This window comes from Parasteatoda tepidariorum, chromosome 4 (assembly GCF_982258835.1).
Source record: "Parasteatoda tepidariorum strain Cologne lab strain chromosome 4, Ptep-v5.0, whole genome shotgun sequence".
Taxonomy (NCBI): Eukaryota; Metazoa; Arthropoda; class Arachnida; order Araneae; family Theridiidae; genus Parasteatoda; species Parasteatoda tepidariorum.
In genome coordinates, this window is record NC_141758.1 from 26347829 (window position 1) to 26408776 (window position 60948).

Consider the following 60948-nt stretch of genomic DNA (forward strand, 5'->3'; position numbering starts at 1 on the left):
AAGTTTTCATCATATGAGGAATTGAAGACAACTCTAGACAACTATTGTCAGATTAATAAGGTTCATTACTGGATACGTAATGGAGTAAAACTTGAAAAAAGTAAAAGAAACAATTGCATCGCCAATGAAAAACTAGTCTATTACTCATTGAAAAGTATACCTGTGTTCATGGTGGCAAAAAGTTTGTCAAAAAAGAAACTGCAAATCTAATCGACAAAAACCGTAAGTAATATATATATATATATATATATATATATATATATATATATATATATATATATATATATATATATATATATATATATATATATATATATATATATATATATATATATATATATATATATATATATATATATATATATATATATATATATATATATATATATATATATATATATATATATATATATATATATATATATATATATATATATATATATATATATATATATATATATATATATATATATATATATTATATATATATATATATATATATATATATATAATTTCATGATTTTATTTGAACATTTTCTTTTTTTAATTCTTTGATTATGTCTCGAGAGTAATTTCTCTAGATGTTCATACAAATTATTGCCATCCTATAAATGTCCAAAATTAAGTAATTTTTTTTCATCTATGTATTTCTTTAAAAAATTAACGTTGTTGATCATAAATCTCGACGAAGAGCTAAGAATTATTACACTTAGTGGTTACAATTTTGGAAATTTTGTTAAAAATGTCTGGATCTGTATCAGTTATACTGTATACTACTAAATAAGGTATCATAAAATCCTTATTGATATTTTATAACCTAATTAAATTACTTTGTTTCTTCATCACCTCATTTAGAAAATTTTTTTAGGACTCAGAAGATCGGTTGCCTGTCACACATTTATCTTTTGTTAACAAAAGATGGAGAATATTTAGAGGTGAAAAAAGCAAATTTTGACCATAATCACATAATAAGTGAAAAAATATTCAAAATGCATCCCTCCGAAAGACGCTTACCTGAACACATCCAAAGCTACGCTGCACAAATGCTGAAAATGCAGGTAAATAAGAAGCATCTACAGGCAGATTTCATAAGTAAAACTGATAAGATAGTTCTGTTGAAAGACTTATCCAATATGGCTGCGAAGTATAAAACACCAGAGAAGAAACTATTTGAAATTGTCAACATTTTAGAGACAACTTACAAATGTTCAGTGAATATTCTGGAAAAGAATCGCTTTCTGGAAGGACTTTTTTTCCAGGACAAGGAAATGAAAACGATCTACGATATATACCCTGAAGTCTTATTTTTTGATGGGACTTACAAGCTGGTAGACCTGAGATTAACTTGCTACATATTTTTGGTAGAAGATGGCAATGGTATGTTGAAAATGTTATTCTGAATGGTATGTTGAAATGTTTATTATTGTTGAAAATGTTATTATATATATATATATATATATATATATATATATATATATATATATATATATTTGATTTTTTGTAAATACAACTAATGTTCGGCAATAATTTTTTAGACTGAAGCAGTTATATATCTACACAATGCACGTACATCTCTATACACATCACATTTTCAAAATTATTAAACAATAAAAGGATTTTAATTTTTATAAAGAGATTGATAGATTATATATTGTCTATATAATCTTTTCTGCATTGATCTTATCTTCTTAAAAAAAAAAATTATTTTTAAAATTCAGTAAATTTTTTGTAGGAAAAAAACGAGGTAGTTATTCTTTAGAGAATATAACCTATAATAGTTAAATTTATTCCCGTTTTGTGCTTTGCTCAAATGATTGTTCCAATCGTATACAGTTTATTAACTTTACTTAATTAAAATAACAATAGTTATTACTTAGTTAGATTAATAGTTATCTATATAACAAATTTATAACGAAATCGCGTAAATATTAAAGGAGTTATCAAATACCAGAGTTTTCAAAGTACTTAAAAAAAATTAATTAAACATTTCTAAAATCTTGCTTTATACATCTCAGAATGAATGCAAAGAATTCTTTTATCTCTAAATAGTTTCAACTTGTACAAAAAATTTCTCAAAATTTCATGAAATTGACTTACATAAAGAATAGAAGAAATTGAATGAATTTGCAATCCATAGTAGTAAACTTGACATTTAGTGATAATCGATATACGTATATTCATTTCATTTACAGATCATTTGAATATAATATTAGTTAATGAACTCACTGTTAAGTGTCATAGTACTGAGATAAAGTTGCGGAAACATACATTATAGTTTTGAAACAAATATTTATCACTCTGACACAAACCACCAGAAAGACTGCATGAAATATTAGATTTTAAAATTATTATATTCATTTCATTTACAGAACATTTGAATATAATGTTAGTTAATGAACTCACTGCTAAGGGTCATAGTACTGAGATAGAGTTGCGGAAACATACATTATAGTTTTGAAACAAATATTTATCACTCTAACACAAACCACCAGAAAGACTGCATGAAATATTAGATTTTCACATGCTTATGTAAAAACTGAGATATGTTTTTATCTTGAAATTATATGTAATTAAATTAAATAAGTGGCAATGAATGATTTAAAAAAAGAAAACGTAACACATTATTAAAAAAAGAAGGAAAAAAACCAAAGCATTTACGCATGATATTGATTACTTTTTTTTTCAAACCTCTTCTTAACGTACTTTATGAATATTCAACTAATCATCTAAATAATAATTTTCTAAGAAAAATTACGATCGCAACAGAATTACATAATTGGGTATAAAATATTATACAGCTAAATTTCCGAAAGCAAATATAGAAGGAAAAAAAAATCTATGCACAGAAATCAATACTATATGTACCTTTGTACTATGTTAGCACTTTGTTGTAAAATACCTTGATAAGTATGAATACTCTTTAATTCGTTAGAATCCGGAAGAAAGAAAAAGAGAGTACATATAGTATATTTATTTGATTTGAATTAACTCGCATGAGTCTGAAAAAAAAAATACCCTTGCAAACCTTTCTTGCAACGATTTTTAAAAATAATTATTAGACGATTTCATCACTAATTTAAAAAACATATCATCAAAGAAAGCTCTTATTTTATTAAGCATTCAATTAATCCCTTCACCTCAGTTAATAAGTTCATTGACAGTTAGATTTTTATTGGATGTCATTGATACGTGACACCGATATGGTTGACACTGAGATATGATCACACACAAAAGTATCAAATTTAAATTAAATAACTGCCATTTTTGAAGAAGATAATTCAGTTGTTCTCTAATCCGGGCCGTTAATATATATTTTACGAATCCTTATAAGTAATGGAATAAAAAACGTGTGTAGGGATCAAATTAATATTTAGGAGAGAAAGAACGCACACGCTGCTGAACTTTGATCAAAAGCATGATATAACGAGGTTAATAAGAGATGAAGGATTAAAATCATCTGAAATTATTTTTATCGAGAACAAAGTTTTAAGGCGTTTGTGATAGAAAGTATATTTCAAAAAAATCAACGGGTATTTTTTGTCTCTTCCTGACTCAAAGAACATTTGGTTAGAAATTTTTTTTTCTCCAGATATATCAGATATTTCAATATACATATATCAGATATTTCAATATACATATATCAGATATTTCAATATAACATATATCAGATATTTCAGTATAACATACTAGAATAAGTTATTAGTAAAATAATAAAATCATAGGAACCCGAGTACTTAAGTTTTTTTAATTTTAACACTGTAAAAAAAGTTCATGTTTATTTTATCATTTGGATATTTTCGCCATTACAAATACAATACTATTTGCTCGAATTTTATTTAGATGACAACCTGATGAACCGTCAAATTTTCTAACAGTAATGTAGAAGAGTCATTTTTCACTTAAAAAAAAAATAATGGTAAGAAGGGAAGCAGAAAATAAATCAGTCTATTGAATCAAAATATACAGACAAGTTCATCATAATTCCAAATTCTTGGCGTATCAGCTTTATAATAAAGCATTTACTCTGGTTTTTGGAGTGGTTAATAATGGCATAAATATTTTTCTTCCTTGCTTGAATAAAAATTTGAGAAAACAATCATATTTTGCATTATACGTGAAGGGAAACCACGAAAATATCTTTCAGATGGCTTGATTCCATTTAAAAGTTCAGCAATCGCAATGAATTTTTTTTTATAATGAATCATTTTTCAGCATCTTTGAGAGACTTCTTTGTGACTATAACGAGATGTTCTTCAAATTTTTGTAGTTTTTAACCGAAAATCAAAGTAACTCGCTATTTTAGTACCGGAATAAAACCATATTTACGAAAGTTATAAAAATAATTAATTATAATCAAGATTAAATTGAAATTAAAATTATCAAATTTCGCGTTACACGCTATGAAAAACAGACAAAAATGTTTTTCAGATTGCTGTTATTGGTATATAAAATAAAATAATTTGCAATTTAAGTATCGGAGTAAAATTATAAATAGACATTTTTTCATTATTATTATCCTTAATAGATAGGGTACCATCTTTCTGAACAGAACGAAAAGCTCTTCTTATTAACTCAACCCAGAAATCAAAGTGTGAGCTTTTTTATTTTGTGAATGTAATGAAACACCCTTATTATGCTTAATTCAATTCAGAGATCAAAGTAATTAACAATTTAAGTATCAGAATACAATCATATTCATGAAAGTTACAAGAATAATTTATTTTAATGAAGATTAAATTAAAGTAATCAAATTTGTGTTACATGCGAAGGAAAACCACGAAAAAGTCTTTTAAATTGCTTAATAGTAATAGGTTTCCAGCTTAATGTTGATTATCGCAATAAAATTATTTTTTAATAATCAATAATTTTTTTTTGTACTTTTTTGAATTTTTGTAGGCAACCCAGATATCAAAGTTACTTGTAATTTAAATACAGGAATGAAATTATATTTTGAAAGACTTTATGAATGAAAATAATTAGAATTTACATTACGCACAAATGAAAACCATGAAAAAGTTTTAATAACTAACTAATTGAACGGTAGCAGACAATTATGAGACTCTATCTCAGCAATTATTAACATTTTCCAATTTATTGTTCTTCATGAAATTAAATGCTTTGGGCAGCTTAGATTGCTTATAAAACTGTTCTTTATTTTATTTTAATTATTTTATTTATTTTTTAGTTATTTTTATATTTTTTAAATATTTTTAATAAGCACTTAAATTGTTTTTTTTTAATATTTATTTCAAGTATTTGAATTTCAGAACAATATAAAAATCAATTTTTTAAAATACATTAATTTTTTCATTTAAAATTTACAAATTATAAATCTTTAAAAAAAATGTGTTCAGATTTTTCTGGTACAGAGACAGAATGTTATTATTTATCATAACAATTTATGAAAATCAAATAAAAAAAATAGAGACCGGTGATGTGTCCAGTGTCAAAGTTCACCCTGACATCTGTTTGGTACCGTGATTGATCTTTCCATCTTTATGTCTTTGTTTGAGTATACACAAGCAAAGGAGGGGATACAAGCTTCTATATTCATTGTCTACGAAGTACTTCGATTGGTTTGAATAAATTATCAAACTGAGCATGCGCGTTATTAAGATTGCGCCAAACAAAAATGCTAAAAACGCCATTCTAGTAAACCTGACAGAACGATTAAGCGATAACGATGAAAACGATGATGTAAACGACGAATCAAATGCCTCTATTCATTAAAAAGGCGGTCAGCCAAGCAACAGCCAAAATTTAAAAAGGGTGGTGTGATATAACTTACTACAACTTTTACTGTCAATTGATTATAAGTAACACATAAAATGACTACAACTTCAACTACACTTGATGGTTGAACGTGCCTCATGTTCTATTTTTTTAAATAATAATCATAACTAATGTCGACTCTTTTTATTACTGAACTGAAATATTATTAAAAATAGCTACAAAGACGCAACAATAAGCATTTGAAAGATATTTATATTGCGTATGAAACAGCAAAAATATTTTTTATTTTGAATATAACTTTTAATATTTAACTGTTCACTGTTTGTGAGAAGGGAGATGGTGATGTCATTTTCGACCAATAGCATGATCTGGCGCATTTTGAGAAGGCATGCAGAACTGTCAGACTTGTTTGGGCATGCTGGACTGTCACACTCTAAACTATGTGAGTTTTTATCAATTTCTTTTAATATTAATCTTATTTCATAAGTAATTTAGATTCAATTTCAAACTGTCTGAGGTTTCATTTTATAATTTATTTCAAATGTGAATGTGTCGAAAGATTTTCCACAAAGTCACGAATCATTGTTAGTATTGAAGTTATATTCAAAATAAAAAATATTTTTATTGTAAAAGTTGTTTCATACGCAATATAAATATCTTTCAAATTTCTAATGTGAATGTGGTAAAAAGTCAGGGCTGGTTTTTGCCATGCCTGTGGCAGAAACTGGTTATAACCGGCAAAAACTGGCCGAAAATAAAGAAACGTCTATATTAGTTCTAGTAATTGCATAATGACATTTTGTTTAAGTAAACTGAAAAATGTAACTGTAACAAACTTTTTAATTCATTGTTTGTAAATATCTATTATTTTGTTTATACTAAATATAAAGAGTGCCGTATATCAAATATTTATATAGAATAAAGTAATGTAATAATACATATAAATACTAGATTTTAGTTTATTATATTAAACTCTGAAATTCAGTAATTATTATCATTTAACTCTTAACATAACTGAATAGAGCTATTTTCTGCTGGACTTGAGAGAATCTTCTCAAATTTTTTGTTCCTGCTTAGCAAATTGAGAAATTGTTTAGGTTTAGAAACTGCTTAAAAACTTGTCTTCTTTTATAGATTACTGCAGAGTGCAAGCAATGTAACATTTGATTTTGAATGATGATAATTTTGTAATTAAATTGTACTTTGTTTAACATTTAATTGTTTTTTTTCGATGAATTATCCATTGTATGTCAAATCTCAGTACTTTTATGTCAATTTCTGAATTTCTGCCACAAATTTGTGTGGCAGAAAAGGGTTTCTACCCATGGTCTTAACCACCTCCATAGAAACTTGCCAACCTTGTAAAACAAATTTCCACACCTAATTCGCCAACCGTTGTTAGTAAACAAGTCCGGTACTCATTCTTTTCGCCAGCACAAGTATATTCGAAAATTTTACTTTTACTATGTTTTTAATATATTTTTAAGTTCTATTTGTTTTAATATTGTTTCTTTTAAAAAATTTTTTACTGGTTATATGTAAGTACTTACGATAGCGATTAATTTGTCAATGTCATCTGTATATATTAACTATCACAAACATAATATGATTTTTTTTTAGTGTAATTTAAGTCTTAACTATTTTTTCACCAAATCGAGTTTAGTTTGCCAATTTTTGTTTACGAATTATTTGGCTGCTAATTATTAAGAATGCAGTTTTTTTCAATTACTTTGCTCTTTTTATAGTTCCGATAAGATTATAGCAGCAAGTATTTTTTACAATAGAGTTTTTACTGAATTCAGTGATTTAGAATAAATTTTTTTTACAAAGGAAAAAAATGTATTATTATAAGTAAACTTTTCTGAAAACTTACTTATACCTTAACAATATGCTGACAGAATTAGTTGCTTGGCATTATAGTAGACTCTCGATTATCGGAGTTAATGTGGAGCACGACTAACTCGAATAATCGAAAAACGTAGTTAAAGCCAGTAATATATTCACCAAAAACAATATTTATACTAGTTCACCATACACAATTCATATTATAATTTAAAAGCTTACTTAAAAACATTTAACGAGCGTACTTTACAAGAAATTGTTTTAAGTAGTTGGAGCTTCAAAAATATTCTCATAATATAGCTCTAATATTAATTTAATTCTGATTAACCATTTATGAAGTTTTTTTTAGTCATAAATCAAAGTTCTTACCGTGTATGTGAATAAAAAAAAATCAGATTATTATTTTTTTTTAAAATCATTAACCCTGCTTTAATTAAGTGCTTTTCTGCATCAATGCTTCTCCATTCTTTTAAGGGATAACAGAGAGACTGGTGTCTCCTCTTCTTTTTGTTCTATGAATTTTCAATAGCATTTTTGATAGCTTTTAGTCCATCTGTATGAAATACTTTTCTTTGTTGATTTTCACCGTCACTGTCTTAATCATCTTCACTAGATTCATTTTCATTGTTGATGATGTTAACGATCATTTCATGGGTGCGAATTGTAGGACTTCGTTTTTCTGAGTGTTTGAAGATAAAATTCAGAATTTTTTGCAGCGGTAGTTTTAAAAGTAAACTACAACAAAAAAATCCTCAAAATATTTGATAGCTCGGATAATCAGGACTCCACTGTATTTTATTTTTAATGAGTCTGTTCTTTATTGTCTCTTACTTTAAATACATTTTCTTCACCTTTCTTAATAGACATTTTTTTTGTGTATTACAGCAAAGATGAGTCAAAGCTTTAAGTGGAGTACTGGTATGGAGAGGACTTTCATTAAACTCTTTAAAAAGGAACCAAACATATGGAATACAAAGTTGCCTGAACATAAGGATAGGGTGCGAAGGAATGCTTCTTTTGAAAAAATATCTGAAAAACTAAAAATGAAGTGGCCTCAGCATGCCACTGAATTCACAACGAGTAAATTTTTAGTTTTGACTGTATTTCATTAGTACTAAGTCCCAGTTTTGTTTCTGAGAATAAACTTAAAACCAAACCAACTGCATTAACTTTATAATGACAAAATATTCTTTTTTTTTAATATCACCATTGGTTATTTTAGTTTATTTTTGTCTTTGAATGTTAAATGAACAAGTTTGATGTTAAATATTGAAAATAGTGTATTGTTACTTTCATACTGATTGAACATTTTTTATATATCTTTTAAGATTCCTATATTCATGTTGGTAGTGTACAAATATATGATAAAAAATAGTGTGATTTCTGTTGATTTTATATTATTCAAAGAGGATTTGATATACATAATTTACATGGCATATAATAATTCAAACTGCATATAAATTTCAAATGCATTTATTAGACTCTGGTAGAACTTATTCAAGAAAATATTGTTTTTTTACAGTTTTATTATTTAAAACGTGTCTAATAACAATATACAGGGCTGCCATTGGCGACTAAATAAGGCAAATAAATCGACAATTTTAAAGCAATAGCAACTATTTTAGTAGAAATATGAGTAAAAGCAACTAATTTGTAATGACTTGTTCGAAATCGGCGACTTTTTAAGCCTATTAGCGACGAAAGTGAAAAATATTTTCAAGAATGAAATGAGTTTTCCCTTTCCCCTGATTTTTTGCTGTGCTTTTCGTTTTATCTAAATTTTATTCTTCCTCACTCAGTGTTTTCACTACAGCGCGAGAATCTCGCATATTTTTTTTATATTCTCGCATTAAAAAATGATAACCGCGAGAAATTCGCGCATTCTATAAACCAATTTCAAAATTTGCGAATTTTTTGCATTTTGAAAAAAATTTCTCATTTGCGCCATTTATAATAACATCCGTTTCACTTTTCTTCCTGGATCTTTTATTATTTTCAACATCTGCCCCATTATCTAGCTTCCCTATTTACCAGTATTGTTCAGAACCTTTAAGAACAACAGAACACCATCCTTCCAAACCACGGAACCTCTTTCAGAACGCATTTCTCTGCAACCACATGTATACCGTAGGTAACGTTTCTTCATGTAAGATGTTCAAATTTTTTGCTCGTTAATGTAAGATGGACAAATACCTTGTAAAGCCAATATCTTCTACTCCGAAACAGACAAATAAAAATGAAACAAATGTGGGTAGAAACGATCAAAACGAAACAAATACGCATTTGAGCAACCTAATGAGAATTAGAGTGGAGAATAGCTGATGAAAAAGTAGATGTAGAACATTTTCCATATGATGATGCTGCAAAAATGTTCAATGCTTTAAAAATTAGAAGATGTTAAAAATGCATTATGATTAAAGAAATGATTTTTTTTCAAGTCTCTTGGTGTTTTTTTTTTTTTTTTTTTTTTAATTTTTGAAATCTCACTTAACTTTTTGAAATCTCACCCTGTTTTTGAGAAAGGGTGAGAAATTCTCACCCATTTTTTTCTGAGATGAAAACACTGTCACTGTTTGATGTCAAAAGCAAGACAGACATGTTTATCCAATCAGACTAATGGAATTGGAATTTCCGCTATGTGAATGCTCCTTCTGCTTCAGGAAGCTAATGTAATATCTCTGAGGATTATGTTTCCCCCCTTCTTTTAATTTGAATGAAGTAGCAAAATTAAAAAAAAAATTCTTTAATTACATAAAATGTGTCGTTAATTTTTTAGAGCGATTTAGAATAGACAAAAAAGTACATGGTTATATTCGTTTTGTCAAATTTTGGTCGTAATTTTTTTGTTAAGCTTTATATTTGGAAATGCGTTAGTTATGAGAAATAAACACTGGAAAGATGAATTTAATTGCAATATTTCTTTTTTTTTAAATGTCTAAACTAAGCATCTGCAAATTAGAACCAAGAAAGGAAATTAGAGTTTGAAATTCACCTGTTCAGTAGCAGATTAAAATAAAAATCCCTGTTTTTATGCGTAGTGAGAAAGAATAAGGGTCCAGCAGTTAATTACAATTTCGGATCGGTTTGTTTTGATGTTCGGTTCGATTTGGAATATTAAAGTTTGCAAGGACTGCAGACCTCCTATTTTCCCTACTTTTTCTATTATTTCGGCTCTTTTCCTTTTTTTTTCTTCCTATTTTTCTTTTTTTTAAAAAATCTTCTCATTTCTGCTATTCCTCCTTTAAAAAGCACAGTGACAGCCTAGAAAACGGAATAATGACTCAGTCAAGTATTGCAACTGCACCTGTTTTTCAATTCATTAATTTTGAATGGGGGTGTGAGGAGCAGAATGTGATAGAACATGAATTCTTTTTAGTGTGTCAGTTTCTATGTCTGCTTGCGTATTCATGTTTAACTGGAGTAGAGTAGAAAAAAAACCTGCACATCTTAAGATTGATACAAGCATTTTCCCTTCTGATTTCGATTGTTTCAGCAAAATGTTAAATACAAAGTTAAACTCTTGATAATATTAATAATCCTGAACCAAAATCATGGCGATATAATCGCAGGAATGTTTTTGCAGAATGATTTTCCCTTTAGGAAGTAAAAAATTTTCTTCCTGCAGAAATTTTTGAAATTTTTTTTTTTCTCATCAGAATTATATTCAAAAATTCATTTGTATGCAGAAGCAGTATTGTGCTACTTTTGATTATTTAATCAAGAAAACTTATATGCATTCCAGAAAATTTTTATATTTAAATTGTTTTCAACCAGGTGAAGTCGTCAAACCAAAAGGCTTTAATTACTTTCGTGAAATTGCTAAGTGTCTTACCCTTCTTGGTATTGACGATCTACAAATCAGAGATGAATGGCTAATTTTGCAGTCTCAACTAGTAGTAGCCAATCATGGAATAAATAAATTATGAATAGATTATTTTTGGAGAGAGATTATCTATGAAAGAGATTCAATGGGAAAAATTAAATATCCTATTCTCAGACTTTTTGTTAAAGTTAGTCTGACTTTATCTCACGGCAATAGCGATGAAGAGATGTTTTTCTACATCGCTAAGAAAAAGAGCTAAAAGAGGCTCCAGAAAGAGAAAAGAAAGTCTAGAGAAAAAAAGAAGGGATTAACAGTCTTGAAAAAAAGGCTCAAGTTTTAACGGAGAAACATCAAAAGATGCAGTCCTCAGTAGACTCTTTACTTAAGGGAATGATGTCATTATAAAAAATGCCATAATAAAATGATAGTGTTCAAATAAGAATTGCTCAGGGATTATTGGAAGCTGCTGAAAAATTACAAATAATAGAGAGAGAGAGCATGAAATTGAATTGTTAAAATTAATAAACTTGTTCATAAAAGGAAAACAAATTAAATTTATTTCTATACTAATAGCCCCAAGAAAATGTTAAGAAAAATAATAAATTTCACATTTTATACAACCTTGTGTGTTTTTTTCCCTCTTCATTTTCAATCATAAAATTCTTAATTTAAATTTATTTGTATCTATAATAATTTTCCTTTCATATTATTATCTAAAATTATTTAAGTAAAGTAGCAAAGCAATCATATTAATTACTAATTTTTATTAATAAATTTACATATGTGTAGAGTTAATGAGCTAATTAGCTTAGTAATTTATTTAAAATGCATGCATATATTAATAAAATAATAAATGTATGTATTTTAAGTGTCTGTAGTTATGATTTAATAATTAAAATGATTAATAATAATTATGATTTAATGATAGTGGAAGTAACTGCAAACTTTCAAAGACGAGTGCAACAAGAAGGTGTGTTGGCTATTTTTCCTTTCCCATATAAATCTATGTATTGACAGCAATGACAAATGAAAAGAGTTGAAAATAACAAAAGTTTAAGAAATCCATTGTAGAGTTTGGGGGGAAAATTAAGAATGGGTTAAGGAAGGAAAGGGCAAAAAGGGTATGGAGTCTATTAAATCAAGGCACTAATTTGCTTCAAGGGCAACAGGGTGGATTCTTTTGACTAAAAGGGCAGCAGGGTGCTGTGCCCTGTTTACCCTGCCTAGAATGAGCTCTAAAAAAAATTTATGAAAGTAAATAAATGTCATTTCTACTTCATTTTTTTATCGTTCCTAAAATTTTTAGTCCCTAGCTTCTTTTTTTTCCAATGTTTTTTATATTTTTATTACAACTATTGTTTCTTATATGATATCTGAAGCATTATGCCTCATGAAGAATATATCTAAAAATAGATATTTTTGAAATGCTTAAAAACTTTGGAAGTTTTCTACAGCAGTTCCTTCATTTATCTATATATTGTTGGCAAATCCACAAATAAATGTACATTTTTTATTAAATATTAGTATCTAACTGCATATTATTTGAATTTTATACTATTACAGCACAAATAAGTGAAATTATGTTAGAGGAGGATATGATATATGGAAACTATTTCATATATCTTGGAGACTATTTAGACTTTTTTTTCATATATGATGCAACTAAAGCAACTATTTTTCTTGTTTTCATCCAGTGACAGCCTTGAATATAGGTGCTTATTTTTATTACCAAACCTGTAACATTTTTACCATTAAGCCAATATACACTTGCACCATCATTAAGATTCAAATTTCATTCTATATATACAGGGTGACTCTAAAAAGATGGGCAAAATTTTAGGAAGTGATAGTACACACCCAAGCAAACAATTTTTATCATAGAATGCATGGTCGAAAACAAAACGCAAAGGTGCTGGCTCATTTGGAAAGTTTTTTGATGCAAACTCCATTCCTGTTGCGAGTTACTGCGCTGCTTTATTTGTCGCTTAGCTTTCGGCCGGTGCAGGGAAAGTTTGTGATATGCTTTGTGTGTTTCAGAATGTTCGCCTATCTTTTCTTCGCCGGCGTACTGCGTGCATAGCCGATGCCGGCCACTGTTTTGAACACTTATTGTAATCACATGCCATTAAATTTACTTTTATAACTCAACTTCATCGTTCTTTGTGTGTTTTTGTCCCATATAAGAACATAAACTTTTACGCCCTCTAGTGGTTTTGCGTTTTGTTTTCGACCATGCATTCTTTGATAAAAATTGTTCGCTTGGGTGTGTACTATCACTTCCTAAAATTTTGCCCGTCTTTTTAGAATCACCTTGTATATAAATAAATTTTTTTTTAAAATCCAATTTGTGAATGTGTTTGTTAACTTACTTTTTATTGTCTTTATTATTAGTTTACTTTCTTTTCTGTTTAGAAAAGTTGCAATATAAATTTGATAAGTTAAAGTCTACATTCCAAAGGATTATAAGATATGACAGAAAACAGAATTGGGTTCATTTCCAATCATTAAGATTCCTTGAAGATGTTGGCAAAGGGGAGACTAGCATTTCAAACTTGGAGGAAAGTGATGAGGAATCTTCTTTGTCAAGTCAGGTATGGATATATAACTTAAACAGTGTCTTATGTTTAACCTGATTTTAGTTGAAAAATCATTTTTAAGGAAAATTCTGATCTAATTATTAGTTTAACATTTATAATAACTAATTATAATTGTTAAAATAATTAAATAAGTAATCCTAAGAAACTGAAATGGTTAGATATTAGCTGAAATAAGGCTTCATTATTATTCAAAAACATACAAATAGGAAATAACAGACAAGTTACAAGTGCTTCAAAAATAGGCACCCATTTTTTTTAATTATTACCCATTTTCATTCATTTGTTATTTATAAAAAATAATGTATCACAATAGTTCTTGTATTATTATTTATTATTCTTTTTAATTAATTATTCTGCTGTTTTTTATTTTTTGTAAACTCAGGAACTTTTTTCTGACACTTTATCAGACACAAATTTAATTTCATATCTAATTTGCATTTTGAAATCACATACGAGCATACTATAGGTGAAAAAAACTTTTTCTTTGTCAAATGCTTTTACGATCTGAATATTATCTTATATTCTGCATATTATTATGTTTGTACTAAACAATATAACAGTTAACGTTTTTCATGTGTAACCATTCATTGCAAGTAATGGATGTTAAAAACCGATGAATGAGGGTTAACGTAATATGGCATAAAGCATAACTGTGAAGTCTCCTGTTTTTTTTTTAACAAGGACCTCTATATTTTACGACCATCTCCTGTTTACCCATATATTCACAAATTTCTCTGTATTTGTTGAAGAAATTTAAAAAAAATTGGCAATAAAATATCTGCTATTGGCAAAAATACTTCTTATTCCTTAACATATAGTGCTATTGCCAGTACTGCAGTATATTGAATGTTAATAATTTAAGCAATTATAAATAATGGTTTAAAAAATCTTTAGATTAAGATTTATGTACATGTTTATTACTTCTCTATATGTAAGTGCTTATAATATCTAATTAAAAAAATTTTTTTGACTTGATTATGCACGATGTATCAAAACTTTACTCATAACCTAAAGATTATTGCTTCTAAAATCTGTTATTTTATGTTGATGTTACTTGTTAATGTGTAAAAAGTGTACTAGGGAAAAGGGGATAGATGTATTGAATAATTTGATATATTTCTGAATGTATGTATACATGCATACACTGAAACCCCGGTTTTATGTGTTGTCCTCTTTGCAAGTCACTTCATTAGCTTCCTCTTGTTCATTAGCTTTTCTGACAATCTTTCTATTTTATTGTCCTTTAGACTGTGAGAGGTAATTTCCCTCTAAATCAGAAGGGATATGAGATGGACAAAGCATGGGAAGGGTGGTTAAAAAAGTATAGGAGTTTGAAATTCAAACTCCTATTGTAAAATTAATAACTCCTAATTCATACTTTGAATTGTAAAATTTAAGAGTGAAATTTTTTACAACAAGCTTCAGCCTTTGAATCTTGGAATAATCCAATCATTTAAAGAATGTTACCCTAAACAACTAGATAGGTAACCTTTCCATTTTTTTTTTATTTTTTATTCTGTTGACCTATAAGATGTTACTAAATCAAAAATGCATGTTTTGGAAGCTCTTGAATGTCCTACAAGTAGGTTCAATGAAGCCTCTTGGGGTTAACTGCTTCTCGTTATCTAAGGGAAACATTGGTTGTTAGGAATAAGATCTTCTGAAGTCAATGACTCGTATATCGACTGCAATACATGTTCCATTACAATGCCTGCTCCTGACAACCGCAATAAAAATGAGTTAAATAGAATAAAGATAAAAATGAGAATTTTGTAGAATATACATACAACTGATCAAGAGTTTTTAAGTATAACACTCAGAAACATTTGCAATTGTGGACTTAAGAAAAGAAAAAAAGCATTTAAATATTACTTATTTTTTCCAATAGTTCTTCTTGTAAGTGACAATTTCTAGAAAAATATTTCCTTTCTTACCCCAATTTCGGGTTTCACCTTATGTTTGTAGTATGTAAGCCTACCAAAAAGGAATATTTTATTTTTGAAATATCTCGGCTTGTTTAATAATATCAAAAGTGTAATTTAAGCTTTGCAATTATGAACCAGTCTTTTTTTATTGATTATACAGTGAAACCTCCGTTAAGCGGACAATCATGGGACCAAAAACTTTGTCCGTTTATGAGAGTTGTCCGCTTACGGGAAGGGTACCCTAATAACGAAATTTAACACCGTAAATTGTTTTTAGAATATTCTCAAAGATGTAGAAATAATTAAATAATATCTCCAAGGATACTGTAAATATCTACAAGAATATTTATTTAAGCAATAAGAATGATAAAAAAGAATATATAAGGAAGTTTGATATAAATACATAATTCTGGATGTAGCTACAGAAAAATAAATATAATTTTCCTATTTGCATAGATACTCAAGTTAGACATATGATACCAAATAGGAGCGTACTGTCCTCAGTCCGTTTCAATTATTAGGTTCACATCCCCTTACACCTACTTATCATTTGATAGGGAACATGGTTAATACCTTCTTGGAAAATAAACCACCCATGATTCACAGAAAAAAAAGTAATGCATACCTGTAAGTCGTGAGGACCTATGGAGATGATTATTCACAATTGATCAGCTATCAAGTGTCTGAATAAATGTTTCATTTATATAAACACCTCAAAGATTATACTTCTGTTCTCTTTTTTTTACCCCACTTGTGTTAAATACAGTCTTCAAATTGATAAGAAAATTAAAGAAATTTTCAATGTGGAAGAAGTATTGAGAGAAGTCATTTCAACTTGAGGTGTCTCATAACCTGTGTGGTCCAGATGAAAAGATCAAAAGATGCCAATGTCAGAATTATTTCAGGAGTGCAGTACCATTTTCTTTCCTTTCTTTACAAAGATAAGGCAGCGTGACAGGAGAAAGATTGATTTTTCGCTGGTGAAATAGCTTAACAATATTTTTAGTTATGGATAAGGCAAAAAGTTTTATTTACATGCTTTAAAAATGGTGAAAAGTTGCATTTTTTTAGCTTGCAATTTATTTAGAAAAAGTAGTGTCCGGTTTGTAGAGATAAAAAACAAGGTTTCAGGATCAAAATGACTGTCCGCGTCCGGTTACGGGAGTGTCCGCTTTGGGGAGAATGTACATAATGGTTTATTCATAGAAGATTCCCGGGGAATTAAAAATATGTTCGTATTGAGAGGCGTCCGTTTTGCAGGAGTGTCCATAACAGGAGGTTTCACTGTATTACTTACAAATAAATATTATATTTCAGAATGTGGAAGAAATTGTAGTGGAAACACTAGTAAGAACTGGAAGCACTAGTAAGAAAAGTGGTGCTGCAAGCACTAGAACAAAAGGTGGTGCTGGAAGCACAAGTAAGAAATGTGGTACTACAAAGATTAAAAGAAAAAGAAAGACTCCTGAAAGCAATAGTGTTAAAAGTAGTGCTAAAAGCAGTACTTATAACTTACGTCAGGGTTACGCCTTCAAACATCGACGCGGTAATGCTCGTGGTACGCCTGAGGAAGCTGCGAATTATGGTAAGAAAGATGGCACGTTCAAGGAGTATAGATGTTTTTCACCTACAGTTACAAGGTACAAGAAGTCTATTGGAGGATCTTCAGTGGAGCAATTAAAGGAATCGTGTGGCGTATGGCTATGTGGTCCGCCACGTTGTGGAAAAGATTATGCTGTTCGTCAGATAAAATCATTGTTTATTAAATCGTTAAATAAATGGTGGGATGGATATCAAAATGAGGAAGCTGTGTTACTTAGTGATGTGGGGCCATCACATACGCGGCTCGGTTTTTTTCTAAAAATATGGACTGATATTTATCCTTTTAAAGCTGAAACTAAGTGTTCTTCAATAGAAATTAGGCCAAGGAAAGTGTTTTGTACTTCAAATTTTCGTTTGGAGGAAGTTTTTAAAGGGAACATTCTGTCAGCTTTACAAGCAAGAATGAACGAGTATGATTTCTATCATGAGCCGCATAAAAAAACGGAACGTTTAAATGTTGGCGCTCCTGAGCTCGTGTTATCAGTGCTAGTCGAAAATGGGGAAATTCATGAAATCTAAGTTCGTCCGTCATCGCCGGTTGCAGGACCATCTAATGTGTAATACTGTTAAAGCGACAACTCGTGATTGTGAGATAAAGATTATATAAAAATGTTCAACACATGACAGTGCTCATCATTTCTACAGACAGATTAAAGTTGCAAATTTCATAGGTGAGAATATTGCATTTGCTAGTAATGTTGAACAGTACAATTTTATGAAGATAAATTGGTTTGCAATTAGGTTTAAAGAATTATTGTGCATTTCAACAGAAATTCCTGTTGCTACTGGTGCTAAATATTATTATGGACAAGGTGTTTATACAGGAGGACTGACAGATTATCCATTTTATGTAAAACTGGGATATAGATTATTTGGAACTGCACTTGTTTGCCTAATAAATGTAACAAATCATTGTTATTTAAAGTTCCAAGGGAAATGCATTTATTTTTTCTAACTGCTAAATTTCAATGTTTATCAAGGTGCTGATATTGGAGATTTTTTTGATACTGTGTTTGTTTTTAAAAATATTAGATATCCTACTGCTTCGTATGACACACACCCTGATTGGGGGTGGAATAAATTATTGCCCGCTGCACAATTAGATCCCAACATTGCTGGGATCCGATCAACACATTACTTGGTATAGAATATTCTGTCAGTTACATTCAAAGGGCGAAATGTTATGGGAGTGCCTTAAATTATGTTTATTTATGTTAATAAATGGAGCAGCATACTGCAAACCAAATTCCAATTGTGTTTTGAATTTATTTCTATGGATTACACAAGGTGGTCAAGTGCAGTATTACCTTGACCACCTCCTCAGTGTCAGGGGGATTTTCAAAACTATGCATAAACAGGGTTGCCACACCACAGGGAAAATCTGTAAAATACAGAGAATTTAAAATCACCTAAAATAACAGGGAATTTTGTTTCTTATTTTTCTCTTTTAAAAAATGTTGACCACTCAAAGCGTAATCTATGGGATATTTAACCATGATATTTCAGTTATACTAAACTATTTCATTTACTATAGCATTATTTAAGTATGTTCAGCCGTTTTCCCAGCAATTAAACAGTAATTGTTGTTTTCTCTTAATATATTGTGTATAATAAGTGCAGGGAAAACACAGGGAATTTTTTTTTCTCTCCAGATTTGAGTGGCAACTCAAAAAGCTACTCTGAACTTGAAAAGCTACTCTTATTGAGATTGTTTGCGTGAAAAACTTAACTACGCGATTTCTATTTTCCGATATTTCTTTTTTCTCAAGAAAAAAAAAAAAACAGAATTATCCCCCCCTCCTACTTTACACCACAGTTTTCTTTTTTTTTTCATTTCCTTATGACACCTTACATAATTGAACTTGCTCTAGGTGCATAAATATTCATTTTTCTACTTTGAATTCAAGAAAAGCATTTATAAAATGCAAGCAGAGACGTGAATTAATGTTTATAAACAGTTTTTATCAAAGAATCGTCTGAAAGTGCTAAATGGTAAATAGGCACCAGTGGTTGGTAGATCAACATTTCGGAAGGAAGTTGGAATTTGCAGTTGAATTGAGCGGGATATGCCTTTAACATATCTGATTCTAGGTGTTAGAGCAGGAGCAAGATTAAGTCGAATTGAGTGCTTTATTTCATTTAACCGAAAATAGTTTCCAATAGACGAGTTGAAGAAATATGTAACAAAATCTTTATGTAAAAATGGGGATATTCTTTTTAAGTAGTAATCTAAAACTGACAAATGTTCATTGAATTGTGATTTTAATTCTGCGGTAGTTATTAATTATTGTTATTTTGGTTTTTAATATATGACTTTATAATCTACCAATTCCCTTCACAGACATCCCCTTCTGTACGATAATATTGATTAAAAGCCAAATTTAGTTTTTATTCAAGATATCCCAAATTATATGTCTGTTACTGTTTTCATATAAATGTTCATTGAATTTTGATTTTAATTCTAAATTTGAAAATCAGGGTTGGCAAGATTTAGGACAGAATGGATTAGTCCACGGTTTAAACCGTCGTATCCAAAACCCTTTTGCTCAAATTGTGTCACAATTTTATCTGAACAATATTTAAAAGGTAAAATGAACTTAGAACTAATAACATATTGATAATTAAATCTACTAGAGAATATTTGTTTTTAAAAGTATGTTTTATTAATATTGTTTGACTCTTCAATTTAAACAAAGGAAGATTAATCAGTAATAAAGTTCAATAGTACATAACTGAAGTTTTAACCTTGCCATACTGGTTTAGCTATTAGGGAGTAAGTGCTTGGTTAGTCATAAACAGGTTTATTTATCTATAGTACTATTCAAGAATACTTTAATTTCATTCATGTTCAATTCTTTTAGCATAGTGGTGATACATCACCAGTGTCAGTAACTGAAACTGATGTTATGCCCTTTAAAACTGTTAATACATTTTTCAATTATTTTGTATTTCCAATTTAAACTAATATATTTATATTTAAAAACTATTTTTTTTAAAATAATGTCTTTATTTTTATGATCCTGTGATGCAGAAATTATAACATTTTTTTTTTATGTTGCATTATTTATCCTTATGCAAAAACATTATCAGTATTAAAAGCATATTTAAAGGATTAGGTATTCACTTATGTTGTTCAATGAATTGTGTGAGCTTCAAAGATTATAAACCTTTTCCTATTATATTATTTTCCTTTAATAAGTTGAAGTAAATTTCAGGACGTCCAAAACCCTGTTGGGAAATAGTTCTACTTCTGTGGTTGTTACTAATTAGTTTGATTTTTAATAAATGAATTTATAATCTACCAATTCCCTGCACAGACATCCCCTTCTGTACGATAATATTGATTAAAAGCCAAAGCAAATTTTTATTTAAGATATCCTAAATTAAGCCTGTTATTCTTTTCATATCAATGTTCTCAGCATTTATAAAACCACATAAAGAAAAAAATATTTTTAAGTTGCCCTTGCAGTGTTTTCACTACAGCGCGAGAATCTCGCATATTTTTTTTCTTTTCTCGCAATAAAAAAGGATTAACGCGAGAAGTTTGCACACTCTATTAATCTATTTCAAAATGTGCGAATTTTGGGAAAAATTTCGTCTTACCTTTCTTCCTTGATCTTTCATTATTTTGACCATCGGTCCTTGTTATCTAGCTTCCCTATTTACCAGTATCGTTCATAACTGGTGCGAACAGCAGAACACCCCCCCCCCCCTGAACAAAACTCATTTCTCTGCAACCACGTGTTCACCGTAGGTAAGGTTTCTTCATGCAAGACGGACAAATACCTTGTTCTACTCCGTAACAGACAAATGAAAATGAAACAGATTTCGGTAGAAACGGTCAAAACGAAACAAATACGGATATTTTTCAGCCAAATAAATATAATAGCTGATGAAAAAGTAGATATAGAACATTTTCCATATGATGATGCAGCAAAAATATTCAATTAGAAGATGTTACAAATGAATTATAATTAAAGAAATAATTTTTTCCAAGCCTATTCGCGTTTTTTTAATTTTTAGAAATCTCACCCTGTTTTTGAGAAAGGGTGAGAAATTCTCTCCCATTTTTTTTTTCTGCAATGAAAACACTCCCTTGTTGTACTAAAATTTTAATTTTTTCTTGAAAGCATTGATCTTATTGTATTAGTTGAAAACTGTATTTTTGCCTTGAAGGCTTAGATTTAGTTTATGCATAAGTGAAAATATATATCCGGTAAGAAAACTTAGCTATCGATTTCTTTTTACAAAAACAAAATAACCTTATATAGATCTTTTCTGCAGACCTGTGTGTGATTAGTGTTTTATCGACCCTCCACCCTCAACAATAGTGTATTTTACGTGAGAATAGTATAGGGTGGTTGAGGAATAATGAGAACTAATGCAATGATAAAGAAACTATAATGTTCTTCAAAATTAAAACTCACTTTAGGTGTCATGTTTGTAAAATTGCATTTAAACTCTCCGTAAATAGTGTGGGGTGATTGAGGAACAACGAGTCAGAAAACTAATGCGATGGTCACATGCTATTGATTATTTCCTACAAACTTAAAATGCATTTTAGGTATCAAGTATGTATAATTGCATTTAAACTTGATAGTGACAATATATTTCAGAGAAAAACACAAAGGTATAAATAATAATTTAAATCTTTATTTAATGGTCCGTACTTTAAATAGCACTGCTATCATTAGCTCAATTTCATTTCGGCAAATTTTTTTGCTATATTTTTAGCTTCGTCTACTGCACCAGTATTAGTTCCTGTGGCTTGAGCAGATTCTGGCTTGCCACCACCTTTACCATTAATGACTTGAGACACTTGCTGAACCCATTCATTAGCTTTCAACCCTTTAGAAGTGGCATTCTATAAAGAAATAAGATTAATTACTAATTAAGATAATCAACACTAAAAACTTAAACCACCAGTTTTCATTTTATAAATAAGTTTAGAGAAAAAGGAAACATTTTAATTATAAAACATTGCAGTTTTAAAAGAACAAATAAAGAATTATATAAATTTTGATGACATGAATTAATTCAAAAATTGTTTAAGGCAATATTTTATAACGGGATACAAATTTATATCAGCACAGATGAGATAACCCAATGTAAAAAAAGTAACTAAATATTAATTTTTAAACCACCTGTAAATGTTGTACCATTTGGTACTAGATAAGTTTTATCAAGTTCTTAGTTGCTTTAAAGCATAACTATTTAACAATTAATATTGTTTTGAAAAAGGTAACATTATATTGTATTAGTAACTATTTAATAATGAATATTACATTAATTCCCAGATAAATTCAAATAAAGAAATAACTTTTCTATCATTATTTACAGTTTGAGCATTTACTCAGGAGAAAGTTTATCCAAATTATAATAAGACTTCAAATGCGGTTTTATACAAAAATATTGGAAAAACATTCTGCCAATTTTATAATTAAAAAAAAATAAAAAAAAGTTGCATATTTTCTATTAACAACTAACATGTATGTATGTCACTGAGAACTAAATGTGTAAGGTTTTAAACCTAAGTAAATTTACTTATTTCAATTGATATAAGGTGATAAAAACGTCAATTATGTCATAGAAAAAATAATTTTATTCCATAAAAGTATTTTAGAATACCTGGGGTACTGAGCTCATACATAACACTTTTTCAGCATCGGCATCTCTAGTGAAAAACATCACAGCAGTTTCAGGTGAGTACAACTTTGCCTGCTTCAATGCAGCATCTAAAGCCTATTGAGTAAAACAGATACATTAATTTTAGGAAAAAAAATATGCAATTGAAGTAACAAGAGATAGAATAAGTTAGAAATGACAAAGCTTTAAAATACTCTAATTTTGGTGTAGAATTAGGATGGCTTTTTGATTTCATTCTATTAAAAAAAAAAAGCCTTAAATTTTACTGTAATTCGTAAAATACAACAATAATTAATCGCTGACTTTCGGGACCAAACATGAGTTTCATGTTAAGCATTAATGAGGTTCAACTGTAGTAACCTTAATTCAAAATTAAGCCATTTCAGCATATTATAATCATAACATTTTAATTAAATTGTTTTAAGAATGCATTTTATTGAATAATCTTTCAGTAGATTCTCTAAGCAAGTTCAGACTGCTCTCGAGTCCCCTTTCTGATTGATTATTCAAGCCTTTCCTTCAGCTGCTTTTATATAATTTTTTTTGCCTGATGACTGATTTGTGGAAAGTTTTAGATAACGAGTCAAAAAGTTATAGTTTTCGAGTTAGTCCCAAGATAAGGCGACATAGTAAGATTTCAACCTAATGATTTATATGAATCACTCTATCTGTACTTAAGTTAATGTTTGTGCCGAATTAATTTGCACAAGGCGCTTTGGCGCACATTCCAATGTAAAAGGAGCGAAGTAAGCAGCTACCGGCTGCCTCCTCTAAGTTTGTTGTAATACAGTAGTTGTAGTCGTGATTGTCATGTAAAAGGTTTGCCTGCGGTCTTCCGCAGCTTGTGTGAACTTACCTCTGTTATGTAAATAAATGTTATTATTATTATAGTTCATCGTAGTTCAATTCGTCGTAATCGTGCATAATGTTTGCTGATGGAGATTTCCCAGAATAGTTTTATTTGGTTGTGGACTTGGAGATCTTCAAGACCTTATCTCGCGATTCTAATTTTGAGTGACGATAAAAGTGTCACATTCTATATTTACCATAAACAGACATTATGTACTTGCAAAGGTCCTGTAATAACAGAAATCATATTTAATCTCTATGAGACAACAATACTAAAGTTGAAAGAGATAAGAATAAAAAATTTTACAATATAATCACCAATTTAGACTACATTAAAATGGTATGGGCCATGACAAAAAATTTAACACTTAAAAAAATATCTTGTAAAGGAACCAGATAAAATAATTGGTGTAAAATGATACTAAGATAAAACGTTAAATTCTTTTTACAGGATTGATTGAAAAATTTATAATCCACTTTTTCGGTTTCAGAGCTATTTTAATTTCTTTAAAGTTTTTTTTTCCCTTGTAGAAAGAATCCTTATTACGGTTCTGAATATATTAATATTAAATCTTACAGAAACATCTTACTTCCTTTAGATACGTTGTTAGTTGTAATGTCTTCTCTCCTTTCTTTGAAAGCTTAGTTTAATTCAATGAATAAAAGGAGGAAAAATATCTTAAATACCTGTTTCAATCTTACAATTTGTATAATTAAATGTTGTAATGTCTTCTCTCCTTTCTTTGAAAGCTTAGTTTAATTCAATGAATAAAAGGAGGAAAAATATCTTAAATACCTGTTTCAATCTTACAATTTGTATAATTAAAAAATTTAAAATATTATATTAGTATTGTTAAGAACACTTAAATCACAGAAAATGAATTCTTTGTACTAGAAATAAATGAAAACAGCAAAGACCAGAAATTACTTAGGTGACTAAAAAATTTCCAATGGGTATAAAAAGAGGGCTGTCACACTACCTTAGCATTGAATCCAGCAGCAAATTCATGAACAAGGAATGGAATGTTTTTATTTTCAGACTGAGTTTCAAACATATGTTTTGCTTCTTCTGTTATCTTTTTTGGAAGAAAAAAAATAATTATTGCTTACAATTGATAAAATATATTAATAATAAAATAAAACTATTTAACTTACAGTTTGAACAACAGCAGCCTTATTGGCACGATCTAAATCATCTAGCTGTTTCTTGAGATTTTTCAGATTGTTTCGCATCTCATCTTTTTTCCAATAGGAAATGTTTGACTGCGAAATTTCCTACATAATATAACAGTATAATTAATAAAAAAGTTAATAGGAACATGATTACCCAAAGTACTGAATCTACTTAGAATAATCATGTTGCCTGTGTAATCTGAATTATTGGATTATTCAATCTATTTTTATCCAAAACACTGAAGATAAGAAGTAATGTTATACCTACGATAAATATAATATGACTAATAAATATGTGAATTTTGTTGAATAGGTATAAGAGATATTTTATTTTAATATTCACTAGCATTATTACACTTTTTTTTTAAAAAAAAAAGGGGGGGGGGAACATTTTTTGCACAGTTTGACAGTATAGAAATAATCAGTACTCACATAAAATGATTTCAACTATGAAGTCATGCAGTATAAAGAGTATTTTTTTTTTACTTTGAAGGTCTTGTGTATAGCTGGATTATAATAACATAAGGATTGATTGAAAAAATGATAAATAAAAAAAATAATCATTGCACAAAGGAACAAAAACTTCAAAACTGATCTCAGCTAACAGAGTTTCCGATAATCGAGACTATTGTACACAATAAGAAATAAATAAAAACGAGTTAAAGATAAAGGTAAGTACTTTTTAAAGTATGCCATGCCATGCCATTATAAATCAAAAGAGGTAAAAATAAAAACTCAATGAATCACAACACTTTATCTTTGCTCTATGAATTTTCAAATGAATGAATTTCGTTCTAAGAATTAGACTTTTCCCTGATAAATTGATACTAACAAAATGTTTAGTACGAAAATGACTGTTTTAAGAAGTTTTAAAATACATAGTTTGTATTTTAAAATCTATAATAAAATAACTTAACTGTATTAATGTCTTAAATAAAGTAGATATGTAAAAACAAGTGTTTACTTCTGTTAAATCAACTATCCGTTTGACCATTTCTTTCTGACTTATTGAAGCTCTTTTATCACACATTAGATTTTTTAAATTCTCAACTTCATTTTGAAGTAATTCTGAGCGTTTATTGGCCTAAAACAGAAAAGAAAATTACTTCAAATTACATACTCAACATAAATAAAAATTCAAAGCATAAATTGATAAACATACATGTGCAAGGGGAAAAAAAAACTTACTTTGACAGCTTCAGGACCAGTAAGAGCAACTATTCTTCGAATGCCCTTAGCAATGGCTTCTTCTGAAGAAATAACAAACTCGCCAATATGACCAGATCTCTTTAGATGTCTATAACAAAGAAAGAAAATTAGTCAGCGTCCTTTGAAAAGCATAGTTCCTTTTCTTCATTAAAAAAAAAAATAAGAACAGCAGAGGTGTTTCAGTATTAAGATTTATTTTGTAGAAAGAAGATGCTTTGCTTTTTAAAAGATTAAGTAGAAGGCAACAGAAAGATATATACATTAGAAATTTCATAATTTTGGAGTTAGATAAAATTTTGTGTTCTACAGCTACCTGTAATCACTCTTAGATATTTGTGTTACAACTTTTTTTAAGTTCCCCCAATAGATTTAACACTAGATAACTAAACACCTATTAAAGAGGCTCCAGACTGATGCAAGTTCAGTGAAAATGGGATATTGCAGAAGTAGTTATAACATATTCATTGTGCAAATGTTAAATTTTGTCATTTATTTATATCTTGGATAAAAATTTTAAGATTATATTAAGTAAGCTACATTAATTAGTTTGATACAGACGAAATATAGTATTTTGTGTTCTATAGCTACCTGTAATAACTTAGATATTTGAGCAAGAACTTTTTTTAAAAAATTATCCTAATAGATTTAAAGCTAGATAACTAAACATCCGCTAAAGACGTTTGAAAGTTTGGTGAAAATGGGATATTGTAGTAATACTTATAACATATTTCAAGTGCAAATGTTATATTTATCAATATTTTGATAAAAGTTTTAAGAGTATTATTCTTAAGCTAAATTAATTACTTTGATACAGATGAAATACAAAATTATACATGTTCTTAATTGTTTGTAAATGAGTCAAATGACTAGTCAAGTATTCAATTATCTACGATTTAAAAAAAAAAAAAAAACAGGAAACATTAAAAGTTTTTCTATAGACATTTAAACTTTTAAATTTGTGAGCAGGTTTTATCAAATAGTTACAACAGTAGTTATAACATTTTAAGATAAGTGGATATTTCTTTAGAGACTTAACATTAAAAATGGGAAAAGAATAAAGCTAAGTAATATATTTCTTTTAATCAATGAAACATGGGAAAAAAACATAATTAATCTCATCTACTCACGTCCCACCACAAAATTCAACAGATGTTTCATTTCCCCCAGGACCAGAAGGATCTGATAAGAGATCATCTACTGATATGCCTATGGAGATAACTCTAACTGGATCAGGATACACCTAAAAGACATTTCAGAATATTAAATTATACATTGAATTTAATTTTCTAGATGCAGATAAATGCTTTTCACCACTTATTCTAATGTTACTATGAATAGCCATGTGATCAGACAACTACTATTTTGGAATCCAAATAATTTTAATCCACTTTCAATTACAATAAAAAATTTCTTGCTTTATTTAACAGACCTTCCCTTAAAAAACTGGTAAATATTAAATGATTCGTAAACAACAATGCCAACTGACAAATTACTACAGTCAATCCCCGCTATAGTGAACAGTCTGCAGATCCAGTAAAATGTCCACTATAAACAATGACTCACAGTATCCAAATATTTAAAAAAAATATTTTTTGACAGTTCAGTTGAATTATTGAAAGTAAGGATTCAACTTCAAAGAGAAAAAAAACTTCCTTATTAAATTTTTGTTTTCAATTTTACATTTTTGATTGAACACAATTTAATTTTAAGTAGAGTTCTTCAATTTTCTGTAGGAAAAAATATAGTCAGAATATTTACTGCTTATTTTACTTAAGATATTAGATGATGCTGAATACTATGCTATCACTGACAGAGGTGAAGTGCACACTTCATCATTGCAACATTCAAATTGTTCTGCAACATCTCTAACAAAAATGTCTATTCCTTGTTTTTTAAGCCGTAGAGTGAGAAGTAAATTGTCATCATCATCATCTTCATTCTCCACATAGGAGTCTCTTTTTCTTCTAAAGCCATCAAAAGAACTGCGTGTCGGAAACAGTTGCAAATTATCATTGGTGTCACTTGCCTACATGATTTTTCTTACAAAATGACTGCTTCTAGCTGAGTTCGTGTTTTCTTCATTGTTCTTAAAACACGCATCACCAGTTGTTTTCTATAGTGCAACTTTAGGCTACGAATAATGCCCTGGTTTATGAGATGTAACTAAGAAGTCGTATTTGGGGGTGAGCCGTGTACACATGCAAAGTTAAAATTGGATAACTGAAGAAAAGAAAAAAACTTACGAAAATGAAATTCAAATTCTCAGCTGTTCACTATGTGTATTTAAAATAACATTATCTAAATGGCAGTGCGGATGAGACAACTAAAAAAAGGTCACGACAACCGAGTGTCCACTATAGAAGGGTTTGACTATTTTTCGCAAGCAGAGTTTGACAATTTACATCAACATCATTTTAATTTATTATTTAGAAAAAAATAACTATAAGTCTAAGTAACTGGAGGGAAAAATAATTAATTACTACAAAGACTGAATAAAAAAAGAACAAGTAAAGTTATCCATAACGTGCAATGCTATTAAGGTCTATAATATATATACATAGTGATTGACGCCCAAGGAATCGAGAGAATGTCAGAAAATAAATGATTTTAAAATAAATTTTGTGTACATAAATATTAAATTACTGCATTAAATAGCCACAAGCATAATGGTTATAATCCTACTAGATTGAAATATGGGAAAAAATTATTGATAATTTTTTTGTTTTCTGTTTAGTACAGGTAGAGGGCGGTCTAAGGTAAAGGCTGGTTACTCGACAACAATCATCCGTAATATTATGGTAGTTAATGATGGTTGTAATGCCAATTGGTTGCTACTAGTAATTGAATGATCATTGATAATTTTTAGTAGTCAGGTAAAAATAATGGCATACGCTTAAGCATCTTAACTGATGTTTTCTATCAGTCAAATTATGGAATCATCATTACAACAGTAATCAGATTTAACAGAATTGAATTGAGGACATAAGGTTAAAAAATTAATCAATAATTGGGTAACATTAGCAGAAATAATGTTGAAATGTATGTCAAAAGAGGTGTTGGATGAACAGCATATCGAAAGTCGGATAATCGGGTTCAGAAGCAAAGCTGAAAAACTAACAGTTAAAATAGAAAAATCACTTTGCTTAAACAAGGATAACACAGTTTGCGAATTTTAAGAGGATAAATAAAAATACTTGTTTTTTAAAGATAAGTTATGCATTACAAAAGGCTAACGTTTACACAAAATTTCAAAAAAGTAAAGAAAACTTCTAGAGCATTTTATTCAAAAGCTATAGCAGCAAATAAAATAATCTAACCTTAATAACTGACCTCTCCAAAAACTGCTCTTAAACCTTGAATTGCTTTAGCCTCAGGTAAAGGGGTGTCTTTAGCAAATACTTCTCCATTTTTTCTAACTGCTTGATTGGCAACTATTTCTGCCTCTTTGACCTGTGCAACAGTCATAGCTCCCTAAAAAATAAGTCTAACATAATTAAATATCACACAACTGAGAAAGTACCACAATATTTATTTGAAAATCATAATAATTCACAAAAACTTCAGTTATTTATTTTCAATTATTTTAAGTTGTAAAGAAGTTGAATAACTTCCACGGTTAAATAACAAGGAAGTTCAACTCTAGTGAATATTAAGGGTAATTATTGCAATTGCTTCAATCTGAGAGTGTTTAATCATTGGGTAATTTTACTATTCAGAAATTTCTTATTTGTTGACTTTAATGGCATATAACTTAGTTTTAAAAAAGTCGAGCAGTTCTAATAATTTTAGTTAAGATAAATCTTAATAACTTAGATATTTGTAATTTTTTTTAAAAAATAAATTGACTGACTGTTACAGATGAAATACAATGTGTAAAGTCAACAAGAACCAATATTTAATTTTTTAAAAAAATTTCAAAAGTTGGAGTAATTATGAATAACACCATGACTTATTTTCACAAAAATACACAATTACCCTTCTGTAGTTTTAGTGTGGTGGCATTGCCCACAGCATGAAAACATTAAAATAAAAATTTAAAAACCATTGGTCGATGCTGGCAATAAAATTTTGAAAAGCTATGTCAATTGATTCATCATAATGCAAATAAAAGAAGTTTATTATTTTCCTACCTTGTTAGTGAAATCAAATCTTAGTCTGTCAGGTGCAACTAATGAACCTTTCTGATCACATTCGGTTGCTAAAGCTTTTCTAAGAGCAAAATTCAAGATATGTGTTCCAGTATGATTATTCATTACCAGCTTTCTCCTTTCCTAGAATAAAAAAGTAAATAAAATCATTTGTTAAATGAAATAAAATTTCTTAAAGGGACAAAACTAATTCCGAACATTAAAAACTGTTTCTTGATGTGTGTGTATAGATATATTTTAAAGAGACTACATGTTTTGTAGGTGTTAAATCACAATTGGGTGGAAAGAGTTTGATTAGCATTAGAGAGCAAAAAATTTAACTTATAAAAACAGTACTTTTGTTGATTTTGAAAAATATAAGTTTGATATTTTTATATCAAACTGACAAATAAAATTTTTAAAAAAGAGGAAAAAATAGCGATGAAACTTTAAATAATAATTTTTAAAAATTATTACTCAATTGATCGGAAAAAAAGTTATATATTTCAAGGTGAAAATACATTAAATGCTGATTACGAAAAGAAATAAATTTTAGGCAATTTATTCACTGAAATATTTTTTTTTTTTTGTTTGAGTGCATGGTAGAGGAAATGATAAGTTAAATAATTGTATTAGTAAACTAAGTTTCTCTTTGATATTAAGAACAAAGAATAATTTTAAAAAAAATCTAAACAAAATTACCTCATCTATCATTAGTTTCATTTTATCTCCAACTTTTACTGAGCCACAAAGTGTACCTAAGTGTATAACATAACCACCTTGAAGTTGGACTTCTTTAACAGTGAATTCAGTATCCTACAGATAAAAACAACAAACATTAAGATAGAAATCATCTGTCTTTACACACAACATAAACTAAAGCTGAAAAAATTTTTTCCCCCAAGTTTCATGCTGAATGAAAAATAAAAGTTTTTCCTCCCCTTTTTTTATTTTCAATATCAAGACCCAATGATTGACTTAATGTGGTGGTTGAAAAACAATATGATTTGTTTTTCCTTAGATAAAAACAAGTTGTTTTATTTCTTAGAATAGTGAAAATCAATATTGTGACATGGTTATTAAACTTTTATATTTATCATATATGATGCAGCAAGTCTAATAATTAACACAAGAAATTAATGATTGATTTCAAATTTTAGATTGTAACAAAAAGTTACAACAGATATAGGTTACAAATCAGTAAAAAACGGGTAACAGTGGTTAATATATTCAGATGTAATATCATAAAAAAAAATTTCGACTATCCCCACATAAAATTTGTAAGTTATTAGAGGGTAAACTTTCACCCTGCTTTGTTATATTAATATTATTTTTGTATTTTATTGTTGCTGCTTTAAAATATAAGAATATTGAAATAGTAACAAAAAACTGTATAACTTGATCTTTAGATATTTTTTTTCTTTAAATAAATCAAAATATCATTACAACATAAAAAAGATGCAATAATTATAATGCCAGTTTTAGGATGAATTTAAATGAAATTGTTCCAGTAGCCTAAGCAGATCTAGAACAAATAAATAATTTTCTAGCAAAAACAAAAGGCTTTGCTTAGAATATTGAAGTAGAAAACCATTTACTTAATTGCATAAAAAAAAACATAACCAAAAAGAAAATTATTGGTTTACACATGCTTATACCTCATCATTCTCTTTGACCATGAAGCCTGTATCATAAATTTGGCCTCCAGCTTCAGCATAAAATGAGGTTCTATCTAATATGATACCACACTCTTGACCATTTTCAACATGGTCAGTGAAGGCTTTTTGAATTCTTAATGCTAAGACAGTGCCCAGACAGGAATCAAATTCTGAAATACCAAAAATCAGTTGTCATCTATGAAGGAAGAAAAATAAATCAAATACAGTGAAACCTCCAGGAGAACCACCTCTATGTAGCGACCTCTCTTGGGAGGCATAAATTTTTTTACATAGACTTTGCGTTGAAGAAAACTTTTACGAGAGACCATCAAAACCTCTCCCAGCGACCGGGCAAACCTCTGCACAAATTGCACAAAAAGGCCAAATAAGGAAACACTAAAAAAATAACAAAAAGAAATATTAAAACAATTATGTAGATTAAATGAGCTCAAAATATTTGTTAGTGATTATAATTCAGAAAGCCTTTTTGACGATCTCTGAAAGAGATCTACAACTTAATGTTGCAGTCAGAGTGCACTAAAGACGACGCTACCAATGATTTATTTTTAGAATTGAAAATTGAATTAGGAGGGGAAAAACTATTTTTTTAAAAACCAATCTCTAACAAACAAAACTCTTCCTATTTTTTAAAGCTAACTAATTTTTATGATATAAAATTAAATGCAAACTTTAACCCCTAAGAAAGACCAACCTCTATTAATGACCATTTAACAGAGAGTGGTTGAGTGCTGTTGGAACTGCTGAGAGGTTTCACTGTAAAATGCATTACAAAACTATTCTTCAAAGCAAAAGGGTTATGAGTTTTCAGTTGACAAATATTAAAAATGAGATGCAATGGTTCTAGACTTTAAGAGAGATATTAATTAAACATGCAGAGATATGCACTACAAAAAAAAAAAAAAAACCCACAGGTGATGGCACATACATAACATATAAGTACTTAGTTACACCATGACATCACCATGAGGAAAAAAAGAACTAACCATATTTTGAGTCCATACTGTCAGATAGAGAGCGATAAGAGTATTTAGGAGAGTCATCTGTAGCAGGAACACCTTTGGATTGAAGGTCAGATATAGCATGAACATCTAGCTTAATTTCATCAACAACACCTTCACCTTTAGCTTGAGACATAAGCTAAAATAAAAATATACATAGATATCACGTTTTTTAATTGTGGCTCTTAAAATTTTAACTTGAAAACGATGATATACGTATAATGTAAATATCTGAATTGAAATATTTCAACCATAAAATTTTTTTAAATATAGAGCATCAATTAACTTTAAAACTTGCCTTAAAATGAACTACAAGTTATTTTTTTAAAAAGTTTTTCTTCTGCCTAAAATGCTTGACATTAGAAGTTTTCAGCAATTTCCTAACTACAGAATTAAAGTACACAAAATGTAATTTAGTATTAAATGTACTAGAATTTAATTTATTCTAATTATAAGCATAATAAATTTTACACATATACTTCAGTTTATTTCACTTTGTTAATTTCCAAACATATAACATCAAAAAACTTAGTGCAAATGAAATAATCACCCATAAGAAAAGTTATAAAGATCTGAATGCAAAAAGCGCTAACTTGTTTATTTAATAAATGCTAATTGCATTCTGTTAAAATACATATTTTAATTATTAAAGATGGTAAATATTCCATCTGGAATTAATTAAATTTGAAGAAATAAAATTTTGATTTAGCTGGAATGTTGCTAAGATTCAACTATGATTTATCTAATATATTGTTATTCATTTATATGAAGTTTTGAACAAATTAGATTTGTGAATTACTGCTATTTTATAACATAGATTGTATTATAACTAACATATGAATTAAACGAATTATACTAACATATGAATTATATCAAATTTAAATGTTTTTTTTTTTACCCTACTAATTAACGGCATGTTTCAAACTTGGAAACAATTGACACCTTAACCGGCGTCATGAAAAATGTGTCCTTTAAAAACAATCTGGACAGATCATTCAATTACTCCAAAGCTGACACTTCAGACGCTATTATATTTAAGCTGCTAATTTTCTTTCAAAAGCAACTTGGGTCATTGGCCGTGCCAGACCAATAGCAAAGCACAAAAGGAATCACAGTCATTCCTTTTACTCATTGATTGCCTTACAATGGGATTACCTTTATGCAACAACAGAAAAAATAAAAACACAATTTTGACAAAGATTTGAGAGTAGTGATTTTTCCTCCCAATAAAATTTGAGAGGTTAAGGGGTCACAGTACCTTTGCAAAAATTTTTTAAAATAAAGGTATGATCATTCATTTTGAGGATGCTTTACATGCTCATTTAAGTTATAATCAATAATTTATCTTCAAAAAATGATTAAACTGTTTAATTTTTTGTAAATTTTAAAAAAAGTTGATAAAATTCTAAATTTTTAAATCCCTAAGGCTTTTTTATTTTAACATATTTTCAAAAAAAGTTTTTTTCATAGTGCTTGCAATATTTATATTAACAATTTTGTGCATTCATTTGTTGATATATCAATTAGAATATTTTTTATAGATTATTTTGTAAAAAAGAAGAAAAAAAAAGAGTAAAAATTCATGATAGGTATATATAACATGCCGTAAAAATTGTAATACCTCATAAAATGCTTATTCCATGCACAGTTTAAATAAGTGTATTATACTCAAGATAAAAAAGTTTACTTCAAAGCTTTATCTTAAATAGAAAAAAATCCTTAGGGATTTAATTAAGATTAAGACACAAAATTATCATCTATGCGAAAAAGCACTTTAAAGTCAGACTGCTGGGCAAGTTTCTGTATTAGAACAATTTAAAATCATTCATAACTTTTTTAAAAATGTAGATAGAGAGATGAATTTTTTTCTGTACATCTGAAATACTTTGAAGTTTTATTATAAGCAATAAAAAAAAATTTGGTATTTTTGTCATTTTTTGGGTACTGTGACCCCTTAAACTCAAATCCTATGAAGGAAATATACACCTAAATATGTATTAGTGAACTCTGGTTAAAAGTAAGGACTAAAGTGGAGAAAAAAAAAATTTGATAATATGTTAAAATAATTTGACATATATTTATAGTTATGCAAATGAAAATATTATTCAAATTAATATAATGGCAATTGGTAAAATTTTAAATAATAAAAACATTAATTTATTAGATTTAAATACTTTTAAGCTAAGGTTTGATTGAATTGAAATGTTTGTAAAAGCAATTTAATTTTTGTCCAAACGTAATCTATACATTAGGCATAGATTATGTTTGCACAATAATTAAATTGCTTTTACAAACATTAGGCAAATGCTGGATATTAGCTTTTACCACTTCCACTATGTTATAAATAAATTTAGAAAAATTCTAGGAAATAAAAGCATGAATTGAAAAGTTTAATAATTCAGGGATGAGATTAGCCAAAACGCAAAAAAGCTGAATTTCCACGATAGTAAATTTTACGCAAGCGCAACCCTTTAATAATAAATTCCAGACAGTTTAAGGTAATAAATAATGTGTTGACATACAATTGTGTACTAATCTATTATTATAAAAACGATTTCATTGATACTTAACATATAGTGAAAAAGAAATTACCAATTGAAAAAATAAAGCTGGAAATTATATTTTTCCTCAGTTCACATAAGAGACAATTGCTACTTGAAAAACTACCTGGTTTATCAAATTAAAACTACTTAGAATATAAATTAATATTTCATTTCTTTTAATAAATACTGTTATGTGATTTATAGCAAATATATCAGTAATATTACTTTTTAAATTATATTGGAAAAAAAAACTTTAACAATGGACCGAATCATTATGTTCATATTATAGTCTAATCTAACTACAGCCCTCTGAAACATATCAATAACAGTGAAGTAGAAATATATAGTAACTCCTTAACATACAAAAATTGCTAGTTTAGTTTGAAAAATTACATGACAATCAGCAACTGTTTAGATAATTGTTTTTTATTTGATAAAAATTTTGCATTTTATACCATAAATAATAGCAATTATAAATAAAATTTTGATGATGAGTTAATTAACTCTTTTCCCCCCAAATTTTTTTTTTATTAAATCCCTTTTTAAGAGATTGCTTTTGTTTGCTATATCTTTTATGTTTGCTATATTTAGTCGTTAGTCCATCTTCAAACATTTTGTGACAAATCCTATTTTTTCTTCTTTGCAAGCACAGAATGTAAGTTTTGAATATATTCCCTTCCTGTTTCTCTGATGTTGTAACACTTACATATACTAAATAATCGTCGTTAGAAAAACAGTCACCTCTATAGTAACTAATTAAAAAAATTTTTACTTCTTACAAGAATCGCGATAGTTGATCTTAAAATTGGGTGAATATGAATAAAAATTATGGATTTTGAAATCACATGAATATGAAACTAGATATACGATTTTGAAAATGAGAAAATACAAACTGGGATATAGAATTTTTAAAATGCGTAAATACAAATCACGATTCATAATTTTTAGATAGCGTAAATACGAATCATGATGCGTAACTTTTAGACTGCATAAATAAGAATTATGATGCATAACTTTCAGAATGCGTGAATGCGAATCCCAATGCCTTATTTTAAAATTGCGTATAAATACGAAAATCAATGTTTGATATTATAAACTGCATGAGCAAATCAACACATTGAATTTTAAACTTGCGTGAATACGAATCGCTACATAGGTTTTTAAAAAGACGTAAATACGAATCACAATATCGGATTTTTAAATCTCGTAAATAAGAATCGCTTCGTACAATATTCAAATCGCGTGAATAAGAATCGCAACACGCAAATATGAAAAGCTATGTTTGATATTAAAATCGTGTGAATAAGAATCGAGATATTAGCAGATTTCAGGCTTGGGACCTCTAAAAAGCTTGTCAGAAGCAGCGTCGTTTGAACTATGAAAATCGGATCTATCTGGAGGGCGGGTAAAAAATTCGGAAAATCTTATCTGCTGCTTGTAAAAGGGGAGAAAATAGGTAAAATAAGTAAAAATTAGAAAGGATTGGTAGCTATGTAGTTAGAATTTTCTGTTTCTCTTTGAAAATCGGATAATTTTCTGAAAAAGCGGAATATTTAAAAAAAAAAATGAAATTTTTAGAAAATCTGAATTTTTGATAAAAAAAAGCTGAAATTTAAGATATAAAAGTGAAAAAAGCGGAAATCCGCTAAAAAACGGAAAAATCGCATCCCTGATAATTTGAGATAAGTGTACATGATTTAGCAGCTACTTCAACAAGCTAAATAACATCAAATGACAAATAATCTTTAATTTTTTTTTTTAATAAACTGCACATTTGAGCAGTTGGATAAAAAGTGTTCTTATTAAGTAAGAATAAAAAAGACAACCATCACGATTGTGAGCAAATATTTACCTTGCAATCACAATGAATCATTGAAAACTGCACCATATTCAATGAGTAATGCACAAATTACATAATTATGAATTGCAATACAGCAATAGTAAATAAAACATTTTAAGTATTGCCACTTTATTAGTAATTTTCTTGCAATGTGCACAGCGTCTTTTGACAAAGGGTGACACAGCGAGAGAGAACCTTTAACAGTTACAAAAAAATTTTCAAAATACCCAATAATAATTTCTTGCTCTCCTATTCTACCAAATAAATTAAGGTTAATTGTACTTAAAAAATAAAAAAAAATTCTTTTAATCATGATTTTGCGTTTAAATTTCTAACAATATAAAACTTGGTTATACTTGAGCCTGCTTTTTAGCTTCTTCATAGCCGATCATATCAACTTCTAAACCTTTTTCTTCAACCATTAACTGTGTAAGATCAACTGGAAATCCATATGTATCATATAATCTCCATGCAACATCCCCTACAGATATATACATATAAAATATAGTGACAATGAATTTAAATCATATACACTTGTTGAATACCGTTCTTTGTACAGGTAAAATAAAAAAAAATCAGTACTGAACAACACTATGAAATCAGGCACAAAACTGAAAGGCATATACCAACACAATTGAAGAACTTAGTGGAAGAACCCAGTAAATGGCCTTTTAAAGGGATTTTATGAATCAGTGAAAATAAAGTGGTAGCAGAAATATGGGTATGTTTAATGTAGGAGAATTTTTTTTCTTCTCCACTTCTAATATAACTAATAAACATTGGTTTTCAGTATCCTTGCATTAGTTTTTTTTTCAAATTAGACAGTGGTAAATAAAATAAAACAAAGAATTATAAGTCCCACCTTCTAATAAATCAGTAATAAAATGCAAAACACTTTTTTTCATCTTACCTTTATTATAGCCTAATTGAATGTCATTTACCTAATTTTTTCACTTAACTCATCAATTAATAAAACTAAAATGATTTAATTTTTTTTATTTATTATAATTATTTGTTGTCCTTTATGGGGACTTTACGTTACTACATTAAGCAAAACACGTTTTTTTGTAGCTCATCCTATCCGAATAGAGAGTAACTGTATTAGCAATACTTAGCATGACGATATTATTCGCTTTTAACACCTGATAGTTAAAATTTTCACCATTGAGTAATTTTCTCTGGTACACATCCCTTTCAAGGGACCGTGAGAAATCTCCTTCCACAGTATCTGTTTTAAAACTGCTTATTTTTGGAGCAATTTAAATAATCACCAAATATATCAGAAAAATACTTTATAATATTATAGTTGTTACTTAATGCATAAACATTTGAGTTCAGAGGGAAATGAAATACATTTAACAGTGACACCTAACTAAAGCTCAAATTCTAAAAACAAATAGAATTCTTATAAGACCTTAATAAGGATTTTGAGTATGACCATTTCCATATCTGACCTTTTATTTATCGTTTAAAATAGTTATAAGTAGTGGTGGAATACTTATAAGTAGTTTTCTACAGTTCCCATTAACTTTTTTTTCCACTTACTTTGCTATGTTAATATTTATATCAATAATAACACGGCGAATAATATTATCCCAAAAACGAATAAGCATTTTTTCGACATTAACTTTGCTTTTAATAGATAATTTATTTATTTTTAGTTTTTCTAAATGAATGAATACCATTATTTTATTAATTTTGTTTTTCAGTACAGTGAAATCTCTAGTTACGCCCACTCCTACTGATAAACCATTATGCAACTCCAATTTTTCAGAATTTAAAAGAAAATTACTTAAAAATTTTAAGAATGAACTTTTTGCTTTATCTATAACTAAAAATATTAAACTATTTCACTACCAATGAATCTATCCTTCTCTGGTCCTAAAACTGTTCCATGAAATTATAAAAATAAATAAAAAAATAAAAAAAGGCAGTCATACTCAAATTTGGTTCTGAGACCTCACTTTTCCTCACTAGCTACCTCACATTGGAAAATTAATTAGCTACCTCACATCACTTACTTACCTTACTTTGGAAAATAAATTAGCTACCCCACTTTTCTTGACTGACACAGGAATATATTACGTTTTCACCTTCAAATATCAAAAAAAAATAATAATAATAATATTTTTTTTTTCTTTTCAGGCTTAAAATTTTTTTTCTATAAATGAAGAGTTATATTTTGCAAGACAAACTTACAAAATTAATTTAATAAATTAAATTAATTTTAATAATTACAGTCAATAACATTTTACTAATAATGTACATTTTAAATGACAATAGACCAGATATGTTTACTTAAAACTAGTAGTAGTTTTATTTCTTGAAATCAATGCCAATTTAGTGAAATTACAAGTTAAGCATAATGCTATGAAATTTTAATTCTAGCATGCATAACTTCCATGCAAAAGGAAGAAAATTACCTGGCAGAACATTTGAAGTAAGTTTCTTGATGGCTCGTTCCAACAACAATCTCCCTCGATTTAGTGTCTTTAGAAATTGTGCTTCTTCATCATTAATTATATCCATAATCTGTAATAGTAATCATTAGGAAGACGAAAATACAATAGGTAAAATTGCAAATGATGAAAATAAAATAAATAAAACAATCTGATTTCCTTTTTTTTAAATTTCATCTACTTTCTAAAGGCAAACCAAACTCTTTCATAAAAAGAGAGATATAATGACGTAGACTAATATAAAATATTAGAGTTCTAAAAAGGAATAAAATTACGCATAGTTTATGCTTTGCACAATATATATATATATATATATATATATATATATATATATATATATATATATATATATATATATATATATATAAATATATATATATAAATATATATATATATATATATATATATATATATATATATATAAATATATATATAAATATATATATATATATATATATATATACAGTACAGAACCCGTTATCCGGAAATCAGTAAACCGGAAAACCAAAAAACCGGAACGAAATTCGATAAATTTTCCCGCCATTTTTTTTTTTAAAAAAAATGTTTTTTTCCTCATGAGATTTTAGGATTTTTCTTTCTTTTTTGAAAGATGTTTACCTTACCATCATTTTGGAAACAATCATTAGTGTATTACTTCGTTTTTTCAAGATTATTTCCAAATATTTTTTTTTTAGTTGGGTTTAACAATAAAAAAAAAAACGGCTTTTTGTAGCGATTCAGAAAACCGGAAAAATCAGTTATCCGGAATAGCGATGGTCCCGATCGTTCCGGATAATCGGTTCCCTACTGTATATATATATATAAAAATTACAGTTGCCAACATAGATAATTAAAAATCCAATAAATTTTAGGAAATATAAATTTCATTATAACTGTTGCATAATGTACTAAATATTTTACACATAGGAAAATGTAGGGATTTTTATAGTCATCAAAAAGAAAAATATTTTCCAGTAATGATTGGCATTAAATATGTTTGAAATGCGTATTATGTTTACTCGTAATTTTGAATAGTAATAGGCATTTAATTGATAAAAAATATATATTTTTTTTAAATTAATAAAAAAGGGAGTTCTGAATAAACTGAATATTTTAGAACAAATTTTTTTTTAAAAAACTGATTTCGATAAATATAGCCTGCTTCATTATATATTAGTAATACTTATTTAAATACTCAAACAAGCAGTAAACCTTGCAAAAATTCTTTTTCAATAGGGGTTTCTTAATGAAATTTTTTCAATTTTAGGAAATTTTCTAAAATGTACAAAATCCTGGAGAATTTTTACTAAACCAGTAGAAACTAGAAAAACCAAGTTGTCTATTGAAAAATCCAGTAGAGTTGGAAGCTTTGATAAAGCAGGAGAGAATAAGAAGAAATTGATTCATAAAAATTAGAGAAAATTAAAAATTTATATAACAATTTAAAACCACAACTTTTTCAATGCAACACTATATACAAATTCATAAAATTAAACATCAAACACATCTAAGAAGAGTACATAAATGATACAGAATATTCCCAGAATGAATTAAACATAAATTAGAAGGAAGAAATGAATATTAGGCAATTTTAAAAGCAAAGAGAACGAAACAAAATAAAATTACTTTTTCAATGAGGATGAAAATGTATGCATCATAAAATATAATTGTCATCATTGCTCATAAGAATGTGAACAGCATGTAGTTAAAATCATATGCAAAAAAAAAAAAAAAAAAAAAAAAATCATATATTTTGCTTTTATAAATTTCATCACACCTCATTTATATGCGAGCAACAAAAAATTACCAACTCTATGCCACAATCAAGAACATAAAGAAAATATACATGACACTTTTAAAGATGTGAACAGAAAGAAGAAAAAAAATTAAAGGGAAAATGTGGCAAAATACCAGATAGAAATATAAAAGCATCATATTTTGAGAAATTTCATCACAACTCAATATGAATGTGAACAGCAAACTAAACTAATCATGTGTAAAATGCTAAAAAAGAAGAGCATAAAAAGAGGGGAAAAAACATACTTTCTTAAATTTACCACACTTTATTACTGATTTGAGCAGCAATCAAAAGGAGAATTATCTTCGAAAGGTAGCAAAATATTAAATAGAAATAATAAAGCATCATATTTTTAGAAATTTCATCACATTTGATTATGAATGTGAACAGCAAACAAAATCAATCATGCTCGAACTGCAGGGAAGGGTACAAAAGCAATTTTTTTTAAAAATTCTATCACACTTCATTAAGGATGTGAACAAAATATATATGTATAAATAAACATGCAGAAATCAAGGCGAAAAAAATGGCATAATCATAGATAAAATGCATCATACTTTTAGGATTTCATCAAATCTAGTTATGAATGTGAACAGCAAAATAAACTAATCATATGCGAACTGTAGAAAATGCCAATTATTAAAAGGGAATTTTAAAAAATTCATACTTTTATAAATTTGAATAGAAAAAAAAAATCCCATGCAACAATCAAAGTTGTGAAAGATAAAAAAAAAAATGTTAGAAAACAAAGCAAAAAAATAAAATATATAATATAAAGAAATAAAGTTAGAAATAATTTTATAATACCAAAACACCTTGTTATGAATGAGAACAACAAATATAACTAATCATTTACAAACAGTAGGTAAAATCAAAATATATGAGGAAAAGAAAGCATTATACTTTCACACTTTATTAATAACGTGAGTAGAAGATTATTTGCTTTGTGCAAAAAGGTTTAATGGTTTTAATATTAAAAACCATACAATAATGCCCTTGGATTTAATGAGGACCTTTAATTAACTTCTTAACCATTCTTTTTCTTAATTTAAAATGACAGAAGGAAGGCTGCTATTCATTCTGATAAATTTTATAAGTTTTAAAAGTACTTTACACTAATTTTAGTTCGAATTGGTAGATAAAGAATGAAGAGAAACAATGTGATGTCTTTCAGCTGTTTTATTATAAGCCATAACAAGTAAAGTTATGGTGCTATACTGTAGCAACATTTAAGTAAAACAATGGATGGTAGCTGAAATTTCAAACAGAGGATGTTAAATGAATTCCCATTTCTCAGATTCTATCTATATAGCTCAAACATGATGCAGAATATATCGGATCATGCCAACAAGATTCAGAGGAAATACTGGCAATCCTTGGGAAAGTTAAAAAAGAAATTCAATAAAATCCTCAAATCAAATAAAATCAATTCAATAAAATCCTGATAGTTTTTAATATAATGCAAAGCAAAAATTAGTACTAATTTGAGTTTTCAATTCCTGGGATGTCTACTTAAAAAATGAGTATCATCACAAAGCTTTTTACAGATAATAATTTAATATAATACAGATTTTATAAAAGCTTTTAATCTGATCGCTAACATTTTGAAAAATACCAGAAAGAAAAAAAAGAGGATAAGGCTTTAATAAAAAATTTTCAAAACATAAAGGTGGTCATGAGTGGGTCGTTGTCTGTGAAAACATATTTGTCGCGAATAATCAACTGCTGAGGAAAGACAAAATTAAACAAAACCTCTCAATCCATTTGATTCAGTGTAAGTAAAAAGCAACATAAAGTAACCCAATTGTAAACATTTTCTAGTTCATATTTGTAGAGCTCAGTTTCCATTTCTGATGCTACTGGCTAACTTAGGTTTAACAAGCTCCCATAAAGTTTCCACAGGTTTAATGAACAAATTACTTTGGTCTCCATGTTCTCGTTAATAATCAGCCTGGGCGTACTTTTATAAATTTTCTTGTACTACATTAAAAAGGTTGTCAGGATACAAATACTTCCCACACATAGAGAACAAAATACAGGGTGGCCACTCAAATCAGATTTCAAATTTCCCTGATTTTTCCAGGTTTTTCAGATAAAAATCTTAAAATTTCCAGGTTTTTGTTTCTTTTTTCTTATAAAGTATAGGATGTGTACAAGAAAAGTGTCTATATTATAAAATATTTTATTCAAAATGTTATTTTTTTAACATATCATCTTGAAAAAAATAATTTATTTTGACAATTTTCAAGATTTTTTATTTATTTTTTAATGCTTTGGCACAAAATTTTGAATCAAAAATCATATATTGACCAACAAAGGAGCCTTTTTTGTTTAAAATTAAAATATGTTATAAGAGGTTAAAATGAAATAGAAAAAATTAGCATTAATGCAACAATTGTAAAAATTTGTCGACAAACATTGCTGTAAGTGATTGTAAAAAAATGTGTGATTGGTTGGTTTGCTCAGAAAAAATAATTCACAGATTTCTTTGAATAGGAGTAGGAAAGCTTTCAGAAAAAGAGTGCGATATAAAATCTATTATCATAAAATTATACCAACTAAATTTTGGAGAATTTTATAAAGTTAAAAATACAAAAATATTTTGTCAAAATAGAGAAAAAAAAATAACCACCGAAGCATCGGAACAAACTTGAGCCATAAATGGATTTAGCCCAAGGACAGAATTTAAAAACAGAAGCTAATATCCTAATTCCCTTTTTCCACCAGAATCTTACCTAAATTTTCCTAAATTCCCATAGCGGTCAAAAGTTTGCACATTTGTTCAGCAACCGTGGAAAAATTTTATATGGCATTCTAGTTTAACAGAACTATAATGGAGCAAATTTTGATGCAAGCAAAGTATCGCTAAGTTGATGATATTTCAACTGTTTGGCGATACATTTCCGTTAAAAAAAAGTGGGTATAATGGATGAAATAATTTAAATTAAGAAAATTAGCAAATAATTTAAATTAGTGAAATTTGAAAAATCATCAAAGAAAAATTTCCAGCTTTTCTTTAAAAATCCCTGATTTTTCCATGTTTTTATCCAAATTTCCCTGATATTTCCAGGTTTTTTCCAGTATAAAAAAATTCCCTGATAATTCCAGGTTTTCAAGGTTTTCCAGGTGGGTGGCCACCCTGAAAATATTATACAGAAGAAGAAAAAAAATCATGTTTTTTTTTAAGTCTCATCACATCTTATTAAGAATGTGAACAGCAAACTAGACTAATCATATGTAAACAGCAGAAAAAGCCAAAAATTAAGGGAGAGGAACATTTAATCTTGTTTAAGAATTAAAGAAAACAGATTGAAAAAAAAAGGAGCATCATACTTTCAGAAATTTCATCACATATTATTAAGAATGTGAACAGCAAACTAGACTAATCATATGTAAACAGCAGAAAAAGCCAAAAATTAAGGGAGAGGAACATTTAATCTTGTTTAAGAATTAAAGAAAACAGATTGAAAAAAAAAGGAGCATCATACTTTCAGAAATTTCATCACATATTATTAAGAATGTGAACAGCAAACTAGACTAATCATATGTAAACAGCAGAAAAAGCCAAAAATTAAGGGAGAGGAACATTTAATCTTGTTTAAGAATTAAAGAAAACAGATTGAAAAAAAAAGGAGCATCATACTTTCAGAAATTTCATCACATATTATTAAGAATGTGAACAGCAAACTAGACTAATCATATGTAAACAGCAGAAAAAGCCAAAAATTAAGGGAGAGGAACATTTAATCTTGTTTAAGAATTAAAGAAAACAGATTGAAAAAAAAAGGAGCATCATACTTTCAGAAATTTCATCACATATTATTAAGAATGTGAACAGCAAACTAGACTAATCATATGTAAACAGCAGAAAAAGCCAAAAATTAAGGGAGAGGAACATTTAATCTTGTTTAAGAATTAAAGAAAACAGATTGAAAAAAAAAGGAGCATCATACTTTCAGAAATTTCATCACATATTATTAAGAATGTGAACAGCAAACTAGACTAATCATATGTAAACAGCAGAAAAAGCCAAAAATTAAGGGAGAGGAACATTTAATCTTGTTTAAGAATTAAAGAAAACAGATTGAAAAAAAAAGGAGCATCATACTTTCAGAAATTTCATCACATATTATTAAGAATGTGAACAGCAAACTAGACTAATCATATGTAAACAGCAGAAAAAGCCAAAAATTAAGGGAGAGGAACATTTAATCTTGTTTAAGAATTAAAGAAAACAGATTGAAAAAAAAAGGAGCATCATACTTTCAGAAATTTCATCACATATTATTAAGAATGTGAACAGCAAACTAGACTAATCATATGTAAACAGCAGAAAAAGCCAAAAATTAAGGGAGAGGAACATTTAATCTTGTTTAAGAATTAAAGAAAACAGATTGATAAAAAAAGGAGCATCATACTTTCAGAAATTTCATCACATATTATTAAGAATGTGAACAGCAAATTAATATTAATCATATGAAAATAATAAGAAAAAAATTTCATTGGAAAAAAAAGAAAAAAAAAATCATACTTTTACAAATTTCATCACATATCAATAAGAATGTGAACAGCAAACTAATATTAATCATATGAAAACAATAAGAAAAAAAATGTCATTGGAAAAAAAAAACTCATACTTTTACAAATTTCATCACATATCAATAAGAATATGAACAGCAAATTAATACTAATCATTTGAAAACAATAAGGAGAAAAAAAAATACACTTTTACAAATTTAATATCACACTTTAATAAGAATGTGAACAGCAAATCAATACTAATCATATGCAAATAATAAAGAAAGAAAAAAATGTTATTGGAAAAATATATACTTAATACTTTTACATATTTCATCACACATCAATTAGAAAGTGAACAGCAAATTAATACTAATCATATGGAAACAATAAGAAAAAATTTTATCGAAAACAAAAACATCATACTTTACAGATTTAATCACGCATCAATAAGAATGTGAACAGCAAACTAAATTAATCATATGCAACAGACTAAAAAAGTCAAGCATTATATAGAAAATTATCAGCCTTAGATAAATTTCATCACATCTTATTAAGAATGTGAACAGCAAATTAATCATCATAAAAAAAGAAGAAAAAAAAAGTAGAATAAATACTATTATAGTGAAAAGAAAAAACATTTTTTAGTTATTACATGTCAAATCAAATAATTATCTTGATTTGTAAATGCTTTTAAATTTTGTTGAAATAATTAAAGCAGGACACACAGAATAAAATAAGTAAATTTTAAGATTTTCACTTTTGAAATTGTTTAACAAAATATATATTAAAAATAAAAATTCCTATAAAAATTATAAAGTACAAATCACTTGAGTAAATTTTCACTGTTGCAAAACAGTGAAAATTCAAACACTGTTGCAAAACAAAGGGATTAAATTTTCTATATACATAACTTATAACAGCTTAATAGTATATTAGATTTTAAAACTAAATTTTAAATTAAAATATTTTTTGCCACATTTTTAAAATAGTTATCGACTGTAATTTGTAGTGCAATAGAAAGAATGCACACCTTTCTAAGTAGAAATGAACAATATGACATTTCTGTTGACGCTTTAGAGTAGTAATAATATATATACACATTTTATGAATTTTAGGGAAGGTATACTTTGAAATATTTAAGGTTAAATTCAATTATAATAAAGCTATAACATGTTGTTAGAAATTCATAAATGTAGGACCCTAAAAATTCTGTAAAGAAATATGGATGCTAGAAAATAAAAATAGAAAAAATCATTTCTTTATTTTAACTACAATTTTTTCATTTCTTACAGATTTCAACCATATTACATTATATCAACCATTATTAAAGTAAAGTTAGTCCAGAAGCTGAGCTATTCTTTAAAAATTTGTCTCTGTTACATAAAAATTCATAAAGACAAATTTATCAGGTAAATAAAATTTCTTGAAAAATGAAAAAGTAGATTTTGGTGATTAGGTAGGTAATTATAAATTGTGAATAACACACTTTGTGTGCTCATCATGCTGAGAATTATATAACTTACTGTTTGTGGATCTTTTGAAAGTTCAGGAAATATATCACCCTACAAAAACAAAAAAATAAACATTTCAAATAACAGTTCTTGATTCTTATAACATCAACTTATATTTATACATATAATTAAATACAGCTGTTAAAGTGAGAAAGATGAAAAGCTTGATTTTATTCGAGAAATTTTGTAATTCCTAATGCTGTTCACATTTCAGTGAATAGACTTTTTTCTTTCTTCTGCATTAATTCGTTGCGTTTGGTGGTGTTGATAACCTACATAAAAGATGCTTTCTCAGGTTGCCATTTTTAAAAAAATGAATTTAGACCTTTTATTTATTAAGATATGTAGAATTCAAAAACTTTACAAAATAAATTCAGGCTGCATTATTAGAAATGCCTGAAATTTTAATTTTAATAACTAAAGTTTTTTAAGCAACTTTACAATTAAAACTGCTAACTCAGGCAGGGCATACATTGCAAAGATAGATAAGTCCCAGTATCACTGAGAATAATCTAAAAGATTTGTATCAACAAATAGTACTCCAAATGTCAATTTACATAACATTAACAAATATTTAAATCACTCACTAAAATGTTGATAACAACTGGTACAAGACTAGCAAACATCCCTGGTTTAGCAGATAACTTTTCAGATGCATATCGAACGGCACGCCTCAATATTCTTCTTAGAACATAACTAAAGAAAAATACACTTTTTAGAATAGCTCTAAAAGATAATAAATACCTTGATGCTTAAACACAAATTATATACATTAACACAAATTACTGAGATATACTGAAAACAAAATAAAACAATTACTGGCAATCTGTTTTTTTTTTTTTACCCTTTGCTTACAGCATAATTTTTCTGTTGTACACTAAGCTAAAAGAATTATATTGATATGAATGTTAGATGACTGCTTTTTACTTGCTTACAGGGAATTTAAAGAGTGGGGTTAAAAAAGATAACGAGTGGGATTAAAAATGATAAAACCTATCATTAAAGTGAAACATTTTCATTTCTTTGATTTTAGTCTTGGTATGATAGCTTATTCACTTTTGATAAAATGAATAAACCAATAAAAGGAAAGATAAATTAAGCAACAGTGACCGCAGAAAAATAACTATATTTACAACATTAAATAGATTCACATCTTATACTCCTTGTTTCCGATTTTCATAAAAGAATTTTATTAGGTATGGAACAAATAAAAATTTTAGTTTTCTTTTTTAATATTAAATATTGATATTAAAGTTTTTTTCCTCTTTCACCCATACCAATAATACATCTAAGTTTTGATTATTTTTTAATAGTGACTAAACTAATTTCCACATAAAAATATATATTAATGATTTTTTTTTTTAAATGTTGCTATTTGGTCACTGAATGTTCATCATTCAGACAAATCACATTTTTAAAATTTTATGAGCGTTTTGTTTACAATCCTTTTTTTTCTTCATTTTACCAAATCACAACCATTATCTAAAATATTATAATATCCCACCCTCTGCCTGTATTGTCAGGTCTGCCACCATCAGCTAGTGCCACAGTCAAGGTTCTAGCATGATCAGCTAATACTCTGTAAGCCATATCTATGCCAGTCACATCATCTGGTCCTACTTTACCTCCATAGGGGACAGCTCCTGTGGACTGAAAAATAACACATTTAGATTGTACATTAAAACAGTTTAAGAATACATATATTGAATTTTTTCTCAGCAACAAATGTTTAGTAACTCATGCTCTTTTTAAACTCAATCAACACACCAGATTCTTATCCAATTAAGAACTCAAACCAAAATCAGTTCACTTGATTTCAGAGTTCAGTATTTCACTCTATTCTTCCTTTAAAAAAAAAAAGTTCTAAATCTTGACCATTATTACACAAACAGTAACACAAAATACTAAGTAATTAAAAAAATTGTGGCGTTTCATAAAAAGGCTTACTATTATTTTAAACATTTTTAATTTAAATTACAATCAGATTCTTCATAACTATGGCACGTTACTTTTTTCATATAACGGACTGAACAAAAAAGTGATAAAAATGCATAATTTAGGGTAGCAAAATATAAATAATTAGTATTTAAAAAAAATTAGGAATAGCATAATGACATGATTTAAAAATATTGACTCACTTGTTGAATTGATAAGAATATAGGTTGAAATAAATCCGTATCATAATTGGATGATTTATCTTGAATCACAGATACCAATCTTTCAAGACCCATGCCAGTATCAACATGCTTTTTTGGGAGTGGTTTCAAACTACCATCATTTTCTCTGAGAAATAAAAACAAATTTATTTATAGAACTTGAACAGCATTCATATAAAGATGAGTATTTATGTTAAAAATGTATGAATTTACCTATTGAATTGTATGAACACAAGATTCCAAATTTCTAAGACATCAGGCACATCTGCATTAACTAAATGTGCAGCATCTCTTTCTCCAATTCTATCATAATGGATTTCTGAGCATGGTCCACATGGCCCAGTTTCTCCCATTTCCCAAAAATTGTCTTTCATTGCAAAAGGTAAAATCCTTTCTTCTGGCAAGCTATATCAATTATAAATAGTTATATTTATATGTATTACATTACCATTTTTGTAACATATATATGTACAGTGAAACCTCCTGTTATGGACACTCCTGCAAAACGGACGCCTCTCAATACGGACATATTTTTAATTCCCCGGGAATCTTCTATGAATAAACCATTACGTACATTCTCCGCAAAGCGGACACTCCTATAACCGGATTCGGACAGTCATTTTGGTCCTGAAACGTTTTTTTTTTATCTCTACAAACCGGACACTACTTTTCCTAAATAAGTTACAAGCTAAAAAAATTCAACTTTTCACCATTTTTAAAGCATGTAAATAAAACTTTTTGCCTTATCCATAACTAAAAATATTGTTAAGCTATTTCAACACCGAAAAATCAATCTTTCTCCTGTCACCTTGCCTTATCTTTGTAAAGAAAGGAGAGAAAATGGTACTGCACTCCTGAAATAATTCTGACATCGGCATCTTTTGATGTTTTCATCTGGACCACACAGGTTATGAGACCCCTAAAGTTGAAATGACTTATCTCAATGCTTCTTCCCCATTGAAAATTTCTTTAGTTTTCTTATCAATTTGAAGACTATTTAACAGAACTGGGGTTAAAAAAAAAGAGAACAGAAGTATAATCTTTCAGATGTTTATATAAATGAAACATTTATTCAGACACTTGATAGCTGATCAATTGTGAATAATCATCTCCATAGGTCCTCATGACTTACAGGTATGCATTACTTTTTTTTCTGTGAATCATGGGAGGTTTATTTTCCAAGAAGGTATTAACCATGTTCCCTATCCAATAATAAGTAGGTGTGAGGGGATGTGAACCTAATAATTGAAACGGACTGAGGACAGTACGCTCCTATTTGGTATCATATGTCTAACTTGAGTATCTATGCTAATAGGAAAATTATATTTATTTATCTGTAGCTACATCCAGAATTATGTATTTATATCAAACTTCGTTATATATTCTTTTTTATCTTTCTTATTGTATAAATAAATATTCTTGTAGATATTTACAGTATCCTTGTAGATATTATTTAATTATTTCTACATCTTTGAGAATATTCTAAAAACAATTTACGGTGTTAAATTTCGTTATTAGGGTACCCTTCCCGTAAATGGACAACTCTCATAAACGGACAAATTTTTTGGTCCCATGAATGTCCGCTTAACGGAGGTTTCACTGTAATTACAAGAAAAAATTTACATTCTTTTTATTCAAAGATTATCTAATTATACTTAAATATAACTAGCTACCCATGATAATTTACAATGCACAAAAAAACTTTCAAGCACCATGGTAGGGACATATGATACCAAACACCTGGCAAGATTGAGTTATCAATACACAGTCGACTTGTGTATGTACATAAATCTGCTATTGGTGATTAAATGGCCTGTGTGCAAATACCCACACCAAAATCAAACTAAATCAAGCATAAACATTAAACTTTGCTACATATTAGGTATACAATCTCAATAATGTGTGCATGTAAAAAATTTGAAATAGATACCATGAGCAGAAACCCTAGAAAAATAATTCACATTAAGTTTGACACTCAACAACTACGACAACAAAACTTAACTTTGTTGCCAATGGATATCAAAGGAAACGATAATCATAGTTAGATAATATAGACGCACATGTGAACGTATACATTGATGGCGATTCCCCAATATTGCAGATACTTTTGTAAATATTAAAGTATCCGCGCCCGCAAAAAAAATTGCAGTAGGGTGAAAAAGAAAATACGAAGCAGATAGCTTAATCATGATTTATGCAAGATAGAAGAAAAGTCAGTTTTTAGTTGCATGCATGCTGGCACTTGAGCCCAAAGATTAGTATTTCTACTGTTAGGGGTCGATTCGACAATCAGCTGATTTTTTCCAACTCAACTCGATGCGACTATCGCTTTACAACAAAAATAGATGATTGCGGTGACAGTAGGAAACCTTTTAATGTACTTTCGTTTGGAGCAAAATCACAAATATTACTTAACATGACAATTACTTTTTATGAATGTAGTTCTAAGTATAACTGTAAATATCAATCTTTCTCTAATGTTCTATATGCTACTGTGCATGTAAATATATATATACATATATATATATATTTGTCAAGAATAAATAAAAAAAATTAGGAGCTTGCAGATACTTTTTGATTGTGTGCGCAGATACTTTATGTTTTTTATCTTACTATAACTATAATTAATAAAGATGGGAAAGCATTAGTTCACATTTTGTCAAGGGAATCTCAGACATCTAATCCAAAGCTTAGGCAGGGAGGCAAAATTAAAAGTCACAATAGTTCTCAAAATATCACATTTAAAAATATTTCTCAGCTTGTTTTAAATTTAGATTTAACTAAATTTAAGTTGGTGATTAATGAGTATTCTTTATTTGTCTGAAATATAGGAAGGACCTTTTGAGAATTCTAGACAAGCTAAGCTTTAATAAAAACAAGAAAAAAATATTGCAATCAACTCTTCAGAAGAAAATAATAAGAAATAGAGAAAAATTTTAAACAGAAATTTAATTAAACATAAAATAAAAACAATTTTTTAATTATTAACTGTTTGCATTATTTAATGCTTCAAATGGCAGTTTTATATTGCAGGACTAAGTGAAGAAAGAAGCTACGAAAAGTTGTGCTGTAATAAAAACACTGAAAAAAAAAAGCAAAATAACTAGTATTCCCACAATTTAGGATTATTATTATTTCCTATTAGGATATTAATTATTTCCTATATTACTGCCTTCTAGGAAAAAAATAAGATCAAAAGAAAAACTACACATGGTACCTGAATGTTACTAGACTAAAAAATGTAATCCTAAAAATAACTAAAATTAGAAAAGAGAAAAAGAGTAAGAAACAGAAACACTGCGATATTTCAATTCCTCAAATTAGAATTGCAATATTAACAGATTTCAACACATCCAAAAAATTTGTCAAGCCAAAAGAATCAAATTGACGTAAGAAGTGCATGTATGCAAATATCTTGTTAAAAGATGAAGTTTTAAAAAAATAAAGTTTACAAACATAATAAACAGTGGTCATCAGCTTTGACAGTTATTATACTCACATACCCAACTTGTTTCCAGATTTCTTTGCATTCATCATCAGGGTCTAATCCCAGAGCTGCATTTCCTCCAAAATATGTTACATAGAGGCGATCTTTAGATAACTTAAATACTTCAGTTAATAACTCCCATGACCACTGACATATTTCTTTCTGTTAAAGATAAGTTTTTGAATGCTATTAAAAACTGCATAATATATTAAAATGCTTAAAAAATTTTGAAACATACAAAACAAGATAGTTTAGTATGAAGTAGTAGAAAATCAAGTTACATGATAGTATAACACAAGATTCTAGTTTAGACAGGTTTTCGAATCATACACATGTGTATCAAAAACAAAGTTGCAATAATCAATCAGGGTACATAGCCAGACTTTTCAACAAAAAATAAGAACCTTAAATTATTTTTAATCTCTTTACAAAAAATTCATAATTAAGATATATGCAGTAATAAAAATTATTTTTTTCTATCAGTTAAAAATCTTAATTTATAAACATAAATTCAACAATATGCAAAATTATTTTCAAAAACTTTACATAATCATGATAAAATAACTAGTTTCTGATAAATATTGCAGCGAAAATTGTGAAAAATCATGCTCTTATTGTAATTTATGAAGACAATCGACACAGCAAAGAAAAACCTCTAAGGCTTTTAAAAATTTTAAATCAAAAATAAGCAGTTTTTAAAAATGCTACGCACCCTGTCAATGATAATAATACGGATAAAATGCGAAAATCTCAGTTACAATTGATAATATAAAAAATGAGAATGATAATTTAGAGAACAATAAACACAATAATTATTGAAAAAATTATTGTGACTGTGTTGTTTGGATCAATGAAACAATATAAACAAGTTAAATTGGAAGAATATTGATACTTTTCATGAGAATACATGCAACATTAATAACGAGAGAAAAAAAAACGGCCAAAACATGACCCTTATAATTGACAAATACCATTATAGCTCTATTTTATACTGTTTATTATTCTTTTCCAACACACATTTTTTTAAAATTTCAATTTAAGTTAGAATAGAATTTTAAAAAAAATTATGAATATTTCCACTACGAGTATCACCAAAAAGTACCTTAAAGAAATCTCCAAAAGACCAGTTTCCTAACATTTCAAAAAAAGTGTGATGATAAACATCTTTTCCAACATCATCTAAATCATTGTGTTTTCCACCGGCACGTATGCATTTTTGAGTGTTAACAGTCCTCTTATATTTTGCAGCATCACTACTTGGATCCACGGTACCCAAAAATATGGGTTTATACTGAAAGAAAAATGCACAATGTTATTCTACATTCAGATTAATATTTAAGAGCAAAGAAAGTTATAACACAAGATTGGCATAAGACTAATTTCCACTATACTCATACTAAAAAAGTTTTATATAGATTAAAACTAGATATTTTTAAAACCTCAGTCTATCTTTTTACTGATTTTTATGAATTGTGAAAAGAAAATACCTCGTAAGAAAATTTATCTACAAAATCTAATATTCAAAATAGCCTCTAATCATAACAGATGAGTGATTCTGCAAGATTGAAAATTAGGACCCTGGACTTCCATATTTAGAATTATCTACCTCTATCTATAAAAAAAAAATATAAAAAAAAAGATTTTTGAAAACAAGAATTATAATTGAACAATCAAGGTTTTTAAATAAATTGATCAACACCTATATTAAGAAAAAGTAACACATAAAATATTAGGCTTAAATACTAATTTTTTTCTTGAGTCATTAATAACAATGATTTTTTATCTTTAAGACAAGTTCTATTAAAAAGGGAGGATAAAAATGATTTTTTTTCTGTGCTGAATTATGTGTATATAAGTATGCATTTTATATAAATTCATGAAAGTAACCTGCCTATGCAGTAATTTCAAATTTTCAACATGATAAGAACGAAGCAAATTTACGATAATGAAAAAGAATGACCTTTATTATGAAGGCAACAGAAAGGATAGTTCAAAATTATACACGTCTTTTGAAATTGATCTCTCTACCAAATTTGCAGAAACATTTGATATGATGTAACATTGGAGAACCTGTACCCATAGACAAAGAAAGAGATGCTACAATGTTATTTTTTTAAAAAATTAATTATAAACAAAATTTATGCACTTAAAACAAATTATAAGCATTAGAGACACTTCTTTAGAAAAAGAATACGTAATTAAAAACTGGTATTATTTAAGTGTTAACAAGTTTTTCTGGAGAATGATGATTCTGAAAAAATATGTCCTACACGATTTTAGATCTGTTGTTATAAGCAGGGTTCGTGATTTTTTTTTTATTTTTTTAAAAAAAATCAAAAGAATCAGATTTTTTTTGATTTAAATCAGATTTTTTTGATTTAAATCAGATTTTTTTGATTTTTATTCAAATACACTGTAAGAACTTTAATTTATGATTAAAAGAAATTATAAATGTTTAATCAAATTAACTTAATATTAAAACTATGTTGTAACCAGGGTTGGCAAGATTTTGCCACAGGTGGAAAAAACCATGGTAAATACCGGTAAAAACCGTCCTGGCAAAAACAGGTTTTTGCCAAGCAAATTGGCAAAAACCTATATTTTCCAAGATGAGAGGACAAAAACACATTTTTGATACAAAATTATTCCTAAAATTGAAATATATACTATAAATATCAATAATTACAAAAAAATTAACAAAATTATTATTCCATAATTAAATGATTATGTAATAATATATCATTTTAGTAGTTTAAAACATTATTGATTGGAAAATTTGTGATTATTCTTTTTTTTCCAGTGAAATGAACTTATTTTAAATTAATATATCTTTTATTTAAAACATAAAATATCTATCAATATGTGTAGTTAATTATTGTACAAATAATAATTTTTTATAATAAATAATAATATTATGCAAATAATAATATTTATTTATTTGTAAAAAAACATTTATTTTAGGATTCTAAAATGAAAAGAGATCACAAACTTTCAATCTTTTAAAAATTTTTACCATTATATTAATTATTAATATGTTAAAAATAATTTTTTCATGTAATGTATCAAACTTATTATTCCTTATGATTGATTTAAATTTGTTTCAAGTATTTTGTAATAATATTTAATCAGCAATTTAGATAATTTGGTTTTTGCCGGTTTTTACCAGTTTTTGCCGGTTTTTACCAGGTTTTTGCCACTGTCCTGGCAAAAACCCCTTTTTGCCGGCAAAAACTCCAACCCTGGTTGTAACAATGTTTTAGAAGCTCTAACTAAAATAATTTTTCATTATAATACATGGCTTTGAATGCGTAGCAACTGTTTTGAAAGAAATGCATGATTAAAATTTAAAGACTAGATTAAATAGAGAATTTAAAGAATACTTCAGGGGTCTGTCTGGGTTTTTCTGAGAGGTACCTATTTATATTAAAAAATCAACACAAATATAGTAAAAATATGGATTTATCGTTTCTTACGAGACACAAAAATAAAATTTTAAGAAAAAGTATTTTGTGTGATTATTCTATCATTTTTCCTAAAGTTGAATTTGTAAAGGTACCGTTAAATGGCAGTAAATTTGGCTTGGACAGACCCCTGCACTTTAACTATTAAAACAAAGTTTCAGTTAGCAAACCATAACTTTAATTTAAAATTGTGATTTCTTTTTTTTCCTCTTGATTTTTAAAATGACAAAATAAATGTAGCAGATAATAAATAAATATTTAATCTATAGATTTTAATATTAAAATATTCATTTTTAATTCTATATCAAAATAGATAAGTTAAGCTAAAAAAAAAAAGTTAGAAAATCTATCTACTCATTGGAATTTTTTTCACAAAATTTCTTTACAGAAAGTCTGATTATGTCAAAGATACGGTAAACGAATTATGAGAAAAAAATACCAGTTAATAACACTACTGCATCAAATAGACTTTGAAAGAGTTTGAAAGGGAAGAATGACACTATATTTGGAAAAATACATCTGAATTCATCAGCGGTCTTTTTTTCTTTTTCTGTTTTTGGCATATTAGGGTAATTTCGTTTTAACATAACCTCCAGCTTCAGAAATATACATTTTCCATCAATAAAATATGATGTAGATTTTAATTCACGCTTTTTCATTCAAAAGGTAGAATTTTAATTAGCATTGATTGTATTATTTTTTGAAAAATATTCATGTTTATTAATTACTTTCTACAGCTATGCAAGTCTATATTAAGACAGCATTAAATGTTTACTTTAATCTGTACTTTCAATCTCAAGAATCAAAACATTTTTAAAAATGTAATTTCAAATGTGTTGAAATTTAACACACACCAAAAAAGTAATTTCATTAACTAAAATTAATTAATGCAGCAATTTATTTAAGTTAAATTTTAATACTAAGAAAAGAAAATAATAAAAGTATCAAAAATTTAAAACACTGTTTTTTGACTTTTAAAATCAATATATATAGATAAAAAATTTTTTTTTGATTTAAATCAATGATTTTTTTAAAAAAATCATTCGATTTAAATCGTGATTTAAATCAAGCTGATTTAAATCAACAAACCCTGGTTATAAGTATATACAAATCAAAAAGATGTTTAAATTTTTCGGTCAGGAAGTTATAACTCCAAGGATAAAACAGCAAGGTTGTTGTACAACAGTATAAATGATACTAGATAAAACCATAATATTGGTACATAATTAAAAATCATTTCTTCAATTCAGTATTAATTTATACAGACTTATGATTAATACAGAAAAAAAGTTGCGACAAGCAAAAATTAACAGTATTGTATTGTTTGGTTTTAATGTCGCATTAAGCTAGTAAAGCAAAAATTAAAAACAAACCTGATTCATTCCGGCATTAGCAAACAGCAAAGTGGGGTCATCATGTGGAATGACAGGTGACGAATGAACATATTTATGCTCATATTTCTTGATAAAAAAATCCAAAAATTGCTGGCGTATTTCCTTAGATGTCAATTGAGTATTCATATTGCCTGCAAACAATGAGAAACCTTACAAAAAAATACTTGTAAATACAACATTAAATTAACTAATGTAAAAGTTAGAAGTTAATCAACATAAATATGCAATTGATGAGTTAATGCTAACAATTTATTCCAATATAAGATGCAGAACTTTTAAATGAGGCGAAATTTATTAAATAGACTCAAAGCTATTTGAAAGTTGATGCAAAGATAAGTAATGATTAAATAATCTAGATTGTTGCATAAGATTGAGAAGAAAATAAGATTGCGAAATAAGTGATGAAATACAATTAATTTTTTCTATGTACATTCGGAAATCTTTATTGGTACCTTTATAAATGTATTTGGGTCAATAAAGAGATGACAAGTCCACTCATAACAACACGTTTTTCGGAAAAGAAACAAGTCAAAAAGAAACGAACACATTGCGCCGAAGTTGCTGAGTTGAGGCAAAAAGAAGTAACGAACACTTTGAATGAAAAGGGGAAGATTGCAACTGAACATATGTTACGCATGTGCGTTATGATTTCGACTGCTTACTGCATCACCTTGTAACTTCCCATTTCGTTAAAGAACCGTTATCATTGTATACGAGAAATTCACAAAGAGAAATTCGGAGTTGTAAATGTTAACTTAATATGCAATATATATTTACCCTCTAAAATTTCGCCATTTAGGCTCACTCTAATCTCAAAACTCACGTACGCAATTTTTCCACCCGCAGTGAGAAAGGCTCTTCAGGGAGCCTCATTCACACCGAATACTGTTGCCGCAGCTCCTTTAGCCGTCGGTAAAATATGGGAAACTGATATGAATGATGAAATATATTTTCCCTCTAAAAACAGTACCGCAATGGACTGATCGTTAAGACGCGGTTCCCAGCAGATCACCAAAATCAAGTATCACTGCCTGCGGTTAGTGTGCGGATGGGTGACTACTTGGATCAGTCTGCGTAGGGACTGAGGGTGTGCGGTATTGGTCCTCGTTAAACTGTGCTACCGTAAAGTGCTCGACTTCGCGTGCAGGTCATTGGGCTACCGAAGCGGGGATGCCATCCCCTCTGCAGAGGATGAAAATTGTGATGGGATGTCTTCGGATCATCCTCAGGGATGTTTCCCAGACCGCCGCCAATGGCCCATTGTGCAACTCTAGTGCGACGTAAATGAACTACAACAACAACAATAAAAACCTTTTTAAAACTCACCTTTCATGTTCCTCTTTTCTCTCGACGGTGATCGGAGTTAAGCTAACCGTATTCGGTGGGAATGCTCCTTCACTGCATGAGATTCGGCTCTCGGGGGAGCCTGTAACCCCTAGAGAGATCGTCCCCAAAGTGGCGGATAGGGGAATGCCTCTACTGGTTCTCCAGTGGCTTGAAGATGGGAAATAAAATAGCTTCCGCGGACCAACTGGTAGAAGTCCATCCTCTCGAGGCAATGGAGAACCCTCTATGACAAGTGCAGAAAACCACTTGCTTCGAAGCAAATGCCGTCGCAAAACATCAGCTCCGCGGCGGACTTCGGTGAAGATGGTGCCTTTCGCAGCTTAATCTTGACCGTGAAATTACCACTAAAATCAGCAGATTGCGGACGGGGCACATGAGAGGTATGAAGATCATGCCCGACGGCTCTAGAACCTAAGCAGATTGCAGGCACTGCCCGGATGCTCAGCTGGATCCGAGGCATCTCTACAACTTTATCTCTGTTGCCTCGACCCTCTTCAACATCGACCTCAACTGCTGCCATGACACCCTTCATGCCGAGAAAGGCGGAGATGTGGCCAGGGCTGTGCTCCAAGCCTTCGGTCCCATCTGACTTGTACTTTAACTTTTCTGCTCTTGTCAAACGACAGCAACATGAAATTTGGTGCAGGCTGAATGGCCCTTAACACGAATTTACCATTTCGAGTCTCCAAATGCTCGTCAAAATAAATAACCAGATTAAATGGTCGTATAATAATTAAGATTATAAATAACTGGTTTAAATGGTCGTATGATAATTAAGATAATAAATAACTAGCTTACATGGTCGTGACCAACACAATATTTAAACCCATGAAACGTCCAATGGACTGATCGTAAGACTCGGTTTCCAATAGATCACCAAAGTCAGTCTTACTGACAGTGTTAAATAAGCAGGTGACTGACCCAAGCCTACAGAGGTACCGAGGTTGCGCGGTATCGGTCCTCGTTAAACTGTTCTACCGTAAAGTGCTTGACTTTACGTGAAGGTTGCTCAGTTGTAAAAGCCTGGCCGCCATTTCCTCTGCTAAGATTCGAAATACGCAACTAGATGGTAAAGTATTCTTAACTGTTTAGTTTTTAATGTAACTATTTGCTTCCTATTGAAATGATCTCTGATGATCTTTTTATTAGATAAGTTTGAAATGCGGAATCAATTACTGTGTTAATTTTCTTAAACACGCATTTCTCACCTTTTTAGAAAAAAATGTAT

At 28.3% G+C, this 60948-nt stretch overlaps 2 protein-coding genes across 4 annotated transcripts; one reads left to right on the plus strand and one right to left on the minus strand.

Moving 5' to 3' along the window:
• Positions 1–5818: 5818 nt before the first annotated feature.
• Positions 5819–18774, plus strand: LOC107448593 (uncharacterized). Of its 2 annotated transcripts, none has more exons than XM_016063854.4 (4): positions 5819–6175; positions 8461–8655; positions 13811–13989; positions 17238–18774. In XM_016063854.4, the coding sequence occupies exons 1-4, from the start codon at positions 6070–6072 to the stop codon at positions 18039–18041; spliced, it is 1284 nt and encodes a 427-aa protein (XP_015919340.3). In that variant the 5' UTR covers positions 5819–6069; the 3' UTR covers positions 18042–18774. The 2 variants fall into 2 exon arrangements, with proteins under 2 accessions (XP_015919340.3, XP_087016959.1); XM_087160833.1 differs by having other exon boundaries at positions 6159–6317.
• Positions 18775–22155: 3381 nt separating this feature from the next.
• On the minus strand, positions 22156–59159 carry AlaRS (alanine--tRNA ligase, cytoplasmic). Of its 2 annotated transcripts, none has more exons than XM_087160831.1 (23): positions 58826–59159; positions 58353–58504; positions 54621–54809; positions 53535–53680; positions 50245–50436; positions 50014–50158; positions 49380–49525; positions 48463–48571; positions 47888–47926; positions 40010–40118; positions 37943–38067; positions 33189–33342; positions 32185–32354; positions 31229–31342; positions 30530–30670; positions 29730–29870; positions 27527–27639; positions 26379–26487; positions 26155–26274; positions 25173–25292; positions 24998–25093; positions 23151–23264; positions 22156–22386 (listed from the first exon to the last, which is right to left on the minus strand). In XM_087160831.1, the coding sequence occupies exons 2-23, from the start codon at positions 58497–58499 to the stop codon at positions 22213–22215; spliced, it is 2913 nt and encodes a 970-aa protein (XP_087016957.1). In that variant the 5' UTR covers positions 58500–58504; positions 58826–59159; the 3' UTR covers positions 22156–22212. The 2 variants fall into 2 exon arrangements, with proteins under 2 accessions (XP_087016957.1, XP_087016958.1); XM_087160832.1 differs by lacking the exon at positions 58826–59159 and adding an exon at positions 58620–58805.
• Between the last annotated feature and the right edge of the window lie 1789 nt (positions 59160–60948).

What these genes read in the sequence shown, in the direction of transcription:
- LOC107448593 (XM_016063854.4), top strand. Translation starts at nt 6,070, where the DNA reads ATGGTGATGTCATTTTCGACCAATAGCATGATCTGGCGCATTTTGAGA. An exon ending in ACTGTCACACTCTAAACTAT is followed by an intron (nt 6,176 to 8,460) that starts GTGAGTTTTTAT and finishes TGTGTATTACAG; the next exon opens with CAAAGATGAGTCAAAGCTTT. An exon ending in AATCTTCTTTGTCAAGTCAG is followed by an intron (nt 13,990 to 17,237) that starts GTATGGATATAT and finishes ATTATATTTCAG; the next exon opens with AATGTGGAAGAAATTGTAGT.
- AlaRS (XM_087160831.1), bottom strand. Translation starts at nt 58,499, where the DNA reads ATGAATACTCAATTGACATCTAAGGAAATACGCCAGCAATTTTTGGAT. An exon ending in GATTTGATTTCACTAACAAG is followed by an intron (nt 29,871 to 30,529) that starts GTAGGAAAATAA and finishes CTTATTTTTTAG; the next exon opens with GGAGCTATGACTGTTGCACA. An exon ending in GGATAGTTGATTTAACAGAA is followed by an intron (nt 25,293 to 26,154) that starts GTAAACACTTGT and finishes TATATTATGTAG; the next exon opens with GAAATTTCGCAGTCAAACAT.